Source organism: Perognathus longimembris, chromosome 16, assembly GCF_023159225.1.
Source record: "Perognathus longimembris pacificus isolate PPM17 chromosome 16, ASM2315922v1, whole genome shotgun sequence".
Classification (NCBI taxonomy): domain Eukaryota; kingdom Metazoa; phylum Chordata; class Mammalia; order Rodentia; family Heteromyidae; genus Perognathus; species Perognathus longimembris.
In genome coordinates, this window is record NC_063176.1 from 47,260,087 (window position 1) to 47,321,116 (window position 61,030).

The window sequence follows — 61,030 nt, forward strand, 5'->3', positions numbered from 1 at the left end:
TCCATATACCCCAGAGGCCCTTGTGTTGAAGGCTTGTTCCCTATCTGGTGGCATTACTGAAAGGTGCTGAAAACTTTAGGCAGAGGGCCGAGATGGATGAAATATGCTTTGTGGACATATCTCTTGAAGAGTAAAAAAAAAAAAAATTGTGCTCCTAACTACCTTCTAATTGGCTCTCTTTCTTCTTCCACTCTTCCTTCCCTTCCCTCCTCTCAGCTGTTCTCCTCTGCGTTACCCCACTATTCACGCCTTTCTAGGATGTTTAGCCCCACATACAGGCTCAGATGCAACAGAATCAAAAGGCCAGGGATTGAAACTTTTGAAACTGAAACTCCAAATGAATCTGTCCTCATTTAAGGTGATTTTCTTGGGTTCTTGGTGAAACCTGACTAGCACAGCTTGATGAGACATGGTGAAAATGGACCATTATCTAGGAAATCTTCCCTCAAATAATCTGCAACCAAGCCACAGAACTAAGAGAATAGTTGTAGACAAATTCCAATATAGAGATAGCCTACACACAATTCCTGACAAATCCTCCTTAAAATGACTCACTTCATCAAGAGCAAAAGCAGTCAGAAATGACAATTAGTGTGCTGGCTTTGGTTCTGTATTATTCTAGATGTCTCCGCTGTTTCATTAGGAACAGATACAAGATGTTAAATAACACTGAAGAAATTCTGAATAAAGCCTAGATTTTAGTTAATAGTAAAAATTAACCAATGATTTATTGCTTCATTAACAGTAACAAATGTATCATGCTAACATAAGAAATGAAAAACAGGAGAAACTTAGGACAAACAGCATGGACTGTTTGCCATTCTTTGTACCATCTTTACAATGTATCTATAAACTAAGGCTCCTTAAAAAAATAAAGTTTCTTTTAAAAGTATGCATCTATTTCTTCATTGACCACATAGTCTTAAAAGGCCTAGTAGATATCAAGGTCCACACTAAATATAGATGACACAAACATAGTAATTGTTGTCACTGAAAGAATCTAATAGAAAGAAGTAGCATGACTCATGGAAAGTAATATAGCTTAGGAAAATGGCTCCAGATACATGATTCTTTCATTCCACCTCAGTCCTTGCCTCCTTCCTATATTCCTGACCCATTAAAGAAGGTATATAAATATTTCCAGGACTAGACTCTGCTAGAATTAGCAAAATGAGCCAATGGACATTATCCTGGAGCTGCATGCATCTTTCTGTGTTCATAGAAAAAAGAGCATAAGCCTAGAAGATTTTACCATGACCATCAATGTATTTGAATGGTAGATATTAAAAAAAATGTATTATAACCTTTGTAATGAAATGCAAAGACCTGGAACAAGTTATGTGAAGTGAAGTATGTGAGGCCAAGAGAGGCATTTGATGCATGTGTTCCCTTATATGTGGATGTTAAATTTAGGTCATAAACTTAAAAGTAAGTACATTGGGTGATAAGTGAGTGTATACAAATGTGTTAACTAAAATATGTTAGTTTCAAGGGAGATATCAAATAGCACAATCTTTTAGAAAGGCAAAGTCAAAGTTTAACAAAATAAATACCAGGAAGCAGATACTTGAAAGGAGTGGGGAGGGGGTCAAGGAGTAGATGAGTGAAGAGAAGATGAAGGGGAGTCAACAATTCAGTGTAAATCCTACGAAATTAAAAAGAGTGAGGGAAGGGGGATCTTTTTTATGATATTTTGCCTCACATACAGGCTTAGAATTACATATATATTAGAATTATAGAAACATATATGTGTGTGTATATATATATATATATATATATATATATATATATATATGCTGTTGCTCAGTAGAGTGCTCATCCAGAGTAGCTAATGTGCATCATGGTCTTCCAGTACAGTTGTTCAGAACAAATTTCAAAAGGATAAAAGTCAAACCAATGCATCAGCAATATCTATAAGATGGTGTGTTGTAAACTAATTGTACAACTTGAGTTGTGGGTGGGGAATTGGGGAGGAGGGAAGGTGGGAGATAACCGAGAGAAGGTATAACAGGTTGGACAAGAAATGTACTCACTACCTAAGGTATGTATCTGTAATCCCTCTGTACTTTACCTACATAATAAAAATTTTAAATAAAGTTTTAAAAAGGTAAGACTTCAGAACTCCACTTCCAATTCTTCTGATTAAAAGATATGTGCTCTTCAGCTCACTTGTTTCTTCAGTTGTAGAAGGTAGCAGTGATGCTGTTTTGCAGACTGAATTAAGGATTCAGAATTCCAAAAGCTAAAAACATGACCAAACCAACCAAGGAACATTCAAGGAGAACATATTCACAAAGCAAACAGACGTACAAAGAACCAGTTCACTGTTAGCTGTTGGTGTGTACATTCTTTTGTTTACAGGATGACACAAAGAAGCTTTTACTGGAGCCCAAAAAGAGAATCACCAAGAGTCTGCCTCCTTATGAACCCAAAAGTCCATTGATGGGACCAGGAAATGAGTACTGAGATTTCCCCTCTACCTTCCTTCTACTTCCTGCCGGATCTTCCCTATGCTATTCTCAGCAATAAGTAGACCGGAGCTGCCTTTCATGATGTTGTTCATTGTAGGTCAGTTTATCCTGGGACAGAGAACAGGATGGTAGAACTATAGAGAGCAACATGAATTAGTACATATAGATACTCACATATCCAAAATACTTAGACTCTTATTAGGCCTACCATTTCCTGTATGTTATCAGTATTCTACATAGTTTCTAGCATTTGGCAAGCACTTAAAAAATCTGAGTAATCAGTAGAAGTTGACAGATTCAGAGGCAGAGGAATTACCATAGCATGAGTCATGTCACTGTGTATAATCAATCATAAACACATAACTGATAATCACATGCGTTTAAATGGCTGAGAATTTAAATTCTGGAGACCAAAGAGATCAAACAGCAATGATAATGGCTGAGGACTTCAGAAGATAAGAATAACATTAATAAAATATACAGTGTTTCACATAGAGGGAGGAAAAGCAAAGAAATGTGGTAAAGACACTGAAATACTAGGGAAAGATTTGAGATTTGTCATACAGATAGATGTTTGCTCTCTCTCATCCATGGGTCTTTGAATCCCTTTTCATTCAGAGAATAGCAGATAGCCAGATATTTAGTGAACTATAATTGCAGATTCGCCAGAAGGGTTGTTTCTAGGTGGTATTGGCATGTGAATCTGTAGACTAGTAAAGCAAAATGCCTATTCTTATACAGGCAGGCCTCCTCTAAACAACTGAAGTCCTGAACAAAAAAAAAAGGCTGAATATTAGGGAACTATTCCTGTGTAAATCAAGAGCTGGGACAATGGTAATCTGGGCCTTTGGATTCAGACTGAAGTCTCAACTTTACTGAGCCGCTATTACCTGGATGCATTGACCTTTCTGGTTCTGAGGCTCACAGGCTTTGGCCAGAACCACACCTCGGGCTTCCTGGGACTGGTAGATTGTATAATTTGGGCTTCTCAACTTCTGCACTTGTATGTGTAGGCTCCTTGTAAGTTCATAGGTAATTTGCCTATGTGTTCTGTTTTTCTTTTTTTTCTGAAGAACCCTTTATGAATACAGAGAACACCAGGGCCTGGATTTATAAAATAGGTTTTTGTCAACCAAATTAAGTGAAAAAAATCTATTCAAAGCTGCTGACACTCAGTAGGCATTCAATGAATATATTTGCTTCCCTTTGATTGGAGGGATTGAAATTGTAGCCAGTAGAAGTAAAATAGAGGACTATCTTTCTAATAGACATCCTTTCTGCCTCCAGTCTTTAATAGGCTCCATTAATATCTATCAAACATTCCTGGGAATGGAAATATAAAATCATCATTGCTATATATGTCGCAGCCTAATGAGCCAACTTATCCCAGTGAGGCAATAATTTACTCAAAGGTCCCCAAGTGGCCAGCATGAGTTAAGACAGATGTCCAAATTGACCAGTCCCTGCACAAAGAGACTGCATTATTATGCTACCTTTTCTCTGTGATTTGTTCAACAAAGCTCTATGCTGGATAAACCAATGTGATATTTGCCCTCTAGGGCATCTCTGCAGGGATTTCAATGCCAGCTCCAATCCTCTGGAAATCAAGCAGTCAGTTCTCTTTACTCCAAGACCATGGGGATTTCCTCAACCACAGCGTTCTCAGACCAAGTCATGCATAGCCATCCCCTCAGGGAGGGACTGGAGAATGACATTGGACAATTTCTGAAGCTCCATTTCTCAATAAAATGTCTCAATATTTTTGCACACAGGAGCTTTTTTATGTTGCCCAATCCATATTGGATGATGATATATGTCACTTAGAAGTGATGAAAGGCCCAACCACAGAAGCCATTTTTTTTGAATCAAGGCTTGCAGCCTCAGTGCTAATTTGGCAGGAGAGATATTTATGACCTTAACAATGGTAGCAGAAAGGTTTTCATTCCCCCTTCTAAATCTAGACATTGCTCATGGAGAGACTGGATTGTGTTTTCTTTACCATAGTTTAATGTTTAAACACACTAGAAAGACACCAAGAGCCAAAATTACTGAATATGGGGCTGGGGATATGGCCTAGTGGCAAGAGTGCTTGCCTTGTATACATGAGGCCCTGGGTTCGATTCCCCAGCACCACATATACAGAAAATGGCCAGAAGTGGCTCAAGTGGCAGAGTGCTAGCCTTGAGCAAAAAGAAGCCAGGGACAGTTCTCAGGCCCTGAGTTCAAGGCCCAGGACTGGCAAAAAAAAAAAAAAAGGAAGCCAAAATTACTGAATATAATTATATTTTTTTAAAAGAACCTAGTAGAAACTGTACTATCTGTGAAACACTTAAAATGAGTTATTCATCCTCTTCCAACCTTTTTCTATCCTAATTAGCCATGTCAACTTGGGTAAGTCACTTCACCCTTCTGTGATGCAGTTACTCTGGCCTTAAAAAAAGGATTAATAAAACAATAATAACTTTACAGACTAAAGCAGTTAAGCATTTCTGAGGCTCCTTCCAGTTTTGGTATATCTAAATGTGTGCACTTTATTATAGATGAAAGCAACAGGATCATACTTGAGAGATTCCTGTTTCATAATGCCTTTGCTTTTACAAAGGACTTTCAACTGCATTGCTGAAATCAGTAGACACAACATTGCTCTTTAAAGCCAGGCAAAGGAAAAGCATCAGTCCTATTTGACAAATTGAAACAGGTAAAGCCCAGAAAGAGCAAATGACACACCTAACATTGCTATTCACAAAAGTGCAGTCAGCATCCACCAACACTGTGAGTTTCCTCTCCTTTACCACAGGGCATATATCTCTTCTATGCTTGGATCAGATCTCTGTTCCCATGATGCCTTCTTAGGAAACTTCTCTTCTACTACCTTAGATAAAAGAACACTACTGTGTTCAGTTAACTGGCTGTTTGTTTTTTCCTTCAAAGAACCTGCTACTTCAACATGAACTCACCATTTCTGTTTTCCTTTGTGGATTGCTCTCTGGCTCCCACTAGAAAGAGAGCTCTGTCAGAGTAGAAATTATCAAGCCCTGTTCCTCCCTATGTTTCTAGCTCCCAGACAGAGCAGGCACTCAATAAATAATTAATGGCAAATTATTGAACAAATGAGGTGAAACAGGGAAGTGACTGGAAGCTTATTTTTATTTTTTTTTTTAGGTGGAAGGCATCTTTATCCTTTAGCAGTTTGCATTTCATTTATTTCAAATCTTAAATTTTATCTGATATATATGTCTTACCTAGTTTTTTCAAGAAAGTGTTAGGAGATGCTTCATAGCTTTTGGTCAGTGCTAGGGTTTGAACTCGGTGATTCACACAGGCTAAGTAGGCACTCAACTGCCTCCGGCCATGTTTGATATTATTTTAACCTATCTTTTTAAAAATTATATCAAGGCAAGAAGTTTTACTTCTGTCAGTGTGGTCATTCAAGTGGGAAAACACAGCTGTAAAGATGTAAAGTAAGAATATGGCTATCTTAAAGGCAATTCTATGAAAGACTGAGAAAGAATGCTATCCTTGTTGGAGCTGCCCCACCTCTGTCTGGATATGTAGCTGAAACCCAATACATTAGGGTTAGTAAAATGCTTATTATCTTTCGGTTTCAGTTCCTGCACTGCAGTGTAATGCATCCAACTGAACTTTACTAGGAAGAAAAAAGGCAGAATAATTCTGTCTAGGGCTGATCCCACTTACATTGGAGAAACAAACAAATCACAAACATTTGACAAATTGTACAATTAAAGTCAAATACTGATGTACATTTAAGACACCCAAATGCTCCCTCTAATCCTCAAAGGCCATTGGGCTTTAAAATAATTATAAGGCTGACATCCAAACAAAAGGTTTCAAGTCATGATTAAATCTACATTTATAATATTTTATTTTAAAACAAGGTGAGCTTGCTATCTCTTGAAAGTCATATATCTGATAGCAATACATGTTTTTGAATCATTGCATTAAGAGCTTATAAATCTCTTCTTGACCTTGTTTGTGAATGATTTATAAATGTAAAGGGAGGGCTTGTAGCAATTGGAAGAAAATATCCATAATCCAGTTGGACACTGTCAAGAATTAAAGCCTTAATAACACAGAGAACACACAAGACCTGCATGGGTTAAGAAGGGTTAATCAGTGTATGTTCTCACTCCAAAAAATGTATAAAATAGATGAAAGCCTTCAGAGGATATTCAAAAACCTATGCCTAGAGAAAACAACAGCAACAATAACACACACACACACACACACACACACACACACACACACACACACACCATACCACACCACACAAAGTATGTTAAGAAAATCCAGTTTTAAAAGAGGGTTCTATAACAAAGGCAAAGTCCTATAAGACTGTACGTTGGGCATTTTAATTTTCTTCTCAATCACTCCAAGAGCTTTCTTGTCTCCCTTCTTCAAGTCTGGCATTATCTGTTTCCTATACTTAAGCTACATTGGAATAACCTTGATCTTGTGCGTTGATTTCTAAATGTATTTTCAAAGTAGGTTCATCTTCACCACTTAAGGAGCAGTTTATCTACTTTTTGCCAGACAAGCTATTTGATCAAGTCATTTAATATCACATATTTGGGATACAGGCCATATGAGTTGTTGAGATCAAGCAGAGCTTTGCACTCGAAATGAGTATATAGTTGTTGACTGACCTCTAAGAAAGCACAATATCTTATTTTATTTGATTTTAAACTTATTTTTATGTCCTAGTTTCAACATTTGTCCGCTATATTCCATATCATATACAAAAATATGCATATAGCCAAATAACACATTAAAATTTTCACTTAGCTGGGGTAGCTACAATTAAATAAATAAATAAAATCTCATAGCAACTGATTTATTGTTGAAAACTATAGGTTAACTTAAGATTTTTGTTTATTCTTTTGCTTTTTGTAATTGAAATGCTAGCTGTAGAAACGTAATATTAGAATATAATATGTTTTGAAAGTGATGCTACTACCCAGATTTCTTTGAGCAACCATTCTGGTAAAACTCATGCAAAGTAGAAGAAAGTGTCAAGTTATCAGTTGTGATACATATGGCAAAGTTAACTTCATCTATGACTTTAAAATTTAAAGAACCATACCTGATAATTACCAGAAGAAGAGGCACAAGTGTAATCAATACATGTGTAGTTATTGAATCTGACTTCCAAGTAAGATAATGTGGTTAACAATAAAGGGGATCCAAATAGGGAAAGAAGTAAAACTCTCCCTCTTTGCAGATGACATGATGATAAAGAACCCCATAGACTCCTCCCCCAAGTTACTCAAGCTGATCCAAAACTTTGGCAAAGTAGCAGGTTATAAAATTAACCCACAAAAATCAGTAGCTTTTCTGTTTGCCAACCATGAGAAGAGCAAGGCTGACATCAGAAAAGCAAATCCTTTTTAATATCCTAAAACAAAAAACCTAAGAATTAACTTAACCAAAGAGGTGAAGGACCTCTATGATAAAAATGTTAAAAACCTGAAAAAGGAAATTAAAGCTGATCTAAGTAAATGGAAAAACATCCCATGCTCCTGGACTGGGAGGATTAATACTGTGAAAACAGCAATAATGACATTTGTAGATAGTTTTGGCTATCAACAAATTCAATGCAATACCCATCAATATCCCAACAACATTATTTAATGAAATGGACAAAGCTATTCAAAAATTCATATGGAATAATAGAAGACCACATAGTCCCAGAGGAATATCAATACCAAACTTCAAATTCTATTACAAATCTGTAATTATAAAAACAGCTCAGTACTGGCACGTGAACAGGCATGAGGACCAAGGGAATAGAATTGAAGACCCAGACATGATCTCACAGACCTATGGCCATCTAATGTTTGATAAGGAAGCCAAAATGATACGATGGAAAAAAGACAGCCTCTTCAACCAATAGTGCTGGCAGAACTGGCTATACATGTGTAGAAAACTGAAGTTAGATCCTTATATATCACCCTACACTAGAATCAACTCCAAATGGATCAAAGACCTTGAAGAAAGAGCAGATACCCTGAAAATATTACAGGAAGGGATAGTGGCTACACTAGGGCTCCTTGGCACAGGTGGAAACTACCTAAGTACACAACCAGAAACACAGTCAGTCAAAGAAAGACTGGAGAAATGGGATTGTATTAAATTGCAGAGCATCTGTGTGGCAAAGGACATAGGTAACAAAATAAATAGAAAGCCCACAAATTGGTAGAAGAGCTTCTCCATCTATACAACAGACAAGGGCCTCATATAGAAAATGTACCTAGAGCCATTATCACGAAAACAATGGCCATTATCAAGAAAACAAATGATAATAGATGCTAGTGGGGATATGGCCAAAAGGGAACCTACTATAATGTTGGTGGGAATGTAAACTTGTTCAAACACTTTGGAAAGCAGTATGGAGGTTCCTCAAAAGAGTACACATGGAGCTCTTCTATGATCCAGCAAGCCCACTCCTGGGCATTTACCCAAATGATCACAAACAAGACCACACTAAAGCAACCATGTTCATTGTGTCACTATTTACCATAGCTAAGATATGGAACCAACTCAGATGCCCTTCAGTAGATGAATGGATCAAGAAAATGTGGTATATATGCACAATGGAATTCTATGCATCCATCAGAAAGAATGGCTTTACACATTCATAAGGAAATGGAAGGACTTGGAAAAAAACCATATTAACTGAAGCAAGCTAGACCCAAAGAAACATAGGCTCCATGGTTTCTAATTAGTATTTGTCTAGGATAGTCCTAGCACAGGATCACAATAACTGAATAGCTATGTACATATGACCATATAAAATGATGTTAATCAAACTGAATTCCGAGATATGGAAACAAGAGGATTTTTTAAATGGACTGTTTGAAGTTGTTTCTTTTTTTCCCTTTTATCCTCTGTTGTCATTGTTTTCATTTTTGTTTTTTGGTACCCTGTGTCTTCAATATATGTTTATCTAATTTGGGGAAAGAAAAGGGAATCACAAAATAGTGAGACAAAGGACAAAGGGTGAACCAATGCAACAGCAACACTCACAAGACACTATGTTGGAAATGACCTTTATGACTTGGATAGGAAAGGGAAAGCAGGAGAAAATGATGGAGGGGATAACAGTGTTTGACAAGAAATTTACTCAATGCCTTACTTATGTAACTGCAATCTCTGCACATCTATACATCACACCTCTACAATAAATTAAATAAATTAACAAATTCAATTTTTAAAAAATGAAGAAACATCACACTGGGAATTTTGATTCTAACCTCTTTTCTCTGTTTCCCAATAGGACTCATCTGAACTTCCCCTCCTGCTCCGTTTGGATAAGTGGGCCCACCTCCCCCAATCCCATGTGTTAAAGCACATTATCATGTCACTATATTGGGAAGTGGTAGAACATTTAAGAGGTAAGGCCTGCCTATTGACTGTCCTAGTGGCAAGCTTCCTGGGAACCTCTCTCTCTCTCTCTCTCTCTCTCTCTCTCTCTCTCTCTCTCTCTCTCTCTCTCTCTCTCTCTCTCTCTCTCTCCCCCTCTCTCTCTTTCTCTCTCTCTCCCTCTCTCCCTCTCTCTCTCTCTCTCCCTCGCTCCCTCTCTCCCTGCCCCCCTTTCCTGACCACCATGAGTTGAAACCTCCTCTCACTCCTATTTCCTGCCATGATATTTTTGCCTTACCCCAGGCTCAAAGTCAATGGGGCCATGAGGACATAAAACTGAAACTATGAGACAAAATAAACCTTTCCTTCTCCTAAGTTTCCTTTCTCAGACGTTTTGCCACAGCAACTACAGCATTGTGAAATGTGCCTCTGAACACTGCCAGTGTGAACTGAAACTTAGCCTTATAGTCTGGAACTTAAATATGGATTTTAGGGGTAGTGAGGTTTCCTTGGCTTATCCTGCCTCTATATGAAACAACACTGACTATGGTAAAATTGATCCCAGTGATTATACTATCTAGAAAAGAACCATTGGTCATTTACCACTTAAACAACTCAGTTCTGCAAGTTGTTAGTGGGACAACAATAACTGGAAAACTTAATATCTAAAATGCAGGGCCAAAAATTTAAAATGCCTATTTCTTCAGGAGCTAATTTCCCCCCTATCTGGTTATGTTAAAAAATACCATATCATTAGTGAAGAATAAAATGATTGCTACATTTCAGTTTACTTCAAAATACTCAGTCTTCTTTTTCCTAACAGCTTTCCGTTTGGTATTCATGGAATGGAAAGTAATTAAACTGCTCTGAGACAGTCAGTATACAGATTCAACAATTACCATTTTTTATTTCTGCTTTCAAGTCATGCATAAAATCAAGCTTTAATGCTAAGACTAATATAACTAGCCTTCATCAGAATGATAACACATAGTTGGCCTAACTTTTTTTTATAGACTATCACTAAACAGAAAGAATTTTCCATTCCAAATTCTAACAATATGTGTGATTAATTGAACACCTGCCATCCTAAGAAGGCAAACACAGAACTAAAAGGGATCTTCCTTCAGAAGCTGACATCTAAAGTCCTTATTTCCTATATGAGGCATTTAGTAGTTGTACAAATTGTTGGCTGCAGAAGAAGTTGGGACCAAGACAGATTTTCAATCCATCACTTTTCCCAGCCCATCTTCCCCCCATGTCTCTCTGTCTCTATCTCTCTCTCTTTCTCTCTGTCTCTCCCTATGTCTCTGTCTCTCTGTCTCTCTCTGTCTCTGTCTCTCTCTGAGAGTTTTGTTCAGGGCAAAGACAATGACAGAATTAAGAAAGTCATAGTATTTTGTAAAGAAAGATTCAGAATAACTTATCAAAGCATAACTTATTATTAAATAAAATATCCCAAGTAGAACAATGCATAGTGGGTAATAAGTCTGATGCTTCCTGAATCTAAGCCACTATTATCTTCCTTATCAACACCTGTGTCTCCATTTAACTGCCCAATTAACAGGAGCTAGCATTGCCTAAAGCTGGGATTCTTACTTATTCTCTGGACTAACTTATTAGTATTCCTTCTTGATTTCTTCGGCCAATAAAAACACATATCCACAAATCAAGATCACACAGCCTTCTCAGAATAATTTCTTAATGTCATAGCTGGAACAAGTGTCTGAAGAGGCAAACAATTTATTTCTACTACAAAATGGAAAGAATACCTCCCCTAAATAAACTGTCCACCTGAAAGAAGGATGAAGGAAGGCTAAGCAGACTCCTCAGAAGAGAAGGCCTCTCCTCTACTCAAATACTCTTTGCATTCTTGGCTGCTTTGGGTGAAAAAGTAACATAATTATGACATTTCAATATTGCAATAAAATTAGTCTTTACTCCTCATTCTTGAGAGGAAATTATGCTCCATTTTTAACTATGAAACACAACTGCCGTCTCATCTGTGGAGTGATGAGCGGAGTTATTTTTATGAACGTAGAACTATCTGTCCACAGGGTTTCTCTTCCTGTGTGTGCATTTAGCTTACCGACTCCTGCTTCCAGAAGCTTTACGATCACCCCCATGTCTGCAAGCCAACCTGACCATCATATTGCCTAACTCTCTTTAGCAACAACAAATGTAGCCTGGTATAATAGCACATTTTGCTTATATTCCATGTCTGTGGCTAGTTTTAGAGGACCAAACTAAAATGAATAAAGAATTATCTTCTCCCATTTAGCCTAAATATTCTTGATCCTAAACATATAATGTGAATTTTTACAACATTGCTAGAATACACACAGTATATTAATTTATTGCTTAATCTATTAGTAAGGTTTAAAAATCATGTAATGAATTAAATATTAAAGGCCTACATAGCCAGTGCAGTTTCCTTGCTCTTTAAATGCCTCTGGCAAGGAGTTAATTTAGATTTAATAAAAGACTTATTATATTATTTATTTGATTATAAATATGCAAATATAAATGCTATGCTATAAATATTTCTGCTAATTTAATTCTTGCTGACTTATGGTAGTTTATTTAGGTGCAACTAGAAGTTTATTAAGATGTATGAGTTGAAACTCAGTAACTATATTCTCAATAACCCATTGATACTTAATAGGTAATACCTACCTAATATCCAAGGTAATGCATTTATATGATTCTTTCTATTGAATATTAGCTTAAAACTAATTATTAGTAGCATATTTACTAAGCTTTGACTGTTTAAGAGATATCCATCTTAATATAAAGGTTGTTATGCCCTAATAGATAGTCATAATAATCATTTGATATTTAATTAACATATAATAACTCCCTCATTAAACCTAAATTAAATCCTTATTTAAAATAGTTAATTTAAAACACAATGAAAATATTGCTATGGAAAATTACATATCTTCTCTACATTGCTTTCACTAGCAGAGTGAGAGATGACCTAACAATCTAAGCCAGAATTTCACATGACAAGGAAGGATGTGTAGGATACTCTTTTAGTCTACATAAATGAATCATCAACTATGACAAGTTTGAAAGGAGGCAATAGCTTTTTACTGAGCCCATATTTCAATTTATTTTAGCAATCACTGAAATCTAATAAAGCTGAAACGAACTGAAATGCTGAAACAATTGATTCTTCTAAATAAGATAAAAACAACTAAAGTGGAAAAGGAACTGTATAGCATATTCTTCATTTTCTCTTGGAGACCATCTTCTTTGCCCTCTCCCTTACTCTCCTCTATGACCCAAGCAGCTCCCCAGTAGGAATAGATGCACCACCACCAGAGGGGTTCCTTACCTTTAGGATTCCCACTGGGTTTTCCAGTCAGAGGCATCATGAGACCGAAGTGAAAGACTAGAAAGAGAGAGAGGTAAGGGCTGGATCTTCTTTCCTTGTCCATTTTGCTGAGCTGGAGCTCACCAGGGTCTTTGTCCATCAAGGCACAGACTATGTGTTAATACTTCCTAAAGCTCCATTTCTAAATTCATTCTGCAATTCTTCCTTCTCTTTGCCTATTCAGGTCAGGGGAAGATATACTTCCTAGTATACAGTATTATCCTTTTTTGGCCAAGGTCTGGATTTATTTGCAAATTAAAGAAAGAAAATAAATAACAATCAGTGAAAGAAACAATTTTTACAACATACTTCCATAGCTTCTAACAAGTTTTAATTTCAAGCAATTAGAAGGATGAAACCAAGGGTCAGATTTCCTGCAGAAAACCACAGAAGAAGTGGGGGGAAAATCAAAGAACAAATTTTGACATCATATTCTAAATATCCACAATTAGATGACGTAGGTAGAAAGCTTAAATTCCCTTTATTTTAAAATCAATATTTTTCTTGGAGTTCATCTCATAGAATATTATTTTATATGATCATCTGTCTATAGTTATGGAGCCTTTTTCACCATCCCTTTGCATAGCCTCCTTTGGCGTCTGTCTTTTAATGACTAGGGTTCTATGTAATTTATCATGTCCTAGTGTTACTTATTTTAGTCATGTAACTGTAACCCCTCTGTATATGAACTATACAAAATAAAAAATACAAAAATAAGCATTTTTTTGGTTTTTTTAAAATTAAATTTTATTGATAAGGTGATGTACAGAGAGGGTATAGTTACATAATAAGGTAGTGAGTACATTTCTTGTCATATTTGTTACACCCTCCTTCATTTTTCAGTATTTTAAAAAAGCAGTTGTTTAAAAAATATTGAAGGCATCGAACCATTCCTTGAAACAAAATTGAAAACCTTTGACTTAATAAAAGCTGTGGTGGAAGCAATCTTCAGCAGTTCCATTTAGACTATGGGAAGACACCTCTGACAGCTTGCTCCTGGATCATTGCATGTCCCTTACTGTTTCTGCTTAGTGTGCTCTGTCTCCTTTGACCACAGTGATTGGATAATCGCATAATCCAAGCTGGGTTCTTCCAAATGAGTTTCTTTCCACTGGGATGGCAAGTTGAAGAGATAACAAGAACCTTGTATTTGTAGATAGTTACCTTAACTGTGAGAGTCAACCAGCCTGAGAGTAGAACCAAATAGAAAGGCAGCGTGAGCCAAGAGAATGTAATCAGAGAAGTCTAATGGTTGTCCTACAACCCATGAACCTACCAAAAAAGACTAATGGTAACTGCAACCTGTAGAATAAGCAAGTATGATAGCCAATCAATTCCCTTTTCTGCCTGGAACTCTGTGATTAATGACCACTGACAGAGATCTGCCAAAGTTAAATAGTTCCATTTGTGTTGACTTAGTTTATGTAGAAAAAAAAATCATGTTTATACCTAACATGGTAGATGTACTTATTACAAGATTGCCTTTTATGGTGGCAGAGAACTAACTCATTGGAAAACAAGTATAAGTTTTTGTTTTGGGCTTTGGGGAAAGAAAAAAGGAGCACTAAAACTTTCAACTCTACAGCTGTGTGTGTTGCTTAACTCCTCTGAACTCCAGTTCCTTGCTAACCAATATGTTAGTATTATGAAACTTAATTTTCTCATAAGGTTATCTTGAAGTTTCACTTGATAGTAATGGCTTTTAGGAGGTGTTAAACTTTCCTCTGGACAAACTATAAGGCAAGCTGCCAGCAGTTTACCAAACACAAATTTTAATTATTTTCTGAATATTTTGAAATGTAAAAATCCTATCACTCTACATAGACAGACACATACACATATATATTTTAGCACACTATTCCAAAGGAGATAATGTGTTTAAAAGTAGGTGTCATTATGTGTTTCCTTTGGACTGTAGTTAAGGTTTCCAAAGCACTTTACCAACATTAAATGATTCAACTTCATAACAGCCCTCTGACACAGGGGTGTTATAAAGGGGAACACTTCAGTGCTGGAATAGAGACCTGTATTTATTTTCTAGATTGTAAAGATCCACTTAGGGAGAGTCTGGGCATTAAAAATCAATTTAAAATACAATTAAACTATTAGTGTATCCAAAAGAGACCCATAGCAACATTAGGCTATGTATATTCTTGAGCCAAAGGAGTGAGGAGCAAAGGCAAGCATGCAGAACTTAGGACATAATGGCTGGAACATCGACTGTGGGAACAGAAAAAAAAAGAATGGGGGAACTTGAATTTTCCAAATTGATTCTTTTTTTTTCTTACTTATTGTCAAAGTGATGTACAGAGAGGTTACAGTTTCATGCATTAGGCATTGGATACATTTCTTGTAGTGTTTGTTCCCTCCTCCCTCATTCCCCCCCTTCTCCCTCCCCCTTTCCCTCTCCCCCCATGAGTTGTTCAGTTGGTTTACACCAAACAGTTTTGCAAGTATTGCTTTTGTAGTCGTTTGTCTTTTTATCCTGTGTCTCTCAGTTTTGGTATTCCCTTTCAGTTTCCTAGTTCTAATACCAGTATATACAGTTTCCAAAGTACTCAGATAAGATACTTCTTTACAGTGAAATTTAGGAGTTTCTATGCTACCTCCATGTGCCTGGTAAAGCTAAGTGCTTTATTCTGTTTGGGGTTAAAAAATTCAGACCACAGGCAGTAACCATATTTAACTATAGGTGTTGCATTCAAGTGCATTATTTCTGATTAATTTTAAAAACGAAAGATGTTGGTAGTTTTTCATACCCAAACTGAAGGTCTGTCTTGCTACCTCTTCTGCCTACATGATAGGGACAAAATTGCTATGAATTTGTTGCTTCCCTCCACTCAGTCTAGCTCACACATGGGTCCTAAGTCTGGAAAAGTCACATAAAAACTATAACTTCCCATTCAACATCCACACTGCAAAAACCACACAAACAATTATTTATGTTCTTTTTCTGGATTTAATGGCATTAAAAAAAACTTTACTTAGTATCAGAAATGGAATTTTTTCATGTATTTTACTGTACTTGTTAATCATGGCTAAAATACATTATCCTCCCTGTGTTAATTATTTAGGAATAGAGCTTATTAAGATTACTAGAATTGTGGGCTGGGGATATAGCCTAGTGGCAAGAGTGCCTGCCTCGGATACATGAGGCCCTAGGTTCGATTCCCCAGCACCACATATACAGAAAACGGCCAGAAGCGGTGCTGTGGCTCAAGTGGCAGAGTGCTAGCCTTGAGCGGGAAGAAGCCAGGGACAGTGCTCAGGCCCTGAGTCCAAGGCCCAGGACTGGCCAAAAAAAAAAGATTACTAGAATTTATGGTATGTGATCAACATTTTTCAGAAGCTCTAGTGAGAGTCTTTCATACCCTTCTCTAATCCTGTGATGTAACAAGTTACATTGTCCACTGAACTATGGGTTGTAAGGCTTGAATTTAGGGCAGGGAACTGTCCCTGAGGTTTTGTTTTTTTTTTTGCTCAATGCTAGTGTTCTACCATTTGAGACACAGTGCTACTTCTGGTTTTCTAGGGGTTCATTGGAGGCAAGAGTCTTATGGACTTTCCTGCCCATGCTAGCATTTAACCACAATCCTCAGACCTCAGCATCCTGAATAGCTAGGATTATAGGTGTCGGCCACCAGTACCCAGAATAATATGTTGGGCCTAGAATTCATATTTATAGTCAAACAAAATCATTAGCCTGCTGGTATCCCAGATCCTAGGAGAGGAAAGAGTATAGAATACTGACTTCCAGAGTTCCAATCCTCCCTCACCTTTCTCCTACTTGAATTTAACTTCTTTGTATTTCATTCTTCATTTATACAAGTCACATAGAATAGGGCTCCAGGTTATTTGGGCCTTGAACTTTCTGATTAAACATCCAGCGCCAACTTTTGGGAAACCTTCTAGAATACAAGCCCTGATTAAAGCCCCACCACTTACCCACATCCTGGGAGCTCCCACTCAGTCTGTAGGTCAAAATACCTGAGATAATTTAAAAGGAGGAAAGGTTTATTTTGGCTCACCCTTTTACCCTTAGTATCAGCCTTATTGCCTCAGGGCCTGTGGTGAGGGAGAAAACACAAGGCTGTCCAAGGAAGATTCTTTATCTGGCAAAGAGAAAGAAAGGTGCCCAAAGGCAAAAATCCCCTTCCAAGATGTACCCCCAAAGGCCTAACATCTTCCAAGTAGGCTCCACCTCTTAAAGGGGTCACCACCTCACAAAAACACCATAGTCTGGAGATCATAGGCTGAGCCGTTCAGATCCAAACCTTAGCAACTTACAATTACAGTCTCTGTTACTGTTAATTAAACATTTGTACCCTCTCTATGTTGTGTGAGGAAGAGACCATAATTTTCTCACAATTTTACCTGAAACACCTAAAAATGTCACATACAAAATCCTCAACAAACACTTGTTAAGTGAATAAAGAAATAAGCGAATGATTATATTGTAAGCCTTAATTGTATTTCTTCCTTACTCCTTACATTTCTTTTTATTCTTGACACAACAAATGCCTCAACAATGGGCCTGGCCGTTACTCAATCTATGCCCACAATGCCAGCTGTCTCACCTAAACTGGTGAATTATTTTTCATTATGAGGATAGTTAAGATCATCTCTAAAATCAGCCTTTTGTAAGACTTACAATAGAACTAAACAGAATGTCATTAATGAATGACATTCATTCTAAGCTCCTAAGCTGATTCTAATTTAGTCTCTTTTTCCCCTGCAGCAATGTAAAAAGACTTAAAAGTTTTTCTTAAATTGCCACAAATCAATCAATAAGTATTTGTTTTATGCCCACTGTGGCTTTGGTTTTGCAGCAAGGTGTTTTGTTTGTAACAGATTTTCTACCTGTTTTAATTGTTTTCTTTAGCACATATGCATGTAAGGACTCAGTGATAAGTAAGTACATCTTTAGATCAGTAAAATAAATTTGTGTCCACAAACCATGGCCAATGAAAAAATACTGAAGTCTGAATTTGAAAGTTTATTGCCACAAGGAAATGAAATGACTTAGCAGCTCCACACAGAACGTATGCTAGGAATTAAAAATTCAGTGGGGGTACTGGAGATGTCCACATCTGAGCAGAGTCATCACCATCTCCATGGAAACCATCTCCCACCCACTTCTTGGGAGAAGACAGCAGCTGTTCAACAGCAAGCAACCAAGGAAAATGCAAATCAGGGAAAAGTAGAAGACTCAGGATCCACTTAAAATTGCAAAAGGGATGGAATTTCAGGTATAGAAATGAAAAGTAAACCATAATTTGGCAAATAAAGATATGTTAGCTTCCCGTACAACAGGAAGAATGCCCCTAGAAAAGTAGAGGTACAAAGTGATCAGAAATTTACTTCAAATATATAGCATTACATTGCCAGGATGGGATTATCATCACAGTATGTGTGGAAAGTAGAGTTGTAAAAAGAAAATACATTGTTAAGAAGGGAAACAAGGGTAAATATGTGGGGAGGAGGGGTAAATTCCAAAGCTGAACGAAGGAGAGCTAAAATATTCCATTAATACAAGAGGAAAACTAGGGAAGAAAATAAAAAAGACTATATTCTGTGGGAAGAGCTGGGGATATGGCCTATTGGTAAAGTGCTTGCCTCAAATCCTCACATACATGAAGCCCTGGGTTTGATTCCTCAGCACCACAAATATAGAAAAAGCCAAGTGGTAAGGTACTAGCCTTAAGCAAAAAGAAGCTAGGGACAGTGCTCAGGCCCTGACTTCAAGCCCCAGCACTGGCAAAAATAAATAAAAAGGTCTGTAGTTTTACTACATGAGGTCTATTTCATGTGAGGTTTTTATATGTGGTGCACTAGTACATTTTCCAAAGGGTTTCATTTATACAGAGTAAGGATTCTTATTTGAAAGCTTCAGATAAATACAGACAGCCAAATCAAGCTTTGACCATGTAGAGCTGGGTAGTTTGTACTGGGTTTACATGAAGAACTCAAGAATGAAATGAGATGAAAAGCAAAGGACTCAAGGACTAGATGCTTAATGTCTTCTTTTCCCTTTAGGCCAAATCTACCCATTTGGGACTAGGAATGTTTTAGTAAGCTACAACACAAAACAAGGAAGGGATGTAGAGGGCAAGGAAGAGATGTAAGGGGAATGAAAAATCAGAGTCTGATGATAGATTAGAAGACCGAGATAAGTGAAAAAGGGGGTAAAGGGAAGTAGAAGAAGGGAGGGAAGAAAGATAGACTTTAGAGAAAAGGAGAATTTCTAAGGCCGGTTTGAAGGTACTCTTTCCTTTCCCACTCCAAGTTCTAGCTAGATTCATATGCTGAATTGGAGTGAATCTCCTCATTTTTTAGAATAGTTTTTGTTTGCTTGTTTGTTTGTTTTGTAATAGTCCTGGGCCTTAAACTCAGAGCCTGGGCAATGTTCCCGAGTTTTTTGTGCAAAAAATTAGTGCTCTACCGCTTGAGCCATAGCTCCACTTCTGGCTTGTTAGTGATTAATTGGAGGTAAGTGTCTCACAAACTTTCCTATCGGGGCTGGCTTCAAACCAGAATCCTTTGATCTCAGCCTTAATCAATTTGACATATGTATATGCCTGTATTATTACCACCATAATCAACATAATAAACAAATCCACTATGCACATACATTCCTATTTATCCATTTAGATTGCTTTGTTTTGTCTATTTTTCCTTTCCATTGTTAATACAAAGTCTTCCTCTTAACTAATTCCTATGTGTACCACACCTTATTATTAATGCTGGGTGCTGTATTGTATAGGAAAGCTCCGGAATTTACTCTTCTTATATAACTATAATTTTATAGAGGGTTAGGTTATTATAGTTCTGAACCACACTATTCAATGCATGTGGGCAAAGGTCATATTTTAATTCCCTCTCATATAAATGTAAACATAAACACTTGTCAGTTGTTTTGTTTTGGAAGAAAGATTCAAAATTTTAGACTACTGTTCAAATCTAAAGTAATCATAGGGTACAGAGATGTATGTGCCAAAACATGTCAATTGATTTCCTTTCATTCCCTATCCATTCTATTGGAATAACCTTATCCTTGGAGCTTCTTCAGTGTCCTGCTAAGACACTAGGGTTAATTGTATTGAAGACAGCTGGGCAGGCCAGTGGAATGTCATCTGCCATTGGCTCACAGGAGCTGTGCACAAAGGTGTTTCTCCAACCTGCTCATGGGGTATTTCAGGCCTACCATTGGGATGATTCCCTTGTATTCCTGAGGTGGAAGCATTTAGAAAGGCCAGTCAGTCACCAGAGGCCTCAGGTCTAAACTCAACTTCCAACTTGAGTCACATCTCAGAATAGCACTGAGGTGTTATCATGGGTCCTCCATGCTTCTCCCTCCCCACTCCCTCCCCAGCCTCAGGAAGTCATTTTCGAGCTGAAAGTCAGCACTCTGTCATCTGTCCATCTGTCATTTTAATGCATTCCACCTGCGAGTCTTCTAGGTTTGCTGACTTGTCCCATTCTTCCTCCTGGGCTAACGTACAGGGCCAGGCAGCTGCTTAAATAGAGGAAAGATGGAAATGCAATCATAGAAAAAAGTATCAAATTCGCCAAACCACTTTCAGTTCACCTTCCTGCAGGTTTCCCCTAATTTTCTTTGAAATATAGCTCAAATTCTTATGAGATAGAAGACAAAGGTGTTAAGGGTATATACCAAATTTTCCACATAAGGTTTACTAGGCTCAAGAGTCCTTCTGATCTAACAGAATAATGGGTAAGGTTCATGATGACAGGTTTTCTGGGGAGTTGCATCTGAGGGTCAGTTTTAAAATCCCAGAACAGTAGCCGTGACACCAAATATCTCTCAAAGAACATTATGTGTATCAAATTCCACTGTCCAATTGACTTTAGTGAAATAATGAAAGCAGAAAATAACTGTGCCTCAAGATATCATAAATCACATGTGAGGGTACAATAAAGCACTTCAAGTACATATTTAAGAGAAAAATGCAGATTTCCTGATAAAATATTAATAATGTTACTCAAATTAAGTCACTAGATAGGAATGCAAAGTAGCCAAAGTTATTTTTATGTTTATCCAGATAGCTTCAAGCTCTGAAAGAAAAATCACCACCATTCTAAATGATGGCCAGGTATTGGATTTCCACGTTTGTCAGCATCTCTCTACCCCAGTCTGGAGGTTTCTCAGCTATCTAGACTTCCTCGAAGGCATTGAATGAAGACAAAGAACAAGAAAGAAAAGAAAGAAGAGCACAACAGGGATTGCAAAGATTTTTAGAAACATACATTAAAATGTAATAGGATCTTGAGTATGACCTCCTAGTTCCTTTACAGTTATTTCCCATCACTTTTTAGTTTCTCGGTGCATAACAAGTAATTTCACTACGTAAAACATAAAGATGCAAATATGATCATTCATAATACTCATATAAAGACAATGTTACATACTGCTTCATTTACCTTAAGCTAATTATGTAATAAGAGCATGCATTGTCAACAAAAAATTACAAATGACATACATAGATTCTGATTTGGAGAAGTAACGGACATTAAAATGTAGGTTAAAAAACAATCGTTCCTTATCAGAACATTACACAAAAATTTTTTGTGACTCAATTTGGAATCTTTAAAGAAAATTTTAAGAAACTGGTTTATTTTTTATTTGTTTGTATTTACTTTTTTCTATATTAAGGGGCATAAATATTCTAGGTTACTTTTTCCAGTGATTTGCAAATAGCAAGCTAAGGATATGACCACTGTATGTTCCAATGCATTAAAAATAAAATTGGATTCAATTGTCTTTTTAGGTACAAGAGGTCCATAGACAGATACCTGAATAAATGCTGATATATAGTGTCCCTAGAGAAAAGGGAAAAATATAATAATAGTAGTCATTTTTTCCCACATTCACTAGAATTGTAGTCAAATAACTATCAAAACCTCAATAGCTTTTTCTTTTTTTTTTTTCAGAGAACTTGATGAAATGATTCCATTTCTAGAAGAGAAAAGCTATAAGAATTTCCAAGGGAAACTTTTTCAGAGAACTTGATGAAATGATTCCATTTCTAGAAAAGAAAATGTATGAGAATTTCCAAGGGAAACTTTTTAAACATAAGATAGTGATGGAGAATTTAGATAAGAAGATGTCTTGTATGCCTGTAGAAATGAAAATAATATGAAACTGATGTGAAGATAGAAAACTAGACCAAGGGAAACATTTTTGTCTCCATGATGATTGCCATTCTTACTGGGGGGTGTTGGATTCTCAATCTAACTTTGATTTACATTTTTTATGCCTAGCGATAGCGAACATGTCTTTATGTATTTATGAATCATTTGTACTCCTTTTAAGAGTGTTTGATTCACTTTCTTATTTATGAATACATTATTTTTGAGCTCCTTATATAGTCTAAATAATAGTCCTTTATCGAATGCAAAGATTTTCTCCTCTATTTTATAGGTTGTCTCTTCATTCTTTGTGTTGAACTCCAGTATAAATCTAATGATGAAACTATGAATTTTTGTTTATTCTAAAAGTGGAATTTATTCTCACTAACAAAAAGTGACAAGTCTTATCTTAGGCTTCTCTTTTGGTATTTTCAGTAACCCACTCACAACACTAAGTAATTACTCTCTCTAAGTTTTTGCATATAAAAGGATACAACATACACATTTTCTCCATTCAAATATAATACTGGATAGAATGTTTGGTTATATTTTATAACTCAATTCATGAATTTAATAATTTTTGTGAGATAGCATTTGTGATTTTCAGAACAAAAAGATAAAATTAAGCAATATTGTGCCAAGGAAAATAATGCTGAACAATAAACATTACCTGCCTCCCTACGTAGTCACTATTTCATAATATATTTCATACATATGTACATAAAAATGGATGCATTTACATTTCTAATGTACCCATGCACATATAAAGATGTATATAAGTGCTATAGCATTTTTGCATATTTTATTTTTAAGGAAACACCATCTTGTATTTAGCATGTTATGCACATATATACATATTAAATAATACATTATATACACACGAATAAGAAACAACAGTTAAACATATACTCATAATATACATAAGTTATATACAGGATATATAAGCTATATATTTGCAATGGATATCAATAAAAATTTGGGAAAAAATATATATGTATGTTGCTGTACCCTAAATTATACCTTAAATCAGATATAAATCCAGTCATGAGAAAATAAAGAAGGTACATTTAGAGAGGTCGAATTTTGCAGTCTTTATTAGAAGGATAGTAGTCTGCAGACAGCCAATTACAAAGACCTGTAGCCTGCAAATACATTTAATACAGTAAGAACAAAACCATACCAACAAACCAATTCAGCTCCAATGGAGAGCTGAATTGGGACGCCATGGTGATTGGAGAAGAGACAGGAGACAGGATGTGAACACCAAGAGACACCTGGCATGGGGTAATGATATCTGTGCTGGTCTGGGCCTATATAGGATCAGGTTAGGGGGCAGAGTCACAGGAAGCTCCCAGATCCAAGCCCTGGAGTGACAGGTTCAGTAATCCATAGGTGGAGTGCCCGACCTGTCTCCAGGGCTTCAGGCACACCCATCACCTGTGGGGCAGTTACTTTTCCTCCACCATGAAGACAGGTGCCAGACCCTCCCATTAACCACATGGCCAAGAGGGCGCTGGCCAGACCAGATCACCCCACTTCAATGTCCGTATATTATCATGTAGTCAGGGACAGAAAGCCTCCCACATCTTTTACTTTATTAAAGAACCAACTGAGGCCTATAGAAAATAAGAGGTTCCATCAAGATCACAGGAAACACGAATTCCCAAGTGTCACGATTTGAGCCGGGGTGTTGGTCTCACTTAGTATTTTCCTCTTAAACCTCAGTTTCAGGCATGGTTCCTTTTTAACCTGGCTCTTGTTCACATGACTTCTCTGTTGAAATTTGCCTTTCCTGAGCCTTGGATTCTTATCAGAAGGCCCTGTTTTGGAAGCATCAATTGCCATTTTAATGCAAGGTACTGATCCTGCAGACAGCCAGCCTCTCATAAATCATGTAAAGTACCTGAAAATATGATTTATGAGCTAAGTTATGGGAAATGGGGTCCCTTAATATTCTTAACCCTTCAGGATAATGTTACCTATCACAGTTCCTTTTGGAATCACATGAAGGTAGATCTAAATGCTTCTTTCCGCATGCTCCCAGCCCCAGCTCTACCCTCAACCATTCACTGTGGACCCATTCATTTTTATCCATAGAGATTTCCCAGAATCAGGTTCTTCAAATGACTGATTTCTTAACTCAGATTTTTACTCCTTCTCTTGTGATTGCTGCAGAAACATTCCTAAGGCCTGGATTCACCCAGTAATTAAAGAACTCAACTTAATAGCATCTTCTTGCAGAATCAAGGAACATGAGTATTGCAGTTTGCTGTAACAGACAGTCGGTAAAATATCCTAGAACACTCAAGAGGAAACTAATTTAAAGCCTATGCTTTGTTGAAAAGAAATATGGAAAAAAATGTCTATAATATACAGCAAATGAGACCCATAACTCATTGGGACCTCCAATGAGTTATGTGTTAAATTCCTATTTCATGATGTGGTCATGCTTTTTGTTTAAAAATAAATTCTTTTAACCCTTTTATTTATGCTGAAAAATTAAAAAAAAACAGCAAACCTCAGCATGTATTAATCTGTTTACATATGCAAATAGAAATTATATACCAATAAGTTACTATTTACCCCCTCCCTTATAGCTCAATGTATTATCGCTTCACCAAACCAACAAATTAAAAACAATTTCCAATTTCTTCCCCAAATATCTAGTGGCTAAGTGTTATTAATGCATTTGTCTGAAAGGCACAAATTCAAACATTGCTCAGTAAGGGAAGAAGAGTGCACAGTCCTGATTGCTAGCAATCACTTTCAGTCATCTGTATTTCCTTCACGGAGGTGAAAGTTGATCTCGCCATGGAACAACAGTTATAATTTTACTTGTACTATTCATCAAATCTGATATTTCAGAGCCTACAATCATCACTTTCCAAAGCTAAAGAATAAGCAAGCTGTTGACTATTTTCTTTTTAGCATATTCTTTGGGGGAAAAATGTTTGTCTGCACATTATGGGTTTTTCTTCCGTCTGCGAGAGACTCTAATAAATCACACTTGCTTTCAGCCATCATAGATTATTAGGCCTTTATAATCATGAAATAAACCCAATAGACTATTGCTATTTTGAGAAGATGGAAAATCACTAGGTATTTGCTCCTTTGTGTGATTCTGTGATTCCCTCATTTTTCAGGAGGGGAGTGTTACATTTAGATTCTGTCAGCATACAGCTTGTACAATAATGCTTACAAAAAATTGTGATTTGAGGGGTGGGAATGAGTTGGGGGGGCAGAGAGTTCTAGCTTCTCAGAGATTCAGACAGTTTATCTCACAATGTGAACCTCTCCAATTGTTCCCTTTTGCCTTTTCTCTTTTTCCTATACAATATTTGGTGATCATCTGTTATAGAACGATGCTTGGAAATAATTTCAGTTGTGAGGAAGTTCAGGAAATCTATCAGACAGAATGAAGCCCCTAAAGGAGATTTATTCAAATTCTTTTTCAACACAATTACTGCAATTAGATACACACATACCTTTGTATCCTTAATACTGTAATTTTCAGGGGGTGATGATTTGAAGAAATTCCTTGCTAGAAATAGATCTAAAACACAAGGTTTTGATGACATCCTCCCTAAACTAATTGTGTAAGCTTGGAACAAGGTACTGAACACAGATGTTGAGGTCAATATAATTACTAATTTCTGGGTATGGGTTAATATTTCTGAGGTCCTTCAATATGATTACAACTTCTAACTGCCACTGATAGACAATTCAGCTTCAGTTTTTTTCTGGTGTGTTTTTAATATTTGGTTTTGATCTAAAGGTGTCCCCAAATGAACGTTATTTGTCAAAGGAACAAAGCCAAAGCTACTTTCTAACCAACTCTTCATCATATCGAAAGACGCAGATGTGGAAAACAAAAGAAACCCTTGGCTGAAAATGTGTCTATTCCAAAACACAGCTCATAAAGATCATATTTATTCCTAGGAGAAGAAGCAGGCATAAAAAGGGACAAATACAAGAAGGAATTGTGCTACTGGGTTATTTACATTTCAGATACTCCTGAAATTATTAGATAACTATTTTCTTGGATCTTTAATTCCTATCAGGCTTAGACTGTCTGTACATCTTAGATCATAGTTGCTACAAAAAGACCTTATTTCAAATGGCATTTATTTCCACATTTTTTTGCTTACACTCCTGGGTGATCTCTCTGTTTCAAAGTGATATAAGAGCTTTCCATGAACAGTGTTTCAGAAGTCTATCCACTTATCTTGCCTCAGATAAATAAACATAGGTTAGAGAGGTGCTGACTGAAAGTCATGCTTCAACAGAAAATTATTTCAAAGCTTAAATGAATAGAATGCACTCAACTAAACAGACTGAGAGGAACCTGGGGGGGGGAATTATTATTCATGCACTATTACAATAAAAAATTAAGTAGAATCTCTCTCTCTCAACACACATAAACACACACGAAATATAATAATAATAATACATATTTACCTTCATTTCCATAACTCTGATAGCTATTGCTTCATTGTAGTTCTCTTTTTATTTTGCAGAACCTTTCAAATTCAAATGATGTAATTCCTTAGAAAGGCTCACCGTTCAACAAAATAAACACCAGGAATCAATTGCTCAAAAGTGGGAATAGGTTTAAATAGAGAGGAGTAGATAAGTGAAGAGAGGAAGGTGGAGAATACAGTTATAAACTTCCATGCCTATTCCACAAGAGTTAGAAAATTGAGGGAATGGGTGGGATGGGAAGCGATGAGGGAGGATGATGAAAGGGGTGACACTGATGATGTCATTGTATTCATATACTACTTTGTTGAATGGCATCTCCACTGCACAACTACTTAAAAATAAAAACAGATCCAAAAAAGATCTTGAAAAAGTATCCATTGATTCCACTATTAAGTTGTACAAACGGAATATAATTCTATATGTCAGGTTATGCGTACAATATATTGTGATCCATGTCATCCCTTTCATTCTTCTCCTTCTCTTCCCCCCCCCCCCACCTTCCATTTCTGCTCTCAGGTTACATAGTTTGATTTTTATATAAGGAACAATGAATATAATGGCTGCAATGACTCACCTTTCTTCCCTCCCTTTTGTAGGCCACCTTCTCATTTTTTACAAAACGTATTTGTTAAAACAATATTATGCAACACAATACTTCATTAGTCCACATATGATGTAGATAGCAAGGTCTTTAAGTTGTAATTGTCCAGAAGGTTTTTCTGGAACAAATTGGCTAATTCAGAAAGTCATCTCCTGCCTTGGGCTTGATTAATTCTTCCCTGGGAACAGAGATGTATTTATTCCACTACCAACCCGTCTCTGCCTAGCCACCGCTACATTGAGGCTTGCTTCAAGTTCATTGCGGAAAACCTTCCCTTCTGCAACCAAAGCTTTAAAACCCTGACTTAAAACAACACTAAACTTCAATCAAAAATGGAAAAAGAAAGGAAAACAGAAATCTCCTCATCCCTGCTCCCCTGATCCTGACAGCTTGCCTCCCTCTATTTTTCATCCAAATAAACAGAGCTCTGTAAATCTTGTCCAGGATACATGGACTGAAAGAATTAATCAAAGTGTTGTTTATGAGCTGCTCAGAGCAGATTAAATGTTGTGTTGACAACACAATTTGCAAATTATCTATCAACATCAACAGACATACTGAAACCAGAAAGGAGCCAAGCCAATTGGATACCTTTGGACACAAGAGGATCATGTGTTTTCTAGACTTGCTTCCAAAATCTAGTCCTTTTGAGAGAGGTTTTTTTTTTTGTTTTTTTTTTTAATTTTTTCCCCACCATTTATTTCTAGCCTCATTACTGCAGATGAGTTCCTTCATAATTTGTTTTGGATAGTGTTTTATTTTTGCTACACATAAGTCAATTTTTTGTCATAATCTAAACACAACTTTTCTTTTCCTCTCCACCTATGAATGGACTCCTGATACCTCCCACAGCAGTTACACTGGATATTCATTCTATGTGCACCTCTTAAAAACACTTGTGGGGCGGGGAGTATGGCCTAGTGGTAAAGTGCTCGCCTTGTATACATGAAGTCCTGGGTTCGATTCCTCAGCACCACATATTTAGAAAAAGCCAGAAGTGGCGCTGTGGCTCAAGTGGTAGAGTGCTAGCCTTGAGCAAAAAAGAAGCCAGGGACAGTGCTCAGGCCCTGAGTTCAAATCCCAGGACTGGCAACAACAACAACAACAACAAAAACACTTGTAGCCAGCCTGGAGCTGGTGGCTCACCCCTGGAATCCTAACAAATCAGAGGCTGAGATCTGGAGATCGTGGTTCAAAGCCAGTCTGTGCTGAAAATCTGTGAGACTCTTATCTCCAATTAGGCAACAGAAAGCCAGGGTTGGAGGTGTGGCTCAAGTAATAGAGCATCAGCCTTTAAGAGAAAAAGCCAAGCAAGAGAGGCCCTGAGTTTTAGACCCAGCACCAACACACACACACAGACACACACACACACACACACACACACACACACACACACCCCACACACAAATAAATGAATAAAATAAAAACAATACAGTTGTACTACGAAATTTCCAAAGTACCCCCAATCATCTGGTATGTACCACTTCTTAACTTCACTTTCAGTCCTCTTACAAACAATAAATTCAGTGCTTGAGATTAGCACAATGAGACAGAAAGGGTGGTATGCTACACCTTGAATTGTCTGGGACTATAATCTCTTCCCATATTCCTCTGGGTAGTATTTATGGTATTGATGTACTACAATTGGATTATACACTTAGCTATTGATGAATGTGAGAGTAGCTTCCAATTGTGACAATTATGGATAAAATTGCTATATTATATGTCGAGTTGATATATCTAGTGATTGGGTATCATGTAAGGGAAAATGTATAATGTTCCAGGAATATGATCATTTCACCTCATAATTTAGTGTCATACTATTATTCTCTCTATATTTCTTCATCATCTGTAATATGCTCAGTGACACTTCTTTTTCTTGATCATTTTTATTTTACGTTTTCTTCTGATCTTTCTACTCTGGTGTTTCAACAATATTTGTTTGTTTGTTTTCAACAAATAAACCTTTGGCTTTGTAATTCTTCCCCATCATTTGCCAGTTCTACTTCATTTACTTCTACTTGGTTTTCACCCATTTATTGAGTGTTGGACATACTGTTTTTAGAATGTTTTGAGGCAGAGCCCTAGACCATTGCTTTTGAAATTCCTACATTCAAATGTAAGAACTGTCCTACTAGCTCTGCTTAAAAATCTTCCCAAGTCAAAGTGTGCTCTTTTCATTTACTTTCTGCTTAAAATATTTTCTGGTTTCCATTTTGGCATCTTTTGTTTTCCACAGAGCATGCAAAAGATGGTCATACAATTCCAGATATTTTGTGTAATTTTGCATTTAATTCTATGGTTGCATAATATAAAACAACATAAGATTTTAACATTTCAAAATACAGTGAAACTCAGTGTGTGGCCCATTATAGCTTATACTTTCATGAATGTATGTTAATATTTGTATTTGTTATGTACTTGTGTGTATAGTATTCTATGAATGCCAATAATTAGTTCATAGTGTTGGTTTAATCTTCTATATTCTTAGTTTTGTTTTCCCTACCTCTTTCATCTTATTGAGAGAAGAGTTATTAAATTTTCCACTAATGTTGTTGATTTGGTTATCTCTCCCTTTATTTCTGCTAAGATGTGCTTTAAGAATTTTAAAATTTGATGTTATATGTATATATCTTTAGGATTCGTATTTCTTCCTTATGCATCACCTCCTTTCACATAAAGGGATTCTCTTGATCACTAATAATATTTCTTGCCCTTAGGTCTATTTTTTTTTAAATTGAGGTACACAACACAGTTTAATTTGTTTAGTGTCTCTACGTTTTATATCCTTTTTTTATCTACATAGTTCATTGTAATTCAAATACACTACATCTAGACAAATTCTAGCTGGGAGTTATTTTTATCGTTGCTATGAATTAAATATTTAAATAATCTGTATTTGATGTAGTCATGGATATGTTGGTTTAAGCCTATATTCCTTTATTATTTTTCTATTCATCTCCCCTGATCTTTGTTTCTGTCTTCATCTTTAGGGCCTACTTTTTGGAATAATTGGATATCGTTTGGTATTCTCTTTTATGTACTATTTTAGCTTCTTAGCAATTCATCTTTTAATTTAATGTGCAGCATTTATAATATTCATCGTCAGCACATCAATGTGTACTTAAAGTCAATTATCTATAATTTCATATTCCACCCCTCACATCTAATACTTCAGACAATCCATTTCTCCATGGCCATCACCACTGACAAACCTTTCACTTTCTACTTCCTGGTTCCCACTTAGAAAAATTTGGCTATTCCTGTACCACTGTTGACATTGCTTTATCAAAACATGTGATATCATTATTTTTAAATGAATTTGCTATTGAGGTTAGAGTGACTTACGACAAAGCCAATTTTTCCTTTTATATTTTTGTAATCCTGCTTGTCTTTTGTTTGTTTCTCCATCTAGCCTCACATCTGGCATCATTTCCTTCACCTTGAAGAAGAGTGTTCAGTGTGCCTCATCCTTCATTGGTCTGCTGATGATGCATGACCTCAGCTGTTGTTTATTTGGAAATATCTTCTCTTTAACCCATTTCAAAGCATATTTCTGTAACTTTAATTCCAAATTGAAGGGATTTCTGGTGTCTGTTTGTTTTGAACATTGGCGTAATTCTTCATTGCAACCCTGTGAAGCAATGGGAATAACACAGAATTAAACTATATACTGACACATGGGCCATCAGAATCTTCAAGGTAATAAATAAATAAATAAATGTTGATTTAAACTTCTGAATTCTGGTGAATTATTATACAATAGGTAGCTGATATAACAGGCAAAGTAAACTGTTCTAGATAAGCCAATTCAGAAGCAGCAACAACACAAAACAAGTTACACTTATTTGAATTCAAAATGTTTACTCTTTACAAATATCTGGTTTTCCTTCCTTCATTCCTTTGCCCCTTACTCCCTCCCTCCTCTCTCTCTCCCTCCCTCTCTCTCTCTCTCTCTCTCTCTCTCTCTCTCTCTTTCTCTCTCTCTCTCTCTCTCTCTCTCTCTCTCTCTCTCTCTCTCTCTCTCTCTCTCTCTCTCTCTCTCTTTCTATTTTTGCTGGTCCTAGAGCTTGAATTCAGGGCCTGGTGCTGTCCCTGAGCTTCTTTTGCTCAAGGCAAATGCTCTACCCCTTGAGCTAAACTGCTACTTTCAACTTTTTTCTGAGTAGTTTATTGGAGTTAAAAATCTCACTAACGAGCCAGACCCAAAGAAATATGGACTCTATGGTCTCCCTTATTGGGAATAATTAGTACAGGTTTAGGCAAGTCATAGCAGAGCATCACAAGGCCCAATAGCTATACCCTTATGATCATATAAGATGATGCTAAGTGAAATGAACTCCATGTTATGGAAACAATTGTTATATCACAGTTGTAACTACTTTCAAAGTCCTATGTGTATCTATAGCTTCTATTATTGATGATGTTCTTGTATCACCTTCCTATGGTTGTACCTACCTCTGTAATCTTATCTGAGTATATTGGAAACCGTGTATACTGGTATTGGAAGTAGGAAATTGAAAGGGAATACCAAATTTGAGAGACAATGGGTAAAAACAGACAAACAACTACAAAAGCAATACTTGCAAAACTGTTTGGTATAAGTGAACTGAACACCTCCAGGGGGGAGAGGGAAAGGGGGAGGGGGAAGGGGGTATGAGGGACAAGGTAACAAACAGTACAAGAAATGTATCCAATGCCTAACGTATGAAACTGCAACCTCTCTGTACTTCAGTTTGATAATAAAAATTTGAAAAAAAAATCTCACTAACTTTTCTTTCCAGGCTGGCTTTGAACCATGCTGCTCAGATCTCAGCCTCCTGAGTAGCTAGGATTACAGGTATGCACCACTGGTGCCCAGCTTATGAATATCTTCTATTGCCCCACTCTCTACTTCTGTTGTACCATACTCCATTTCTCCCCAGTGAAAACTTGGTAAGGCCAAGATCTTCTAATGCAATATTGAGTTTCAAATAACTTTGAAAGTTTTCAGTGAAACCTGCTTGTCTTTCATATGAAATGATGGCAAAATTTCTACATGAGATGAAAAACAACTAATATTTGATTGAGCTTGCCACGTGAGGAATTGTTCTCGAAGATTTGTTTGCATTACCTCATTTAGCTCACTGACACTCTTCTGACGAAGAGAATACAATAATTCTCTATTACAGAGAACCCTACAAGGCACAGAGGTTATGAAGTTTGATAAAGACCATATAGATACTGTGCAACAAAGCAGAGACTGGGACCTAGGTCAATCTGATCCTAATGCATGGAATCAGGAGACAAAAATATATGCAAGCTTTGAGTAAAGATTCATATCTGGCCTAGATGGCTTTTTTAAAAAAAATTGAAATTGATTAGGTTGCAATTGCAAGTTGTAGTATTTAATGTGAAGTGTCTGCAGTTCTAGAAGACAGACTGAGACCAGTTATTGACCACCATGTCCATCACACACCTGACCGGATACCCCAACGGTATTGGTTATAATAAATCCTACAAATCTATTTCACAATTACTTACTGACTAGCATTACACATGTAAAATAATCTATAAATTTTATTGAAATAATTAAATAGAGATATGCTCCCATTAGTATGTATTTAGGATGTGCGTGTTGAAAACTTATTATGTTTTTCAGAAAGAAGAGATGTACAGTGGAAGACAGTAACACTCAAGTCTGATGTGTAGAAGAGCATATCACCATACATATTAGATTCAATGATATGAAAAAAGTAAGATTACACCTTAAGTTCTTAAGTGTGACAGAAGAATTTGAAAATCTTCCTCTTGTCTAACTCATGGAAGGTTTTCTGTGTGTTAGTAAACAGGTCATATTTTGAAGTTATAGAACCTGAGACAGCAATAATTTCTGAAGTGCCAAAGAAAGAGAAGTTCCGGTTACATGAAGAGAGCAATCACATCCATTAATTAACAGGCAGAATGTAAAGTGGTTTCTGAACAATCCTCAGGGGGATGTAAATGTCAGGAAACAGAAATCTAGGTAATATATAGGAGATAGAAGAATGGATGGCAGCCAGCATTGTACCTTTTCATGAAGACAGAAGAATGGAGGCAACAGTAAACCAGAGATTTTTGACAGAGATTTCCATAGTTAAGAGGCTACAACTTGCTTGAAAGTAACTATATACAGTGTGCAGTGTAATGAAACAGGAACTGAGAATATCTGTAACAATATACACTTCATATCAATATACTATACAGTAATATAAATATACATTCCAAGTTCTATAGCCTATACTTACATATATTAGATTGTATACACACCTTTATATATAAATAATATCATTCTATACAATGTTAATTATATTCTTCAGGTTAATTATTCTAGTACATAAAAAAACAACCTCTATCTTACATAAAAAATAAACCTCTATCATACATTCAGTGACTTGGAACATCTAATTCCAATGATTTCATTAAGCTATGAGATTGCCTCTGATTAAAACTAACAATCAGTGATACACCACCAGACAATGAAAGCTTTTCCTCAGAGCAGCTCTTTACAGTACCACAGTGCTGTGTTTCTTATCAGGGTTTCCATATGAAACTCCTAAGAATAGAACTTCCTCCCTCCAACAGCTGGAAAAACCTCACACCAGAGATAAGAGACATCGTGCAAAAGTGCAATATCACGGAGGAATTTGGAGAAATAATAGGATCTACATGGAAATACTGAGGATGATTTAACAAATGTGTCCAGGCACTGACTTATGTTTTAAGCTCCTCTTCAAAACTGGGAGTTGCGTTGATAGCTTCTATCTACCAGGTGCTGAGCTTTTAGCTTTGGATAATCGCATGTAACTATCCTTTCTCTCTCCTTTTCCAGCAACTAAAATGACATTTAACAATGGGAACTCAGAAAAAAAAACTGATGATAGTCACATTTTCTAAATCTAATAGTGACTCTTTCCTTCCTCTACAGTAGGACTCAAGATTTCTTTTTTTTAGCCGAAGTAGGAAAAGCAGCCTGCTCTGTACAACCTCCTTCATGACAACCAGCTCTGAGAAACAGGTTTCTGTGCCTAGCCCCATTTCACAGGTGAATAATAGCTCACAGAAGATTCTATGGGGAACAAGCCGTGCTCTCTCTCATTCTGGATTTTATGCACTGACTTCATGATTTACTATAGTGTTTCTTCCCAATTCGTCTTTAATGTGAAGACAAGCTAGACTCAGTCAAGACTCAGGGACTAGATGGATTTCATTTGTTTATGACATAGCGGGTTTGAACACAGGGCCTTGTACCATTCAAGCCATGCTCTAGCCTTTGTTGTGATTGGTTATTTTGAAGATAAAGCTCTCGCTTTTTGCTGAAAGCAGCTTCTGATAGTCATCTTCCTACCTACAATTTCCTGTCTAAATGAGATGACAGGTATTAGCCACCATGAGTGCCTTGCTATTTGCCTGGACTGATTTTGAACTAACGTCTCTCTCCACCAACTGAGCAGATGGATGTGTGCCACTGCACTCAGCAAATTGTTGTTGTTTCATTTTTTAAAAAATATCTTTCATGGATGAGTGTTGTGTCACACACCTATAATCCTTGCACTTGAGAGTCTGAGACAGGAAGATTGTAAGTTCAAGTCCAGCTGGACTACATAGTGAGTTTGAGGTCTCTCTGAGCTCCTTAGCAAGATCCTGTTTCAAAATTTCAAATTAAATAAATAAAAGGCTCTAATGTGTGCACCCTTCAATTAGTTAAACACATACATCTTTGAAAAGCTGTTCACAAGGCTAATGCTTGTATACATTTAATAGTGTTTGAAATAAACTAAGAGCTCTCTGAAATTACTTTTCAAAGTAAGTTCACAAATTCAAATTCCCATGACTAGGTCATGTTTAAAGCAAAAAATATACTATCTTTCACATAGATATTTTTGAACTCTTCTTGGGTAAAAAAGAACAAAGAAGAGTCATAGAAGAAATGCAAAAATGCAAGAGGAAAATAATTTCTAAAGCTATTATATAATCTTATGGCCTACTGAATTCTCTGTCTCTGTCTCTCTCACACACACATATACAGGCATATATATATATATATATATCATATACAGGCATATATACGTACATTCATATATGTGTGCATATGTGTGCATATATACACACATACAAACACACACACCTGTTCTTGGACTTGAATTCAGGACCTGATCACATGTCCCTGAGCTGTTTTTACTCAAGACCAGCACTCACTTGAGCTACAGCTCCTCAGCAGCTTTATCTGATAGTTAATTGGAGGATAAGAGTCTCATGGACTGTTGCAACAATTTGTTTTGAACCACAGTTCTCAGATCTTAGCCTCTTGAGTAGCTAGTATTATAGGCATGAGCCACCAGTATCCCCTGACACACACACACACACACACACACACACACACACACACACACATTCTCTCTCTCTCTCTACGTTTTAATTTTCTTTTAAAAATTATCCTTAGTTGTTCAAAGAGGTTTTAATTCAGCATGTCAGTTTTATAAGTACAGTTCATCTTGATCAGCGTTAACCCTTCTATCAACCACCCACATCTGTCCCAACCTCACCCATCCCCCTCAAGTTACCTAGATCCATTTTCACATATGTTTATCACTGATTCTGATTGCATTTGCCCAAACTTCCTCTCTGTTTTTCTGCCTTCTCTCCCCTTGACTTTGTCCCCATACAACATATATTTTAGATTCCTGGTGTTCATTTCGTTAAACTACAAGTTAGTTGTTCAAAGGAGTAAATCAACGTAACAACACCCACGTGCAATTTTTGAGAGAATGGACAAAGCACAGAAACTTAGTGCTCACAGCTTCACAGTGTCTAAAATATTGTGTTAACACTCTTTGGATTCTTTTAAACACTGAAGTGAAAATAACATATGTGCTGAAACATACTGCATTTCAAATTATCACACACTGGATAGCACCAATGCAACAAATCACACAGGCTCATGGACAACTTTTAATGACTGGCTTGGATAAAATGCTTTATAGCATTTTTATGCATTCATCTATTCATTCATTAAACTGGGCTGAATAACTTGTTCTGGCCCAGGGACTCTTTGGGTACTTGATACATATGGGTAAACCAAATGATAGAAAATAAACTACACATGGTTTACTGGAAGAGAATGAAGTGCTAGAGGATGAAGGAATATTTGCAGGGCAGGTGGGGTTGCAACTTGGATTACGATGGCCAGAGTGGGCCTTACAGAGAAGATGGCATAGAGCAAAGACTTGCTAAAGTCAGGGAGTGAGTCAGGTGAGGCTCATGGGGGTGAAGTGAAATATTGGATGAATACATGGTAAGAAAATAAAACCATAAGCCAAATTAATTTGAGAGAGGAGTAAAGGCCTAAATATGTAAGAAGATGTATGATATGTATGGTAATAAATGCTTTTAGAGCATAATACAAGAGATAACCTCATGAGATGGAGTCAGAAGATTTTTAATAAAATGCAAGAGTTCTAATTATAAAAAATGATTAAGATGGTATTTTATTGGCCAAAGTCACCATGAGAGACCTGGGCCTCTAACAGTCACTTGAACCAGTAAGAATCCTCTTTTAGGTATCATATATAAATACAATGAATTTCAATATAATTCACTCTCCATCATTATCTGTTCCTCTTCTCCTTCTTATACACATAAACACAACACAGCTTATATCCATGTGCATATGAACACCTATATATATATATGTGCATCTTATTATTTCTTGTTTTATTCTACTATGTTTATATGTATATGGTGATTTCTTATTTCATTCTAATATACTGTGAGTTTCAAGAGCCAATATTTTTTCTTGCATATATTTTCAGCACCAAAAATAGTGCTGATTGTACAGGAGATTATCAATAAATGATTGCAGCATAAATAAAAGAACAGTTGTTAAAAGTTATTAATGCTTTGGTTTTACACAAAAGGTTTTACCATTCTTATTTTAGTCATTTGACTCATTTCATTCAGATATTTCCTGAGACTACAAGGGGAGTGGAATTCAAAACTAAGCCAACTATCATAGCGACTTCTGTTTCAGTCACACATGCTCAATACTGTACAACACAAACAAAATATTCGAGTAAATGAGATGATGAGATTGATCTGATTTCAGCTGTCATCCATAAACAGTGATTTGAAAATCTTGTGTTCAACAATAACTGCCTCATTTAGCAAATATGAAGGACTTCATAATGAATAAACATTAATGATTTAACTTGCAAAATAAAATTATACTGACAAACCCTAGATTTCAATTTTAGGATATTATGTGCCAGTTTACTACAAATCTTCCTGTTGATGTGAATTTTAAATTCACCACCTTAGATAGCAATTAAAAACACAGACTCTGTGACATGAAACTGGGGGGTGGAATGTAAAATGTACGGGTGGAAAATTGAAAGTATTTTGACAGTCAGAAACATTGTGTTAAATATGGTAAGTTTAACGTTAACAGGAAGAATGTCTGTTCTTGCTATTAAGGTTCTCTCAATATATAACCACCTAGGTAGAACACAGGAAAATTTTATCTTGGTCAAGCGCAGAGGACAACAATTATTTTAGTTCGCAGTTGACACAGTGAGTATCTATGATGACTGCAACATCTCCCCAAAAGAGCTAGTGTGGTTTTAAGATACAGAAACAAAAATATACCTCCAACAAATGAGATGGCAATATTCTTTTCTCTGTGCTACTCAGAACCCTTTCAGTGCACTCATTCCATATTAAGCACCACAATTTAAGGTAAATTAGAACATTTTCAGAGGATATTTTATAAGACAGTAAGAAATCCTAATGATTTAAATTTTTAAAAAATGATATTATTTCTTAAAGATTCAGCTCTTCCCCCAGGAGTGGAGAAAACTGGAGGAAGAAGTCAGATTACCTCAAATATTTTAACCTTCCAACATACAAGATGAATTTCTTCATAACTATAATGGCTCCAAGAAGAAAAATTGAGACAATAGGTAAAATATAGGGAGATATATATATTGGCTTGATGTAATAATGCACTAGATGGAATCTCAGTACTCTTTTTTGAAATTAAAACACTGAAATTTGTGAGCTCATCAGTGATTTTTGTGTCCTAAAATAGAAAGTAGAATTCAGTTTTAGATCAGATTTACCCTTTGTTCAGGGAGAGTTCCCTCTGGTGAATTCCTTTAGTCATGCAGAACAAGACACAAATCTGCTGATTGTTCCTGAGGGAAGCCCCATCATTTGAAATATTCCAGAACCATTGAACTGTTAGAGGATGTGTTCTTGAACAAGTTACTCACAAGGGAGGTAGAGATTGAACCTAGTTCCAAGATGGAACCTTCATATGAATCTATGCACAAGGAACCTGGCTCATCCTGAAATATCTGTATCTCATTTATTTATCTGTCTCTCCAATGATCTACTGTTGTCTACTGGCACTTCTCCAAGTGGTAGATCTAAAGTAGAAAAGAAAATGTTCTTCTCACAAGAGTCTGATTGTCTAGTGAGGCACGGGTGGCTCACACTTGTAATCCTAGCTACTCAGGAGGCTGAGAGCTGAGGATTGTGGTTCAAAGCCAGCACAAGCAGGAAAGTCCATGAGACTTGTATCTCCAATTAACCATCAGAAAATTGGAAGTGGCACTGTGGTACAAGGAGTAGAGTGATAGCCTTATGTTGAGGTGCTCAGGGACAGCACCCAAGTCCAGAGTTCAAACCCCCATGACTGACAAAAAAAAAAAAAGTCTGTTTGTCTACCTGTACTTTCTTGACTCAACCCCCTACCTTTTCAATAAGGCCCACTGAGAATTCACCATGGAAAAATCTGTTCTTCTCTCCCCTTTGCTCCTCCTTTTTTCTTCTCATCTGTCTTTGTTCCTTTTTCTGCACAGAGTTTGTCAATTTCCACTATATGCTATAGTTTTCTCACCTGGTGTTTCTATTCTCCAAATAGATTTCTGCTTGGTTTGTTAACTGTTAAATCCCAAGCACATAAAACATAACCAGCACTAATAGACAAACTACATTAATGAATCCATTTTATAAACAAACAACCCCCCCCAATAAAACCCCACCAAATTGTGACACTTTCTGGAAGGTGACTTAGTTGTCACTGACTTCCACTAGAGATTGCCAAAAGGTTCCTGTTAATGTGGTTGTCAGGCTCAGGCTAATCTTATTATAAGAATCAGTCCTATAAATTGCCCTCCTTGAGCAGATCTTGAATAGAAGATTCTGCCTCCTATCAACAATGTTTACAAAAACATGTACCATGTGGGTAAGAGAAGACAAGTTCTTGACCATCTTGTTCAGAAAACAGGTATATCATTAGAACTTGAGATGCTTGACTTAGGCAATAAGGATCATGAGGTCCAATGTTTGACAAGGAAGTATGGTAACACATGCGCAGGACTGTCACTCATCTCTAACTTTTTTTCGATCACTTATTTCCATGCCATCTAAAATGCATTACAGATGAGTATAGTGTCTTAGGACTGAAATCACAGCTACTTGAGAAGTAGAGAAAGGATCGTGGTTTGAGACTAACCAAGGCAAAAATTTGGAGAGACTTTCACAAAGAATAAGCAAGGCAGTGTGGCATACAAATGTAATCCGAGCTATGCAGGAAATGTACATAGGAAAGACCCCATTCTACAGCCTGCCCTTGGTAGAAGCACAAGAACTTAAGCAAAAAGGTTTGGAGGTCCAAGTGGTAAAGCATCTGGCTGCAAGCACAAGGTCCTATGTTCAAATTCCAGAGCCATCAAAAAACAAATAAATAAAATAAAAATCTATCATAGATGTTAGTAAAGAGTCTTTTTTACAATGAGTCCTAGCAGCTATTGAAAACTTTGACTCTCTCAAGATTTTCAAAACCCAGGGAAGGAAGTTGAACATGATCTTGTGGATGGAGCCTTTGAATCAGTTTAATGCACTATTTTTGTTGCTTCCTTATCTAAGTGTATAAGAGAATGTGATGTATTATTTGTTTATCCTTCTCCATCTCATAGGTACCAAAAGAGATTCTCCTGATTGAGAAGAATTGCATAGAGAGAGAGCTAATAACTCTGGGGACCCACAATTCTAATGATCCTTTTAACCTAAAAGTCTCTGTAACTGATGAGTTTGTCAAGCAGAGCCTCAGGCAGAAGGTAGAAGCTGCCCCCCAGAGGAGTCCCTTGGGGTTGAGATTCATGGCCCCTGAAGACTACCAAGTAGACTAGTCTTCAAAAGCATCTTTCAGCTTGGTCCTGTGTCCTTGACATAAATGAACTGTCTCCTGGACTCTTTGTTACTCTTCAGGCTCATATTCCTATTTTAGAGTGGGCCAACTTGGATTAAAGGGTTGACACAGTAAAAAAAAAAATTGTCCAACAGAATTTGCCTCTTGAACTGAAATGTTATCTTCAAAAATACTAGCAATCCAGCCCAAGCAATATCTCTACTTCACATGAAAAATGTGATAGTTACAATTTGGGAGAATTGTTATGCCCAACGATGCTGTTGGCTCAATGGGGCTTTCAATACTTTAAAGATCCCATAATGCTTGGGCCTGTTTCACTAATGGTTTACAAATCTAAAATGCAATGATTTCCACCAGCTTTTGTAACTGTTCAGCCTCAACACTAGCCATACTGAACAAAAAGTAGATGTAGACAGTTGAGTTACTGGACAAAACTCAAAGTCATTTTCATCTACTAGCTTTTCAATTTAAGACTTTTGTTACCAACAGACTACCAATAGACACTGGCATGCTCAGGGGAGCCCTCTGCAATGCCACAAAAATGTAGAAGTAAATCTCAGCTGCTGACCAAAGAGTACCAGAGTCACTCATACTGCCCATGGCAAGGGTCAGTTTTCTGAGACACACTGGCTCAAGCTGCTGACTGAGCCTATAGTTCCCAGGTGGATGTGAGTCCTAGCCTGATCCAATATCGCACTGAGATGGCAATGTAACCACCACCACCGGCTGGCCCAAAGTATAAGGTTCCCTGTTGATGGAACAGAGGCTACCACTGTATACACATACACACCCTGCTTTGTACTTCTTGCTAAAAGCTGACTAGCTAGTCTTCAAGTGAGAGAAATCTCATTGCACAGCATACAGTCCCAACCAATTCTTTCTCGATCGAGTAGGCTAATAGTCTCTTCTTAGGGCATGTAATGGTAGCTCATCCTTGTTGACTTTTTTTCAGGTTGTAAATACTTTTACCAACCCAATTAGACAACTCCAGTCATACCACCATAATTATCGATCCAATTAGGTAAACAGCCATGCCAACACTCATCTCTATTAAGATTCAAGATTTCTGGACCATCTACAGTCTGATCAAGATACACATTTTAATGCAAAATGCACTTTTTTTTTCTTTGCCAGTCTTGAGCCTTGGACTCAGGGCCTGAGCACTGTCCCTGGCTTCTTTTTGCTCAAGGCTAACACTCTGCCACTTGAGCCACAGCGCCACCTCTGGCTGTTTTCTATATATGTGGTGCTAGGGAATCGAACCCAGGGCTTCATGTATACAAGGCAAGCACTCTTGCCACTAGGCCATATTCCCAGCCCTGCAAAATGTACTTAATAAACGGCCTATAGTCTCAGATCTGGTATGTTATACCTGTTAAAACTAAATGTATCTGATACTGCTATTGGTTAGAATAGAATTTTTAGAAATTTATTCAAAAGGATTTTTGACCCTCAACTCTTTGAAGCCTACACAACTTGTTGAGCCAGTATGGGCATTAAATGGTGCTGTGCCACAAACAAGGATTTTCTTATTTTAACAGGCAAGTGTTCTGAAAATGTAGAATTGCCCTCTGACAATTCCAGAGTAGGGTGCTTCTTTCATCCACTTAAATGCAACACCTGTGAGTAGGCTGATATCCTTTTAACACATATGACCAGAGTCCTAATCTGTTCCTGGTTTCGTTTGTTCTATCTGCTTGATTCTGTTGCTTGACTGAAATGGTGCTATTGACATGACTTGTCAATTCATTTATGGTATCCTATGTGTGCCAGAGTGGAGGCAATAATAATTGTCTGTACGTTACAAAAAGGACTACCCTTTTTGATAATAGACAATTCAAGAGAAAAAAATGATTCGTTGTGACTGGTATGATTAGATACAAATATGCGGTTACAGCTATTGAAATGAATACGTTGGATCTGGGGTAGTGGATGAAAAAGAAAAAACTCAAAATTTAGATCTTGAAAGGTACAGGAGAAGGGGGAATTTATGATATTTTGTATTTCAGAGCTTCTCCTCTAGAAACTTTGTGGTTCAGGGAAACGCTGGCATGACTCGTATAGTTTTGCAAATGCAGGGTTTTGGTCCAGCAATCCCTTACAGACACCTTTGACCACAATCTGCCCATCCTTCCTTTGCACCTTTTGGAGAAATCTCTCCGAAACATCAGGAAGTAGCCCCACTTCCCGTGCTTCTAACTCAAACCAATGTTTCTGGATGTCTCCCTTCATCACGACAACTGCTGCATCCATCCATTGCTTACTTGGATAGGTGAAGGAATACCGCACCGACGATGAGGTGGATGGACAGGACAGGGTACACTGAAAGTTCTCAGGCCCTCCACGACAAGGGACTCAATGCTTTTATTCACCCATGGGTCTTTCAGGAAAACTGCTGGGCGTCATTAGGTACGCAGGTCTCCCAACTACTGTGGGTCTCACTTGGGGAGCAGAGTGGTGATTGTCAACAATTGCTCTAGAGGAATATCAGTGTTACCCCACTGTGATATGCTTATACAGAAACCAGGTAATCATTTGCCTCCTTTCCGTAGAACATAACTGGAACCAGGGCAACCTGGTTTGTTGACAGTGAAGATGGTGAAGAAGTTTTTGGACTGTGTATAAGGTAGTATTAGGAGAAAGAGGAGGGGGAATTGTGACAGGCTAATTTCACATATCTAATTTCAGTGTCTTTGGACACTTTATTTTGGTATAAAAATATAACTTCAATTTGCAGTAATACTGTAGGACTTGGAAAGTGATATATTGTGTATTACCTAAAGAGAAACTTCTAGAATGCTTCAAAGATGGAATAAGTTAAACTTAAAGATTGTGGGTATTTTGTAACTAGACATGCTCAAATATGGACTATGTGCTTAGTTTGTAAAAAAGTATTTCAGAAGAAATTTAAGTGTTGAGTATAAGCCTGGCCTAGATTTTGTGATACTTTCTTTCTCTCATTTTTCAATCAGGGTAAAAATATTCTGAATAAACATGTGTAAAAATTTTAAACAGCTTCATATCTCCTAAGCATGCCATCAATATAAATAATCTCTCCGCATCCTCCTTCCTTTCTCACTCATCTTGGGTGCTTTGAGCAATAAGGCATGTCTGAAATTAACAAGCTTCTCTTACATTCTTTCCAGAGAAAGAAAACGATACTAAATGTCCTTAAGTAGCTTTCTCGGCATGTTATGGATTGGTGATGTAAAATTAGAAATTGAGCACCATGACTTCCAAACGGCTTCTCTCATCTGGGTTTTCAAAATCAAAACCACAGAATACAGACCACTAGTTCTCCCCACAGAGCACCTGGCGCTCTTCTCCACATGTAGGAGAGAGAGTGGGTTTCCAGGGATCTGGACACCTTGCAACTACGACACCAGACATCGCTCTCTCCCAGGGCCTGAGAGGAGACGGAGGGTCCCTGGAAGCATATTTCATTTCCCATCTCATCAGATGACATCATTTATCAATGTCAGGCTTGTTCTCCTCTCCAAATATTCAGGTGCTCCCAAAATACAGTGAGTCCCAGAAATAATCCACAGTCCTCTTACACGTCAAGGTGCTTTGGTAGAAAAGAAATGAAGCTCACCAGAAGAGTAGGCTGAGAGCTAAGCAGGCGCTCTGGCCCCTCTCTGTAAGCATGCAGCCTTCTATTACCATCCCATGTGCTAGCTCCGAAAAATACCACCATTTTTATTCTCTGGTATATTATTTGTGGAGGGAAGTGCTCAGTTGAGCCACTGTGGAGTTGAGTGCTGATTAAGTTCTCATTCTTTAAGAAGTGGCATATTTACTGAACACATTTGGGGGAAATGGGGAGGAAGAGGACAGAGTGCCGGCTGCACTGTTCTCCGTTCTCTCTGTTTCTAAATTAAAATAAGCATGCTAAGGTGAGCAAGTGTGTGAATTATTATTTTCCTAACATTAAACACTTGATTTAAAGCATATTCCCTTTGAAGGAAGGTATAATTTGGGAATTATTTGAAGTCTCTAAGTGGCTAGAAACTGAGCTTAGCCAGATTTCTAGCTGTAAGCAAAAGTCAGCCTCTGATAAGAAGCTGTTGTACTTTATTGATGCAAACGAGGTAAGTACCCTCTTGAGGGTTTCTCAGTTCACAAGCATCCTAGTTGTTATTTGCAAGCTACAGTGTGCAATTCTGAATATCTTCAAATGCATTTACCCCATATAACCGAGTTGCACCTCATCAAAGGAGGCGTCCAAGTAGCTGGGCAAAGTTTTAATGACGTATTGGTTGTAACTTGGGTTTTGTGAGGCAGGAAAGCTTCCCTCCATTACCCTTTCATATGCAATATTGAATTATAAAATAAAGCACAGAACTGAAATAGATAGACTTTCCAACAGAGAGCCATGCCGCCGCATTACAAAGTCAATTTCATATATGGGATCCTGCGCTGAATCATTTAGCTATTTAGGAATGCATTTCTCAGCTAACTCATCCTGGCAGGCCCAACGGGATGCATGCCCTCTTAAAATAAACATGGAGTCGTCAAACTGGCTTCTCTGTGACAATTAACTGCTGGGCTTGGAGGAACTTCTGCTGGGCTATTCAAAGCCGCCAGAACAAAAAGAGACACCGTGAGTCACAAGCATAATCTATACATGGGAACGATCTTGTGCAAAAAGCAGTCTTGAATAAATGTACTACTGTAGTTCTCTTTTTGTGCTCAGCACTGTTGTAAAAATAGAGGATTCCACTTAACTGAATTTTCTAGTAGCTTGGAACTTACTACTTTAAGAGAGAAAGAGAGTGAGAGAGAAAGAGAAGGGTGAAAATAGCATGCCTAAATATATTATAGTACATAAACCCAAGTTCCCCAAAATAGAGGCTAGGTTAGAACTAGATTTTGTGACTTCTTTGCTTGACTTGATATCATCAATTTGGAAAGCTGGAACACTTTTGCAAATCTGGACCAGGGTAGCAGGAGAGCTACAGAGAACAGGGCAGATCTGAGGATATAGTGTGGAGGGAGGAATCACGGAATTCTGTGATGGATTGAATTTGGCATTTAGGGCAAGGGAAAAGAAAAATACCACTCCCAGTTTCTGGCACAATAACTTGGAAGATAGCAGCAGTGTTCATGATGACACCATACACAGAAGGAGGAACAGGTTGTAGAGGAAAATAACATGTGCCCAAGAACTTAATAGAACTCAGAAATAAAGCAGAAAGAAAAGAAAAGACTCCTGAGTCATGGAAATAACACATCAACTTTAGCCCTCCTGAAAGCATCCTGAGTTTGATTGGCTAAGTGTAGGAAGAGATGTTGAGTTATATGTGTTTAACAGATTGGAAGCAGGGCATGGGAGGGGGAAAACTGTAGGATGCAGACATTCCTGCAGTGAAACAGTAGTCAGAACATACAGAACCTTACAACAGAAAAGTAGTCTGATACTGGGTGAGGATTGTGTGAGCATTATCCACAAGGCTCACAATGCATTGTTTCTTTTAGTACTCAAACTTAATGTGATTAGAATAATTGCCAGCACAAATGAGATAGAAAGAGAGTTTCTGCCACTTGCTCCAAAATCGTATGCCACAAGTGGCTGCTATTATTTACATGACACACTACAGGGGCTCGGTCTCTTTTTCTCTAGGTTCCACACTGAGGCCAAAGTATGGAATTGAAGGATAGCCTCGCTAGTAGATCTGTCATAAACAAACCTTACTTTGACCAATCAGAACTTATACTTAAAATGCTTGCAATCTTGCTTGAGTCATCCAAGGAAAGGGGACTGTACCTGCCCCTTACAAATTTAAATGACATTCCTGAATTGGATAGGAAGAGAAGGCAACTACATTCTTCTCATTGGCAACGTTCTATTACTTGGAACTTAAGTTCTAAAGAAATTGCACATAGAAAAGGAGTTCAGATATTGTGAAGTGATGTTCAAAAACCTCAACGTTTTATTCACTATTTAAGCCAAAATAAAAAATACCAACAGACCCCATTCTACACTAGCTTAAATAATACATTCTGTAAGTGTTACAATTGGTGATCTTTTATAATTGGGCAGTATCTCATTGCCCTGCCTGTCATTGGTTCATCTTTACCTTTAGCTTCTGTCGAGATTGAAATGCATCAGTGGAGTCATTTCCTTGGATGCCTAACTAAATTAGGCATTCTCTCTAGAAGGCCACTATTGAAGTGGACATACATGCCAGGAAAAAAGGATCATAGATACTCAGAGAGCATTTCTCCCTTGGCCGGCACTGTGTAACAGAGTAGCTAGTGGTTTCTCTGGGAGGTAGAGACACATGGAAAAATCATTTGGGATGGACAATGCTGAAAAATGTGGCAGAAGGGCTTGTACATTATTCAGTTATGTTTCCCTCAGTCCTTCCCATGTCCTTTACTCCTCCTACAAGCAGGTAACAAGCACAGTCCAAGAAAAATATGTGACAATGGCTGTAGCTTTTTGCCATATAATGCTTAAATTCACTAAGAATAATATGAGACTCTAAAGTAAGAAAAAAAAATCCCAGAATTGAAAGAAAGCCTCACCAGAAATGGAATAAAATAGTAATTGTCATGGTTCTGTGTGATGAAGACACTTTCTCCTTGCTTCCTTGTAACACCCACTGGTGGGCAATAGTTGACTCTAGGTCAGCTTAGTGTCTAGGGCCGCCGCCCAGGCTCACTACCTTACTAAATACCCCTGAAATCCATTATGGCCCACAAGGGCTGAGGACATGTGCTTCTCCAGAACGCCAAAGCATTGATATATTGTAGTTATCCCATGAGTTTGACTCAGCCTTGGAGAACTGAGGAGGGGACACCCCAAGTCACATAATTCAAGTTTTTCTACGAAAAAAGCAGTGATGGCTTAAAGTTGAAAATTTTGATTTTTAGATCATCAAAGGAAAGGAAAGAAAAATCATAGTTTCCCCTCACAGGAATGGAGATAAAAATTTCCTCCTCTTCATTACAGTAGAAAGCCCTAAGGAATAAGCACATAGGGTCAGAGCAGAAGAGCAAACTCTGATAAGGACCCCCAAGGATAAAGGTCCCTGCAAAGTTATGAAGCCAATGATGGCAAGCCTTATATATTGAATATTCCTGGCTCAAGGGGATAAAACCCCAAGAAATAGAGGCTAACATCCATTTACTATAGGAACTTCACACTTCAGGAAGTGTTCATCACTTCCTGAACAGCTGACTTCCCCATAAGATTCAAATTCTTACATATTTTCATGGCACATCATAATTTTACCTTCTCCCAAAAAGCCAAGCAGAACCTAATTTAGTGTGACACTTTCATGTCCAAACTACTTTTATTCCTCAGAGTGAGCTGAGTCTGAACATCAAAATGAAATTTCAAATAAGGAAGACTACATGAGGATATTTTTTTCCTTATACTTCTCTCCTAAGCCGTCAAATTTTTGCTAGAAAAATCTATGCCATTGCAATGCTACTTTGGCAGAAATACTGCATTTCCCTCTAGGGGTAGAAGAAATTCACCCTTAAAATGAACTCTTACGGGTAAATGAAATCTAAGGATTTTTTTCCTGCATATCTAGACATTGGCTGACTTATGTTTTTATCATTTGTTTGGTTATGGCATATAGTGTCCAATGATGGCCTCCACCAATCACTGCCTCTCTACATGCCCAGGCTCATTTTCTCATTGGGAAGTGGAGACAATGTCAATCATTCGGTTTGAGTCTGAGCTGCCCTTGTCATTAACAGAATGGGTAGGGCTGACACTGTGCCGGTTTCAGGTGTCACTTAGAAGAAGCCTGGCAACTTCTATTCTGTGATCACCAGAGAAGTTAGAGTATGCTCAGAAGATAAAATAGGCCTGATTATTACATGGTAAAGTATACTATAGAGAAAGAGAGTGGGAAAAGGAAAAAAAATAAGAATGTAGATAAAGCTAGACAAAGAAGCTTTGAAGAGTCACCAAAGTAAAGGAATTTGTCCTAGACCTTTCAGCCCACCTAGATCCAACTGACGGCAGACAAGTGAGCAACATCAACGTCAGAACTTGAACAGAAAACTCATCAGTTGAGCCTTGTGTGAATTTCTGACAATAGGAAGCAACAAGTCACTGTTATTCTAGGTTATTAAATTTGCGGGTGATTTAACCTATAGCAATAGGTAATGAAAATAAAAATCAAAGCTCAAGGTATGTTATTTCTTCTCCTTCTAAATTTTTGACCATTTAACCACCATTTTATGCATACCTAGCATGTCTCTATCTGGTATCTAAATAGTAAGTTTCTCTAAGACACCAGTATTGCCTATCATATCCCTAAATATTCTGGCAGAACTATAAAGTTAATACAGTAGTTGGTGTTTAACTACCATTTAATTCTCAGCACCTAAATTTCTATCACTGGTCTCATAAACCTCTATTCCTCAGTTTCACTCACTTAATTCATTTATTTTTAATTATCTCATAACTTCTCTTAGGAGTTCTCTAAGGACACAAATGCAACATTTTTTAAATAAAATATCATGTTCTCAAGCCTGCTCCTTCTTACATTTCCATTCACAGTGACTTGTACCATAGCATAAATGGTCCCTCAGATTAAAAATGTCTAAAGCATCTTAGATGCATCCTCCTTCCTTGCACCTCATTTACTATCACTCATTGATTCATGAGAGAGCTCCTTTTAAATCTTCCTCAGCTACATCTGTCCTCTCTAATTCCTTTTCATTCAGTGATGGCTCCTTAAGTATCCTGCAAATGGCTTCTGAGCCTGCTAGGCACTCTGCTTCCGGAACCATCCTAGATCATCACTACATTTAGAAGTCAGTATCCGATCATGCCTGCAGTGCTTAAAGTTCTTCCATAAGCCTTATTGCCTACCAGAGAAAACTAAACAAGACCAAACCCTTGACTTTGGCAAGCAGGATCTGCCATGATTGGATTTATTTCTGCTGTTGCATTCTACTATTCCTGTTATGCCTGAAACACAGCCAGGAATTTGCTTGTATTCTTCCATCAATATAGGCACAAAACATTACATTTTCTCATACATTCTTTAGTTCTTTGTGTGTGGAATTCTCTTTGTTTTCCTTTGTATTCCATTCTCGCTGCCTAATCAACTTATAATCATACTTCCATTCTGTACACAGATGTTACTGTTTTCCTGGATATCCATCCAAATTTGCCTCCAACTCTGTGCCAGTGGCAAAGGGAACTTTCTACTTTTGAATTCCAAGTAACATCCTTCAGATCTCCACCATCGCACTTCTCAGTTATAGTGTGGATATCTTACTTATATGTATTCAATAAGTGTATATATTGGATCACATTGTCTCAGGCATTATTTTAAACTCAGGAAACCTATCATTAAACAAGCAAAGGCCTTATTGGACCTTATATTCTGGTATAGAATAGGCAGCAACTCACAGACAAAATAAATTATGAAGTTGTATAATACATTAAAACGTGCAGGATAAAGGAAATAAACAATGGCAGGGTTAAAGAAAAGAATAGAGGCTGGTTTAAATTCAAACATGTCGACATTCGTCACCAAGAAGGTGAACTATAACAGAGACAGAAGGAAGTGAGAATCACCCATCCAGATACCGAAGCATGGACCTATCCTACCTTGGACAGGGCAGTGAAAGCAACATCAGCAGTTAAACGGAGGGCTAATTAGGATAGGCTATTGTAAATCTTGGTATGGACTTTATCTTTGACTTGGATAAAATAGGAAGCCAGGTTTGACAGCTGGAGAGCAGAGGAACCCACCCCAATATGTGTTATGGAAAGATCTCTCTGGCCACAGTGTTACAAAACAGACTGTGGGGTGAGAATGGAAGCCAGAAGAGTAATCAAAAGCAATAATAGAAGGAAGGGAGGGAAATTTAAAACATGGTGAAGAAAGAAGGAAGGAAAAGAGGAACAAAACACAGTCAAGACAGAACATGAAGGAAAAAGCAAGATAATATTGTAATGAGGACACATGGTGGCATGGAAAAAAGATTCTTTTAAAAAGACTGAAAAAAATCTGAGTCTTCTATTAGTTTCAAACTCAACAGTGTTTCCACTCTTCCTGTTCTGGGGTTAGCTGTTACTAACCTGGCTCCCTTTTGATGAGTCTGAGAGTATTTTCTGCTGGCTGAGCTATACACCTGAAGGTCTGTCTGCTTTTTCAACAACAAAACCAGCCCTTGGGATAAGGGCTAAAACGAAATTAGGATAAGTCTAATGGAAATCAGGCAACTGGACTAAATATAGTGTCATGTCCTACTTCTTTCTTCAATTTCTCTTTGCCTTGTTTTCTTGTGAATCTGTGTTTGGGGAGAAATTCTGTCTGTATTTGCTTCAAAAAATGTTGTGTTCTCTTAGCTTAGGAGGATGCCGAGAAATTGAGTGATTCAATAGTGACTCAAGACACAGTAAGAAATGGAGTGATTCAATAGTGACTCAGGAAGCTGAAATAGCAGAATGAACAACCATCATTTGAGAAGCTTTTCTGCCTCAAGAAAAGTCTTTTAATGAAAGTCATATTTTAAGTTATTTGAAATAACTAGGCTTAAAATTGCAAATCATACCATGTCAATAATAGCTCTTGCTTATGTAAACTTTCTTGCAACATATCAACTTGCAAAGGAAACCCTTCATGCTCCTTCAGGTCTTTATCCCCCATTTTCTTCTCCAACAAGTAATTCGTTTTAGTGTTGTTCTGCTCAGACAGTCCTTGTCAGGATATTTAATAATTATCTTTCCTGTGTTGGAAGTTGTTATATTGATCACTTTGAGAGATAATATTTACTTTGTGGTCAGCATGTACTTTTTGTTCAGAGCATTCCTAATGCAGGCACAGCAATGATCAGAGTTAATTCTTGAAAATAGAGCCATCAGAGTCTTTGGTTCTTATCTATAGGTTTTCCTTCACTTTTACAAATAATGATTTATGCAAAGTCACCAAGACAGCTATTGCTTCAATGCTAGGTTTATTATCTCCATGATGAACAGACAAGTCATTAAGTGCTCATGGGAGGATTAGTGTAGAGAAAGATCACCACATTGTGATTTTCTGGTTACATGGTTCAATACAATGATGGTTTAAGAAAGGAAGAGCCAATTTGAACACTGCCATTATGGGGCGGCATATATCATCAATAGGCAGATATAAAGGCTATGATGAAAGGAATTTCCCCACCAGAGAAAACTTCCTTTCATCACCTACCCACTAACAGAGTCACACAGAATAAAGTCTAAGGAGTGTGATTAATTCTTCAGTTTCAGCTTTTATTTTCTGATATATTTCTTATTACGACCTCAGTAATAAGATAGATTTAAAAGAGGCTTGTGCAATTAGCCTTATTACTTTTTTTCTTATTTATTGTCAAAGTGATGTACAGAGAGGTTACAGTTTCATCCGTTAGGCCTTGGGTACATTTCTTGTACTGTTTGTTACCTCCTCCCTCATTCCCCCCTTCCCTCTCCCCCTTTCCCTCTCCCCCCATGAGTTGTTCAGTTGGTTTACACCAAACAGTTTTGCAAGTATTGCTTTGGTAGTCGTTTGTCTTTTTATCCTGTGTCTCTCGATTTTGGTATTCCCTTTCACTTTCCTAGTTTTAATACCAGTACATACAGTTTCCAATGTATTACTTTATAGGCACAGTTTGTGTGTGTGTGTGTGTGTGTGTGTGTGTGTGTGTGTGTGTGTGTGTAGTTCATAGTGTTCCAGAGTGGTATTGGCGAATACGTAATTGTATCTCTTGTCCTGTGAACAGGAGCTTGCCTTTTTATCTGTATATTTTAGTGAGTGGAGCACATGGGTAAATGATGAATGAATGAATTCATGAATGAATAAACAAATGAATATGCCAACAACTCTGTGTACCTCTATCTACTCTTATCTCTTGTGTACATTTTATTGTAAATAATGATGCAGGTTACTTGTTCCCTTACCAAAATGGTCCACAATTTCCTCCATTTCCTTCTTATAGAAGATCTCCAACCCAACCTACCCTTTCCAATTAACTTCACCACTCTTCATCCGTGGGTCTTCCCCTTGAGTCCAGTTAGCCCAAAGTCTATCCACTGAGCCTGATGGACTTTTCAATTCTCTTGTTGTGTACTCACATTTGTCAGATTTCCTAAGGATTAGTGGCAAGCAACAACAACAAAAAAGTGGTAGTCATGGTAGCAGCAGCAGCAGTATAACGGACATTTACACTGTAAGTTTCATTTCTTTTTCTTTTTTTTTTAAGCATAAGTTTAGAGCCAGTTGTCTGGCATTTAATCACAGCTTTCAGATTTCTAGGTATGATGAACTAAGGCAAATTATTTAATCTCTCTGTATCTCAGTGCCCTTTTGGTTTTTAAAATGGGGAATGATAACACACTATCCCAATGCAAAGATGAAATGAGTTTGAGGCATGTAAGTCGTTCTTAGAATGTAGCTGGTGCAATTAGCTCTGAGGCAGAGATGGGGAAAACCATGTATGAGGCAATGTGAAAAGGGTTTCGCTTACCTTAGTTCATTCAACAACCTCTGAAGTAAAAACAATTCTCCCCAGTTTACAAAGGAGGAAACTAAAGCTCCCAATTACTAATTGGAGTAAAAGTTGCGGTACATGCAATTACTTAACTCTAAGTTGCCAGCAAAGACTTGACTGCACTATAATTCAAATCTAAGCAATCAGATTGCAGACTTTCTCTCCACTGTGACTTTACACCTCCCCAAAGACCATTAAAGAATCCTTCTCATCTGTCAAGCTTTTCTTAACCATTAGAAGTTTCCATGTTTTATAGCATTTATTAAGACACCTGTTTGATAGTAGCATTATTTGGCTCTTTATTAGGTACTAAACAACTACCCAAACTGCATTAACTCATTTAATTTGCTCTTTATAGTCTCCTCTCTGACATGGTTACATTATTTGAATGGCATTTGAGGGACAGAAGAGTCCCTGTATTTCTCTTTAAACCTGCACACACACACACACACACACACACACACACACACACACACGCACACACGCACACAAAATTTTCCTCAAGCATAATAAGGGCTTGTCAGAAGCACTACCATCTCTTACTGGGGATGAGAATGGTACTGATGTCGACAGTAGTGTATTTAAGCATGCATAATGATTAGGTTGAACATATATTAGATAAAGCAAAGGCCATGGATCCCAAAGATTTCAGCACAATGATAGAATGAACGCAATCTTGATTATCTGGATCCACCACCACTTCCTTGGCTGGGAACTTTGTTCTGTTAGAATGCTTTGTGTATGAGATCTTGGCTAGGCTAGATGATGTTTACTCACTCCTGTGTTCATTAATGATTTGTGAAAGTGACCCAACACTGGCCTTCCTGGCCTCATAGAGGTGTGTTAAGATGCACATACAATAATGTCTCTGACATCCTGTGACTGTGCAAGTGAGCCCTGGCATATACAAATGTTGTATCTCAAATAAGAGCTTTCTTAATCCTAAATTGTGAACACCACTGTAGCATATATTTTCTTCATAAAATGCATCCAATTACAACTATAAATTTTAAGTTGCTTCTTTAAAAACCTTAATTAAAATTACTGGGCGTGCAACAATAAAAAAAGAAAACAACAAAGCTGCCTTGAGTTGTGATTAATGAGGAGCCCATCAGGTTTGCTCACAAACAATCCTCAGTGTGTTCTGAGGAGCAACTTCATCGGCATCCCCAGAGAAAGATCCAGGCTCCCCAGCCCCATTCCCAGGTTTCCTGACTCAGAATATGGAATTCTGTATGGTTCTTTGGAGATATGCTCATACCAGAAATGGGATGCATTAATGCTTCAATTACCCTATCCTTGGGCTTTAGAAACAAGTGATTTAAGTTCACATCTGAAGAAAAATAAATGAGCTATTGCTACTCATTACAAATGTCTATGATCTCATCCAAAATGCCATAGCTTCAAAACACAAGAACCTAAAGGTTGCATCAACGAAGATTACATTTGCGAATCTTCCATACCAAGGGTTGCTGTTCAAGAATGGGAGCTATTCTTAGGTACTATGGTAAAACATACACTATGCTTGACTGGAATGATCCATCTATCAGTTCCTAGAACCCATGTAAAGGAGAAGAAATTAATAGCCACTGAATGGCTATGGGGACAAATTTTCTCCTTGAAATAAAAAAGGCTATTTTCCTAAACCAAGGAGTGTTTTGGCGCGATACTAATCTCCCATGTGCGCAAGGACTCTGCACATGGATGAACTACACATGGATGAGCTCCAGGGGGTCTTGTTCACTCCAGTAGAGTGTGGGTGAGGTAATGGAACACATACATCTTTCATTTAGTAAATAATTCATGAACTTTGAGACATGTATATTGCCAACAACATCCTAATTCCTATATAATTCTGGAACACCAAGGCTCATTGCCATTTCACCAAAGCATAAATTCTATTTTTTCAGTCTAGTCCACTGAGGAACAGAACAGGGACTAAAAACAGTTTAAAATGTTCTGCTTTCTATTCAGTTCTCTAAATGTAATTCTTCTCTAAAGGAATGTTTATATGAAGTCCCAATGTGGGTGCTGAAGACTGATCAAGTCCATGGGAGCAACAAAATAGAGTTATAAAGGCAATTATCCACATAATTTGAGATAATTTGCTTCCACCTAAATTGTACTGGAGACAATAATAGAAACAAGAGTTGTATGAGGACATTGATTTTTGTCTAGGTTGGCTCCCTGACATCTCTCAAACTCTTTGAAAACCAACATTTTCTGCTTTCTTACAACACAATCTCCAAAAAACTGGTTCACAGTAGAGGCTTATAAATATTCTTTGAACAAATGAATTCTTAAATTCTTTGAAGCCCTAATGTACTGATGGGAAAACCAAGTATCATGAAATGCATCATGCACCGAAAGACTTTCATCAGTCAAAAATGCAGGCATCTAATTGGTCTTTCTGTGAACAGACCATTTACAATTGGATTTCCTTATCATTAGAGTGAATCTATGCTCTTATGAGTTTGCTTTCATGAAAAACACAAGGTAAATGACTAAATTCAGTTACCTAATCTATTTTGATGCTTGTAAGAGTTCTAATTCTACCATTAAAGTCATCAAACCTCAGGCAAGTTAGTTGCCATCTAATTTTCTCATCTTGTAGGGACAGAGACAAATTCATCTTCTTTGAATACATGTGGGAGACTTGAATTTGATACGTGCAAAATCACATAGCCTAGTACTCAAAGGTCGGTGATTATTATCATTAGTGTTCAGCTATCTGTGTAAACACAGTGAGACACATCTGACATGAAATTTGCCATAGGTCATTGATAACATATCCCTCACCTTATAACACGATGCAAGTTTGACAAGATTAGAAGTCAAAAGAAAGCACTGAAAGTTATTCAAGATGGCTGCTGAGAAGGGATCTTACTGAAGGTAGGAAGATTTGTCTATTTAGCTAAGGAATTGGTAAATACACAAGACCTCAAAAATCCCAGGCAGCTTTATAAGCTTGTTTTACTATACCTTTCTCCTCACTCCTTTAACTCTCCTTGACTTTGCTGTTAACCCTCATTTGGAGCATTTTGACAGAGACACTGATTTGTTAGATGAATGATCCAGTCTTAGAAGGAGGGACTTAGCTTTCTTCCTCTTTTCTACCAAATTCTATAAAATGAAGACTATTTTCCCCTTGAAACAGAAATCCCTAGGTATGCTAGCACTTAATTCTTTTGGCATGCTTAATATTTCATCACCTGGATGAAAGTTGAGATTGTTTATAACCACTAGACTTCCAGCAAAGTATGAATTCATTCACTTGATTTATTCATGCATCAATTCTTCTGGCAAACAGTTATTACCTGTGTTCAATGTGCATACTTTTATACTATGTGCTGGGAATGAAGAGACTGTAGAAGTTTCCCCTTTGCTTCCAATAATGTAGCTCGACAATTCACCTATCCTGATATGACTTTTTTATTCTAGTGGTAAACACGTTTAATTATGATAACGCCAAGGGAGTTCTCCCAAGCCAGAGATGAATCTGTTCCAACTGGATATGTTCATTTTTGATAGAATTCCTAATTCACATTTAAGAAGGGTGATTTTAGAAGACATTGGCTCTGAGAGGGTCATGTATCTGGATAGTGATGTAGAGAGACCACTCTGCCAAGGATATGAAGAAGGTGCCTCTAATGTTTAAGTTACAACAAGCCAGGGCCCTTGCTCCATTCTCATTTCCTGTATCATTTTTCTACTGCTCCATCTTGGGACAGAACTTAAGAATAATTAATTATGAACCCATTTCTCTGATAGTTAATTTGGAATAATCAGATGATTGCCTAAGGTCCCAGAGCCATTCCATGGCAGAAATAAAAATCACAAGTCTTTGGGATCTCTAGTGTGTCTAGTAAATATCCTTTCCACAGATTTACAGAATCCTTGATTCCATTTCTCATTTGGGCCATTTATTACCCAAACCCGAAAATATTTTTGCCCAGACCAATCTCTACAGGACAATAGTTTCTCATTTCGTCCACATCCCTGCAGTTACAGCAAGGGCAGGAGATTGCAGATACAGCGTTTGCATAGATACTCCCACCCAAACTGTCTACTCCTTGAGGGAAATAAGATTCTCTCCTAGCCTATTTTTGTCTCCTCTCACACTTGTGCCTGCTCAGTATTTGATGAAAGGATTTATGATTGCATCTATTTGCATTCAGTGACTGATTTTCTCTGTTCCCTAAATTCAGCTCATGAGGAAAATTCTAGAACACCCTCAAAAGGTCTAGAACAACCTCTTCCCCCAAATTTCACACAACTTGGTTTGAACTCCCTCTGCTGGAGAATATAATGAAATCTTCTGATTTACAAAAAGCACAGAAAAAAAAGAGAGGGGGCGTGAGAGAGAGACAGAGACAGAGACAAAGACAGAGAAAGACAGAGAGAGATAGAGAGACAGAGAGAGAATGTTACCAAGCAGAAAAATAAAGTATAAAATGGATAGCATTTCCAGAGGGAGCATTAAACTTCATCTTTAAGAGATCATTTCTTTGTGCAAAGAAACACTATAAAAGAGAGTGAACCTTATCATGGGTTTCACTGTAGCTGAGCCTATGAGTAAAGAGCAGAGATTGAGAAATCTCCCAGTCTGAGATAGGAGGATGACTAATGAACTAGAAGATTTCTGGGGTGTGTGATCCTTAATTGTACATTTCATTGCTTTTACTATTTTCTATTACAACTTTATAGCTGGCTAACAGTGTTTTTTCAAGAGCCAATGCTTGGCAGTAAGACTTTAAGAAAATAAAAAGAACCTTTCAACTTCTTTAGAAACTTTTTTCCCTTTAATAGATTTTTTTTCTGTTCTCCCCTGAAGCAGCAATCCTTCTAAAAACAAGACCACTAAATTTATTTCAGAAATGAACAGAGAATTTTAATATCCCACATTCATTTCCACCTTACCTTCTTAAGCATTTTTCTTCCTTATATTTCTCATGACTCATAAGATTGATACCTAATTATTACAAGTGAAATAATTGCAGGTAATGGAGATAGATTTCACTCTGAGAGCTCTGAGAAATTCAAGTGTTTTATACATTATGAACAGTTGTGGGCTTCCAGAAGCACAAAATTTGTTGGGTCTTCATTCTACTAAAAAGTTACAAGTTAGATAAAGCTGGATAAGTAATGAAAGCTCATATACACCAAACATGCCCCTATAAACTTGAGTGGAATAGAAAATAAGAAGGATAAACAAAACATTTATTTAGTACTTAATATGTGTGAGAAATTCTTCTAAATGTAATATATGTATGTCCATTTATCTTCACGCCAACCCTGTGAGGTTAACTATTCCCAGCTTCATCTTACAAAAGAAAAAAATAGTCTCAGATACCATTTGCTTAGGGTCACATAGCCAATGAATAATGGAGTCAAGATATGAATTCAGTTTTGTTAGACTCTGATGTGTCAGTGATGCTTAAAGAATAAAGTGTTTGACCAAGAATGAATTTTAGATGTGATAGTAACACAAGGCCTAATAGATCCTACAGCCTGTTTCTGACATATCTATAGGAGACCCATCTTGATAGAATCTTTAAACACACACACACACACACACACACACACACACACGACACATTGCTTCACTTACCTGACACAGCATAAAGTCCTTGGAATATCTGAATCATATGTCCACATGTGGTGGCTTAATTGAACTCTTTAAGCAAATCAAGCTGATGAGCAGAACTAACCAAATGCTTACACTTATTTAACACAAAAGTCAATGTACCCATCCTTGGATATAGGATCTAGGGCACGTTCAGCTACCAAAATCTTCAGTTGCTATACCAATTATATGAAACAGCATAATAGTTACATAAAATCTACATACACTACCCTGTATACTTTAAATCACCTCCAAATCACTTACAATACTTAATGTAATGAAAATGCTATGTAAATAGGTTGTTTCCTTAGATTGGTTAGGGAACAATGACAACCAAAAAAATGTCTTCACATATTCAGTACAGATACATTTTTTTCAGAATATTCTTGATCCACATGTGGTTGAGTGCATAGATGTGGAATGCATGAATACATAGGATCAATGATGTAGCTTTATATTATTTTCAAACCTACATTGAAATATATTTTGCTCACTATTTAAAATTCTGGTAAATATAGCATTTCCTAGGTATGGCTACTTCAATCGAAATATACAGTCATTTTCCATAAAGGAAACTGAGTCTCAGAGGAGTTAAGCAACTTACTCTGAAAAGCTCAATCTTTTGAGTCTAAGCCTGGGACTCTTTCTACTGCCTTGCTGCCGGTTAGAAAGCTGTCATGGGATGGAATGCATGAGTGTTATGTACCTTCTCCTAGATCACTTCCATAAATCACCATTTTAGCTTTGTGTCTCTTCAACCATGATGACAAAGGCAATAAGAGAACAAGGTTGGTATTGATACAGCTCCTAGGATTTTTCTTCTCTTCTGTAAAAAAACAACTCCTTAAGAGAATGTTTCCCTTCAAGAAATGGAAAGTACCAAGCTAGTTATCACACAAAGATAAAAATAGAAATAATCAAAGTTAACCAAACTCTTATGTGAAGATGGTGAGGTTTTCTCCTAAAACAGTTGTTGTTCATTGTTATACCATTTTTCCTTCCTACCACATATGTTCTCACTGGTGTTGTCTTCCATTTGGGAAATATCCATTCTTACAATTTTCTCTTGGCTAGTCAATATGTATTGTTTCATCAGTGCTCCATTCCATAACACATGCTTCAGAAAAATCTGTTCTAAGCTCTCTGAAACCATGTAGGTTTCCTTCTTAGCATCTGTCATGTGTATAATAATTTTACATTTCTGCTTGTATAATTTACAGATTAATGTCAATCTACACTGGGTTCGAGTGTCCACGAAATGAGAAATCATGTTTGATTCACTATTGCTTCTCCAGTGCCTGTCATGAAATGTCAGAAGATGCCCACAAATATATGTTCAATAACTGAATAAAGGAATGAGCCAAGACAGTACAGACAAAGAAAATTATGAATATGCTAGAATCAGATATGGAGATAATTAGGGAATTTCCAACCCTTCAGTATAGTGAAGCTTTCCTGAATGGATATATGAGGTATTTACTGTTCTGGTTTTTTTTTAAACATTTATATTATTTTTGCTTTTTCTTTCTTTTTTTCTTCTAATTTACTTTATTTTTAAGAGGTGATATACAGCTGGGTTACCTTTACATGTGTCAGATAATAAGTGTATTTCCTTTTGCATAGTGTCATCTGTTCCCTCATTCTCTCCCATTCCTCCCTCCCATCTCAGCCCATGAGTTGCATAGTTGACTTTCATCAATGTCCAGTACAGCTAGTTCGTTCCACTGCTGCACTTTTTCACCTTCCATTTCTGATTCTGTGTCCTGCCCTTGCCCTCCCACAGATGTGCATGCGAATACACTGTATATAAAGAATATAGAGTCACAGAAAAAGAAAACACAAATTAAGAAAAGTCCTTTGTTCCCATATCATTTCGGCATGTATATTATTTTAAATATATTTGAGGAAGCACTTTGGTATTGCACCTTTGTGATTCTCTCCTAGGATGATCTTCTTTTGGTCTCATTGTATGTGAGTATCTAGAATCCTGTGTAATTTGTCCTATCCCAGTGAGTTTTAGATCTACCTTCCTCATCTCAGAGAGAACATACGCCATTTGTCTCTCTGATCTTGGTTTACTCTACTTACCATGATTTGTTCCAGTTCCATCCATTTCCCTGTGATTGGCATTAGTCCATTCTTTCTAATGGCTGTGTAAAATTCTATTGTACATAGATGCCACATTTGGATGTTTGCATATCTTGGCTATTTTGAATAGTGT

At 37.2% G+C, this 61,030-nt stretch overlaps 1 long non-coding RNA gene across 1 annotated transcript; it reads right to left on the reverse strand.

The window, feature by feature from the left end:
- Positions 1-31,041: 31,041 nt before the first annotated feature.
- On the reverse strand, positions 31,042-60,076 carry LOC125364816. Its single transcript, XR_007213571.1, has 2 exons — positions 59,516-60,076; positions 31,042-31,091 (listed from the first exon to the last, which is right to left on the reverse strand). It is a non-coding gene; the product is annotated as an uncharacterized LOC125364816 (long non-coding RNA).
- Positions 60,077-61,030: the final 954 nt, after the last annotated feature.